This window comes from Ylistrum balloti, unplaced genomic scaffold (assembly GCF_031769215.1).
Source record: "Ylistrum balloti isolate Yb309-2 unplaced genomic scaffold, AGI_CSIRO_Ybal_v1 Utg370672, whole genome shotgun sequence".
Taxonomy (NCBI): Eukaryota; Metazoa; Mollusca; class Bivalvia; order Pectinida; family Pectinidae; genus Ylistrum; species Ylistrum balloti.
Window position 1 is genome coordinate 145806 of NW_026782406.1, and position 67077 is coordinate 212882.

At 36.2% G+C, this 67077-nt stretch overlaps 2 protein-coding genes across 2 annotated transcripts; both read left to right on the top strand.

The window, feature by feature from the left end:
- Positions 1-22764: 22764 nt before the first annotated feature.
- LOC132557445 (aldehyde dehydrogenase 1A1-like) lies at positions 22765-40405 on the top strand. Its single transcript, XM_060221929.1, has 14 exons — positions 22765-22842; positions 23826-23930; positions 25051-25191; positions 30115-30241; positions 30439-30500; positions 31331-31459; positions 31821-31934; positions 33924-34026; positions 34780-34964; positions 36174-36338; positions 36863-37020; positions 38597-38671; positions 39693-39732; positions 40373-40405. Exons 1-14 carry the CDS (start codon positions 22792-22794, stop codon positions 40403-40405), a joined length of 1488 nt encoding a protein of 495 aa, XP_060077912.1. The 5' UTR covers positions 22765-22791.
- A 3926-nt stretch (positions 40406-44331) lies between these two features.
- Positions 44332-52946, top strand: LOC132557447 (phospholipid scramblase 2-like). The gene is made up of 9 exons (XM_060221932.1): positions 44332-44392; positions 45473-45640; positions 46944-47021; positions 47888-47964; positions 48416-48546; positions 49444-49558; positions 50107-50209; positions 50640-50698; positions 52863-52946. Exons 1-9 carry the CDS (start codon positions 44332-44334, stop codon positions 52902-52904), a joined length of 834 nt encoding a protein of 277 aa, XP_060077915.1. The 3' UTR covers positions 52905-52946.
- The last annotated feature ends 14131 nt before the right edge of the window (positions 52947-67077 follow it).

A 67077-nucleotide genomic window follows, 5' to 3' on the forward strand; every position in this document is an offset into this window, starting at 1 on the left:
TTGAAAATGTAGATGCAACATTTTGGAGAAATGCTAGTTGTTTCGCATAGTTATGGGCCATGACACTTCCTGACTCGTCTATAATGAGTGCTATGTCTCGTCTCCCTGTCACACAGGCTGTGTAGGATAAAACAAAATCAGTATCAGTTCATCGGCCTCGTTATGAAAAAGATATAAAAAAAATGTTAACGGTTTTATGTTTGAGATTTTCTTAGTTTTTTCGTTTTTAACTGAAATGTGGAAATACTTTTAAAAAACGACAAAAGGACTGACTTAACTGTAAGAAAATCTACTTAACTCTACAGGTTCTGTGTTAAATTAACTGACGATAACTTGATCTTTAGATAGTACATGTTAGATTTTAATTGTAAAAGTATCGGTCCTTTATCGTGCGCGTGGCCATTAGAGGATATCCCTAATGACTTCATGTGCAGGTGTTATTCCACGGAGACTTGTCTAATATCTGGAAAAAATGTGCTTTTAACAATTCCGAACCGCTTGGGATAAAGACGTGATTTTAACATAATCTTACTCAGTTTCATGTTAGGTTGTCTGATCGCGTCGTTTTATATCTCGACGATGTTTCCTTTGTTTAAAACACCTAATATCTATTGCTTATGAAGTGTTCGACGACAATGGGGTCAAGAAAAAGGCTTTTTTCTGTGACACTGAAATGTAAAACGAAGATCATGGCTGATTTGTCCGTGATTCACACAAAGCTAAATTATTTATTGTACATACCCGGATATATCTCGGAGATGTTTAGATAATTATTAACAAACCGAGTTTATAAACAAAATAAGATATAGAACATAACATACCATTAATTACAAACTCACCTGCGTCTGTAATTTGTATAAATAGAAAGAAGGTAATCACACTTCTCCATGTCGGAATAAGTTCCATATTTCTACCGCCGAAGTTTACACCCTCAGTTATACTTTAATATCGACACAAAATAAACACTGCAATATCAGACAGACCATAGAGGCTTTTGTGTACGTTGTGTACTTAATGCAATCTTCAGCTTCAATAAACAATTAAGGTAAACAAGCGATGCTTTCTTAGTGATCAAAATATCGCCAGCTTTCGTTTCCGTTTAGGTGCGTTTTGTTATAATGCTTTTAAGTGAAAGGTTCCGCCTGGTGGGTTCTTATTGATCAATCCGTTAAAAAACATTTGTTAAAATTGAAATTTTAGAATCGCGTTATCGTGTTCCATTTCACTATATACACAGCAGAGAGGGTCCAACAATTACGTATCAACTGTGTATATTACATTAACACCATTAAATCTGTTTCCCGAGTAAGATTAATTAGGTAATATATCGAGGTGTATCGGACATCGGACATCGGACGAAGCTTCACGGAACCAGTATATAATGACACAAGAAATGTGTTAACTCTAAAGAAAATACGGGGAGTTATACGGTCGCTACAATAATCTCGTGGACATTAAACATTTTTGGTGTGATATAAAGGTAGACGTGTTTGATGCTCGTTAGTTTGTCTGTTGGTTCCGTTGTGTGATATAAAGCTGGGAGAGTTTGATGCTCGTTAGTTTGCCTGTTGGTTCCGTTGTACGATATAAAGCTGGACGTGTTTGATGCTCGTTAGTTTGTCTGTTGGTTCCGTTGTGTGATATAAAGCTGGGAGAGTTTGATGCTCGTTAGTTTGTCTGTTGGTTCCGTTGTGTGATATAAAGCTGGGAGAGTTTGATGCTCGTTAGTTTACCTGTTGGTTCCGTTGTGTGATATAAAGCTGGGAGAGTTTGATGCTCGTTAGTTTGTCTGTTGGTTCCGTTGTGTGATATAAAGCTGGGAGAGTTTGATGCTCGTTAGTTTACCTGTTGGTTCCGTTGTGTAATATAAAGCTGGGAGAGTTTGATGCTCGTTTGTTTGCCTGTTGGTTCCGTTGTGTGATATGAAGCTCGCCGTGTCTGATGCTCGTTAGTTTGCCTGTTGGTTCCGTTGTGTGATATAAAGCTGGGAGAGTTTGATGCTCGTTAGTTTACCTGTTGGTTCCGTTGTGTGATATGAAGCTCGCCGTGTCTGATGCTCGTTAGTTTGCCTGTTGGTTCCGTTGTGTGATATAAAGCTGGGAGAGTTTGATGCTCGTTAGTTTGTCTGTTGGTTCCGTTGTGTGATATAAAGCTGGGAGAGTTTGATGCTCGTTAGTTTGCCTGTTGGTTCCGTTGTACGATATAAAGCTGGACGTGTTTGATGCGCGTTAGTTTGTCTGTTGGTTCCGTTGTTTCATTTTCGCGATTTCATTGTCTGAAAAAATAGAAGATCTCTTTTAAAGACGAAATACTTTAGAATGGTCATCACACCATGTTGATCTATCTTTATTATCACATTCTTAACGGCCCATCATCAACACATAAAAGGTCATTAGGTGGTCTATCTGACCTCCTGACAAACTAAATGAGAGATTTACATACCGACAGATTTAATAACGTAAGATATAAGACATATTTGTTAAATTTGTATAATACTAATGTGGGGTTCTGTCTCTCCTATAACTCTACTTCTCAGTATAGAGTTTAAAATATGCTGAGTTGACGTGAAATGTGGTAACACATCTAGGAAGGAAAAATGATATAATGAAGTAATCAGCGACGTGCTAATGCAGTACATTGCACGTGTATGATTAATGAGTGAAATATCTACCAATGTATTGTTATCTCACAGTCAAGTATGTTTCTGGATCCGTGTCTGTGCTGTTATAAGTAATATGGTTAACATACACGATCGGCAGTATGCATTGCAATGGGTTCATCAACATGGCAGGTTTTAATAATTAATTAATGATTAATTGCATATAAACATGATGGACAACTTACGATTAAAGTTGATACATGACAACAAGTGTCGTTAGTGCCACGCATGTATTAGTTTGAATACTCATGGCTTAGCGTCAGAGGTCTTGCCCAAAATGAGACTTATATACCTATATATACCTAAACATATATACACGTATATATTACAATAATGTATATTTTAGTCAGCTTGCTTCAAATACATTCGGAAAACAGAGAGAGATATCCTGTTAATATTTAATAAGTACAATTTAATTCCGTAATGTGTGTTGTGTTTACGTTAAGAAAACACTGCATTTTGAATTAAGGTATATAGATGAATAAAAAATGATATCAGATAATCACAAAACGGAGATGTCACTAAAAAAATCAATAAAAAAGAATGATCAGACAAGGCACTGTAACAGATAACAATATCAGATCAGACAAGGCACTGTAACAGATAACAATATCAGATCAGACAAGGCACTGTAACAGATAACAATATCAGATCAGACAAGGCAATGTAACAGATATCGATATCAGATCAGACAAGGCAATGTAACAGATATCGATATCAGATCAGACAAGGCAATGTAACAGATAACGATATCAGATCAGACAAGGCAATGTAACAGATAACAATATCAGATCAGACAAGGCAATGTAACAGATAACGATATCAGATCAGACAAGGCAATGTAACAGATATCGATATCAGATCAGACAAGGCAACGTAACAGATAACGATATCAGATCAGACAAGGCAATGTAACAGATAACAATATCAGATCAGACAAGGCAACGTAACAGATAACGATATCAGATCAGACAAGGCAATGTAACAGATAACGATACAGATATCGATATCAGATCAGACAAGCCAATGTAACAGATAAAGTAACAGATATCGATATCAGATCAGACAAGGCAATGTAACAGATAACGATATCAGATCAGACAAGGCAATGTAACAGATAACGATATCAGATCAGACAAGGCAATGTAACAGATATCGATATCAGATCAGACGATATCAGATCAGACAAGGCAATGTAACAGATATCGATATCAGATCAGACAAGGCAATGTAACAGATATCGATATCAGATCAGACAAGGCAATGTAACAGATATCGATATCAGATCAGACAAGGCAATGTAACAGATATCGATATCAGATCAGACAAGGCAATGTAACAGATATCGATATCAGATCAGACAAGGCAATGTAACAGATATCGATATCAGATCAGACAAGGCAATGTAACAGATATCGATATCAGATCAGACAAGGCAATGTAACAGATATCGATATCAGATCAGACAAGGCAATGTAACAGATAACGATATCAGATCAGACAAGGCAATGTAACAGATAACGATATCAGATCAGACAAGGCAATGTAACAGATAACGATATCAGATCAGACAAGGCAATGTAACAGATATCGATATCAGATCAGACAAGGCAATGTAACAGATATCGATATCAGATCAGACAAGGCAATGTAACAGATATCGATATCAGATCAGACAAGGCAATGTAACGGATATGGATATCAGATCAGACAAGGCAATGTAACAGATATCGATATCAGATCAGACAAGGCAATGTAACAGATATCGATATCAGATCAGACAAGGCAATGTAACAGATATCGATATCAGATCAGACAAGGCAATGTAACAGATATCGATACCAGATCAGACAAGGCAATGTAACAGATATCGATATCAGATCAGACAAGGAAATGTAACAGATATCGATATAACATCAGACAAGGCAATGTAACGGATATCGATATCAGATCAGACAAGGCAATGCAACAGATATCGATATCAGATCAGACAAGGCAATGTACCAGATATCGATATCAGATCAGACAAGGCAATGTAACAGATAATGATATCAGATCAGACAAGGCAATGTAATAGATAACGATATCAGATCAGACAAGGCAATGGAACAGATAACGATATCAGATCAGACAAGGCGGAGATGTAACAGATATCGATATCAGATCAGACAAGGTAACAATGATATCAGATCAGACAAGGCAATGATAACAGACGATATCAGATCAGACAAGGCAATGTAACAGATATCGATACCAGATCAGACAAGACAATGTAACAGATAACGATATCAGATCAGACAAGACAATGTAACAGATCGATATCAGATCAGACAAGGCAATGATAACGAACAGATACGATATCAGATCAGACAACAACGATATCAGATCAGACAAGGCAATGTAACAGATCAGACAAGGCAATGTAACAGATATCGATATCAGATCAGACAAGGCAATGTAACAGATATCGATATCAGATCAGACAAGGCAATGTAACAGATAACGATATCAGATCAGACAAGGCAATGTAACAGATATCGATATCAGATCATAAAAGGCAATGTAACAGATAATGATATCATATCTTACAAGGCATCAGATCAGACAAGGCAATGTAACAGATAACGATATCAGATCAGACAAGACAATGTAACAAGCAATGTAACAGATAACGATATCAGATCAGACAAGGCAATGTAACAGATATCGATATCAGATCAGACAAGGCAATGTAACAGATATCGATATCAGATCAGACAAGGCAATGTAACAGATAACGATATCAGATCAGACAAGGCAATGTAACAGATATCGATATCAGATCAGACAAGGCAATGTAACAGATAACGATATCAGATCAGACAAGGCAAATCAGAAAAGGCAATTAAACAGATAACGATATAAGAACAGACAAGGCAATTTAACAGAAGATATCGATATCAGATCAGACAAGGCAATGTAATAGATAACGATATCAGATCAGACAAGGCAATGTAACAGATATCGATATCAGATCAGACAAGGCAATGCAACAGATATCGATATCAGATCAGACAAGGCAATGTACCAGATATCGATATCAGATCAGACAAGGCAATGTAACAGATAACGATATCAGATCAGACAAGGCAATGTAACAGATAACGACATCAGATAAGACAAGGCAATGTAACAGATATCGATATCAGATCAGACAAGGCAATGTAACGAATATCGATATCAGATCAGACAAGGCAATGTAACAGATCAGATCAGACAAGGCATTGACAAGGCAATGTAACAGATAACGATATCAGATCAGCAATGTCGATATCAGATCAGACAAGGCAATGTAACGGATAACGATATCAGAACAGACAAGGCAATGTAACAGATCGATATCAGATCAGACAAGCAATGTAACAGATAACGCAATGTAACAGATCAGACAAGGCAATGTAACAGATAACGATATCAGATCAGACAAGACAATGTAACAGATATCGATATCAGATCAGACCCCACACTGTAACAGATAACGATATCAGACCAGACAAGGCAATGTAACAGATATCAGATCAGACAAGGCAATGTAACAGATATCGATATCAGATCAGACAAGGCAATGTAACAGATAACGATATCAGATCAGACAAGGCAATGTAACAGATAACGATATCAGATCAGACAAGGCAATGTAACAGATAACGATATCAGATCAGACAAGGCAATGTAACAGATAACGATATCAGATCAGACAAGGCAGACAAGGCAATCAGTAACAAGGCAATATCGATATCAGATCAGACAAGGCAATGTAACAGATAATGATATCAGATCAGACAAGGCATCAGATCAGACAAGGCAATGTAACAGATAACGATATCAGATCAGACAAGACAATGTAACAGATATCGATATCAGATCAGACAAGGCAATGTAATAGATAACGATATCAGACCAGACAAGGCAATGTAATCAGACAAGATAACGATATCGATATATCAGATATCAGACAAGGCAATGGATATCAGATCAGACAAGATAACGATATCAGATCAGACAAGGCAATGTAACAGATAACGATATCAGATCAGACAAGGCAATGTAACAGATAACGATATCAGATCAGACAAGGCAATGTAACAGATAACGATATCAGATCAGACAAGGCAATGTAACAGATAACGATATCAGATCAGACAAGGCAATGTAACAGATAACGATATCAGATCAGACAAGGCAATGATAACGAACAGATAGACGATACAGAGATCAGACAGACAAGGCAATGTAACAATAACAGATAACGATATCAGATCAGACAGACAAGGCAATGTAACAGATAACGATATCAGATCAGACAAGGCAATGTAACAGATAACGATATCAGATCAGACAAGGCAATGTAACAGATAACGATATCAGATCAGACAAGGCAATGTAACAGATAACGATATCAGATCAGACAAGACAATGTAACAGATATCGATATCAGATCAGACAAGGCAATGTAACAGATAACGATATCAGATCAGACAAGGCAATGTAACAGATAACGATATCAGATCAGACAAGGCAATGTAACAGATAATGATATCAGATCAGACAAGGCATCAGATCAGACAAGGCAATGTAACAGATAACGATATCAGATCAGACAAGGCAATGTAACAGATAACGATATCAGATCAGACAAGGCAATGTAACAGATATCGATATCAGATCAGACAAGGCAATGTAACAGATAACGATATCAGATCAGACAAGGCAATGTAACAGATAACGATATCAGATCAGACAAGGCAATGTAACAGATAACGATATCAGATCAGACAAGGCAATGTAACAGATATCGATATCAGATCAGACAAGGCAATGTAACAGATATCGATATCAGATCAGACAAGACAATGTAACGGATATCGATATCAGATCAGACAAGGCAATGTAACGGATATCGATATCAGATTAGACAAGGCAATGTAACAAATAACGATCTGCTGTTGACCTTAATCAACCCATCCCTAAACAAGATTGTTTTTCAAATAGCCAAGATGAATAAAACATCAAACTATCAACAGAGACACTATGTTTACGTCACTAATTAACATAACATACCTGTACTTGCTGACGTCTTTTTTCCGTGTTAAATATTCTGGATGAATCAACACATATTTACGCAGTGTAGTGAAACACATTGTTTTTGCTAATTTTTAAAAAATTTTCTCAACGGTTTCAACGTTAGATTTTTTACATGTTGTTTTGTCAATATGTGTTATATTTCCAAACATGTGAATAATACAGGAAAACGTTTCTGATAGATAGTCAATATATCTAAACCAGTATTTTCTGACTGATGGTAATCGATATATGATAATATTCTGAAGTTACAAATTCTTACTGCGTATATTTAAGTTTCAGAGTTGAACTGTTACATCAAACAACAACAATGAGAAAAGTAAACAAAATGAATAAATGAAATATTTATTTTATTTCAAATAGAGACCACCCTGTCTAAGCATACAATACATAAACCTTGAGACATCCTACCTGCCACTATAAACATTTATCTTTATATAAGTCGGTTGTCGTCTTTCACATTTGCATCAAATTATATCATATTCTCACAACACTAACATGGCTAGGAAAACCATATGAATGTATATGTCAAAAGCTGGTCTTCTGAATATGTACCTATAGGTTTTCATGGCGCAATTTGTGCTTAATCATTCATCTGTGTATTGTAGTCACTAATTGTTGAGGGGGACATGAAGGATATTAACACTTATAATGTCTATTTTATTTCAATCTTTTAAATTGTCTCATATCTTATATTAAATATTTGCATCATGCATTCAAAATTTTGAGAATATATTTCGAGTCGTTTGCCCCAATAAGACGCAATTTTGTAGTCAGTTTAAAACTCCCTTCATATAAATTAACCATTTACATATTAATGTCCATACACTTATGATCACCTGTGACGAAACTTTACGGGACAGTATTTCGTCGTGAGCCAAAACCAGATAAGACATCCGATGTTTAGCGAATTTCTTACCTACTGGAGGTATGTATACAGTAACATGTAATTCACATTACAAATCAATATGGACATGTGTGAAATGCGGTAATTGTTAATTTATATGTTAATTGTATCGTAAGCTATTATTGAGATTTAATTGATAGTCTGTACGGAATACCAATCCCCTGGAGTCCCTAATTATCTGAGAAACCTATCTTTGTCATCCTGTTGGTTTACGGCTAGGTGCTGATATAGTTTGTATTATAAACGGAATTATTGTGACAACTATACTGCTTCGATAGCCGGTCTTACTTAAATAACAATATTGATATCAGAATATTTCATGTTTTGTTATATATGTTAATGCACTTACAATATTGTATAACAATGAGTTAATTATGGTAAAATTTATGTAATCTTTGCCGCTTACCTTTCCGGAACATCTGGTCCTGTCCTCCTGGTATTATTTCAAAGTTCTCCGAATATTATATACATATCTCCATTGCTTCATCCATTTTGAGTTTGAATTACTATTTCTTTAACTTGTTGTTATTTTCTCTCCGTAGGAGATTTATGATAAAAAAAATAATTGATAGTAAGGAGTATATATTTGTGTTTGTAAACATCCGTACTTCCGTGAATGTTTATGCCGAGTTGTATATATTTGTGTCTGTAAACATCCGTACTCCTGTGAATGTCTGTAAACATCCGTACTCCTGTGAATGTCTGTAAACATCGGTACTCCTGTGAATGTTTATGCTGAGTTGTATATATTTGTGTCTGTAAACATCCGTACTCCTGTGAATGTCTGTAAACATCCGTACTCCTGTGAATGTCTGTAAACATCCGTACTCCTGTGAATGTCTGTAAACATCCGTACTTCTGTGAATGTTTACGCTGAGTTGTATATATTTTTGTCTGTAAACATCCGTACTCCTGTGAATGTCTGTAAACATCCGTACTCCTGTGAATGTTTATGCCGAGTTGTATATATTTGTGTCTGTAAACATCCGTACTCCTGTGAATGTTTACGCTGAGTTGTATACATTTGTGTCTGTAAACATCCGTACTCCTGTGAATGTCTGTAAACATCCGTACTCCTGTGAATGTTTACGCTGAGTTGTATATATTTTTGTCTGTAAACACCCGTACTTCTGTGAATGTTTACGCTGAGTTGTATATATTTTTGTCTGTAAACATCCGTACTCCTGTGAATGTTTATGCCGAGTTGTATATATTTTTGTCTGTAAACATCCGTACTCCTGTGAATGTCTGTAAACATCCGTACTCCTGTGAATGTTTACGCTGAGTTGTATATATTTGTGTCTGTAAACATCCGTACTCCTGTGAATGTTTACGCTGAGTTGTATATATTTGTGTCTGTAAACATCCGTACTTCTGTGAATGTTTACGCTGAATCGTATACAATGACGGAGATCTTATATTTTCATTATCATAATCGACACTTATTTTATTATTAGAACACATGATCATGTGTTTTTTTATAGAAGTGTGAGGTTTTTTTCATAGTGTCAAGATAACAGTGTTTATCAGCCGATGATTTTGTAAAGTAGGAAAAATTCGACATAGTATTTCAATCATATATATTATATAATTCGTTATCAAACAAATTTATGATACAATTTACTCACAAATATTGATAAAAATATTTTAAGTTTAACATCATACGATGCATCTTTTACATTACTAATTAAAACAGTCCGATGCTGTAAGATTTCGGCGGTTCATCCCTTCACTGTTATCATAAAATCATGAAGAAAGTAAAAATAATGTAGTTTTTACTTAATCAAAACGATTCTAATTTCCAAGTGTCCATTTTTTTGCGATTTGATACAATTCTTGAAAATAGCGAAAAATAAATCCCCCACCGCCAAAAACAATTAAGTAAACAAGAAATACTAGCATTAACAGTAGGTATTGTAATATTAAAAGTGAATCGTGATGATTCAATTCCGCTACTTGTGAAAATTAAAAAGATATAATTATCATTTAATTGATAACCTGCAGGGATAAGGAAACACAATTTCTAAATGGTTAAATTTACAAACTCAAATATTCTCTACTCTGCCATGATTGCTGATTCAATACCAACATCAAATTCATATACATATACAGTATACTAATTAATTGTTATAAGTCACAACTTTATCTTTGGGGATTTAATGTATGTGTCTCGTCAGTACGAATTTTCAGTTTACTAAAAATAGTCAGTGTATGTGAAAACTATAGTCGGAAGTGAATGTTTAAGTTTATTTCCACTAAAAGTAAAATTGTATTGTTTTCTGAAAAACACACTTTGCATAGCATGAAAAATATCTATCTTTATAATTGTGTTTTTACAACACGGATGTATACCCGATATTATATGTATCTTAAGAAAGTCTCATTGTATGATACTTTTGTTGACTGTATGAAATTAAGGTCATTTCCAGGATAAATACTTCTGGAAAAGCTTGTTCATGAAAGTGTATATAGTATGGAAGAAAATGCATGCTTAAAGCGTATGTTAAATGATAACGATTTTTTTCTGATTTGATTTTATACATCTTAAGCTTAAATCACGTCTTTTATGGAACTTAGCAGTAGAGTATCCTCAATATTATAGACAGTGTATTTTAAAAATATGTGTAAGTTCTCGCATGGTGAACGTTGAGGAAATGTGTCACTATTGTGGTATGTTATAACACAATGATTCTATAACTCATATCATTTGTCACTGCGATAAAAAATACTGATATTCGAGATAAATTAAGGTGTCATTTAATTAATAAATTGGACATAAATTTCACGGCGTGGTTGAATAATTTGTCAGACTTTGACTTAATGAATACTTTGTTGGGGGTACTTAAAACTATAAAATTTCGAAAGAAGATTTGGAATATTTCAGACTAGTTAATTTAAGATTTCTGCATCAAATGATTAAAACTTATGAACTACACTATTATGATTAATCACTTAACGTTTATTTACATGTAGAATTACTATGTACATTTATACTTGTCTGAATGTCGATTGTATTTTGAATATATTGATTCTATCTACGTAATCTTCAATCTTGGAGGAAATAAAGGAAATAATGATAGACGGAAGGACGGACGGCTGGACGGACGGACGGACTAATCTGGTTAGTTATTGAGGGTTTGTTTCTCTAGCATGTGTAATCATACTATTCCTTGTCATTTATGCTTGTATTGGAGGTCTTGTGAATAGGATCATACATGTCTCAGACGTAAACTGATAATAAAAGTAAAATCAGAGAAAAAATAGGACTTGATATTTAGGACTCGATATTAAGGACTTAATATTAAGGACTCGATATTAAGGACTTGATATTTAGGACTCGATATTTAGAACTCGATATTAAGGACTTGATATTTAGGACTCGATATTTATAACTCGATATTTAGAACTCGATATTTAGGACTCGATATTTAGGACTCGATATTTAGGACTTGATATTTAGGACCTGATATTTAGAACTCGATATTAAGGACTTGATATTTAGAACTCGATATTCAGGACTCGATATTAAGGACTTGATATTAAGGACTTGATATTTAGAACTTGATATTTAGGACTCGATATTCAGGACTCGATATTTAGGACTCGATATTTAGAACTCGATATTTAGAACTCGATATTTAGGACTTGATATTTAGGACTCGATATTTAGGACTCGATATTTAGAACTCGATATCAAGGACTTGATATTTAGAACTCGATATCAAGGACTTGATATTTAGAACTCGATATCAAGGACTTGATATTTAGAACTCGATATTAAGGACTCGACATCTAGGACTTGGTATTCAGGGCCTGATATTAAGGACTTGGCATCCAGGACTCGATATTCAGGACTTGATATTTAGGACTCGATATTTAGGACTCCATATTTAGAACCCGATATTAGGACTCGATATTTAGAACTCGATATTTTAGGACTCAATATTAAGGACTTGATATTAAGGACTTGATATTTAGAACTTGATATTTAGAACTCGATATTTAGGACTCGATATTAAGGACTTGATATTAAGGACTTGATATTTAGAACTCGATATTTAGAACTTGATTTTTAGGACTCGATATTTAGGACTTGATATTTAGAACTTGATATTTAGAACTCGATATTTAGGACTCGATATTAAGGACTTGATATTAAGGACTTGATATTTAGAACTCGATATTTAGAACTTGATTTTTAGGACTCGATATTTAGGATTCGATATTAAGGACTTGATATTTAGAACTCGATATTTAGGACTCGACATTTAGGACTCGATATTTATAACTCGATATTAAGGACTTGATATTAAGGACTTGATATTTAGAACTCGATATTTAGAACTTGAATTTAACTTGATTTTTAGGACTCGATATTTAGGACTTGATATTTAGGACCTGATTTTTACAACTCGATATTAAGGACTTGATATTTAGAACTCGATATTTAGGACTCGATATTTAGGACTTGGTATTTAGGACTTGGTATTCAGAACTCGATATTGAAGACTTGATTTTTAGGGTTCGATATTAAGGACTTGATATTTAGTATTTATGAACAGAAATATACCGACGACCAAGCAGCCTGTATGTTATCAGTGTTTATTGTCACTCACATAAAGGACAGGAGAAGGTTTAATTCATAATTAAAAGTATGCAAGATATTTACAGATTTCCGGCTGATGTCAGCGCCATGTCTTCTCGTCCCATAAACGTCACCTGGGATAAGCTTAGCCATCACTATCATGTTGATATGTATGTTATCAGTACATACAACATAGACAAACGACGTGACGATATGGCTGTTAGATTATAGGACCAGGTCGTCTAGTTTTAAAAACTCCATGACAAATTAATAACAATTAGTACAAATCTGTAACAGTTTTGGCATCAAGTACGACAGAACCAGATGACATTTAATCAGATACAACTTTGATTGTCTGACAGGTCTGACAAATATCTATGAATGAATGATTAATTGTAACCCTGACAGACTCGGTAGATAATGACATTTACACAGACGTACGCTCGAACAGTTTCCTAGGCGATAATCCGTCTCTGGACAATGTAATCAATCGTGAAATGTTTGTTACAAATAAAATAATAAAAAATACAAAATTATTAACATCATAATATTATAAATGGTGACACCATGTCTAGTATAGCCCCACCCTTAGTGACACCATGTCTAGTATAGCCCCACCCTTAGTGACACCATGTCTAGTATCGAACCACCCTTAGTGACACCTGGTGACACCATGTCTAGCATCGAACCACCCGTAGTGACACCTGGTGACACCATGTCTAGTATCGCGCCACCCTTAGTGACACCATGTCTAGTATCGCACCACCCTTAGTGACACCATGTCTAGTATCGCCCCACCCCTAGTGACACCATGTCTAGCATCGAACCACTCGTAGTGACACCTGGTGACACCATGTCTAGTATCGAACCACCCTTAGTGACACCTGGTGACACCATGTCTAGTATCGAACCATCTCTAGTGACACCTGGTGACACCATGTCTAGTATCGCACCACCCTTAGTGACACCATGTCTAGTATCGCACCACCCTAAGTGACACCATGTCTAGTATCGCCCCACACTTAGTAACACCATGTCTAGCATCGAACCACCCGTAGTGACACCTGGTGACACCATGTCTAGCATCGAACCACCCCTAGTGACACCTGGTGACACCATGTCTAGCATCGAACCACCCTTAGTGACACCATGTCTGGTATCGCACCACCCTTAGTGACACCATGTCTAGTATCGCACCACCCTTAGTGACACCATGTCTAGTATCGCCCCACCCCTAGTGACACCATGTCTAGCATCGAACCACCCGTTTTGACACCTGGTGACACCATGTCTAGTATCGCACCACCCTTAGTGACACCATGTCTAGTATCGCACCACCCTTAGTGACACCATGTCTAGTATCGCACCACCCTTAGTGACACCATGTCTAGTATCGCACCACCCGTATTGACACCTGGTGACACCATGTCTAGTATCGCACCACCCGTATTGACACCTAGTGACACCATGTCTAGTATCGCACCACCCCTAGTGACACCATGTCTAGTATCGCACCACCCGTTTTGACACCTGGTGACACCATGTCTAGTATCGCACCACCCTTAGTGACACCATGTCTAGTATCGCACCACCTTTAGTGACACCATGTCTAGTATCGCACCACCCTTAGTGACACCATGTCTAGTATCGCACCACCCGTATTGACACCTGGTGACACCATGTCTAGTATCGCACCACCCGTATTGACACCTAGTGACACCATGTCTAGTATCGCACCACCCCTAGTGACACCATGTCTAGTATCGCCCCACCCCTAGTGACACCATGCCTAGTATCGCCCCACCCCTGATGACACCATGTCTAGTATCGTCCCACCCCTGATGACACCATGTCTAGTATAGCCCGACCCTTGATGACACCATGTCTAGTATCGCACCACCCCTAGTGACACCATGTCTAGTATCGTCCCACCCCTAGTGATACCATGTCTAGTATAGCCCGACCCCTGATGACACCATGTCTAGTATCGCACCACCCCTAGTGACACCATGTCTAGTATCGTCCCACCCCTAGTGATACCATGTCTAGTATCGTCCCACCCCTAGTGATACCATGTCTAGTATCGCCCCACCCCTGATGACACCATATCTAGTATCGCACCACCCCTAGTGACACCATGTCTAGTATCGTCCCACCCCTAGTGATACCATGTCTAGTATAGCCCGACCCCTGATGACACCATGTCTAGTATCGCACCACCCCTAGTGACACCATGTCTAGTATCGTCCCACCCCTAGTGATACCATGTCTAGTATCGCCCCATCCCTGGGGATACCTTCAGCCAATCATACTTCAGAAAACAGGATTTATATAATATTTTTTATCATACTGATGTTTTTCAGATAATGATGAAAGTGATCAGTCTTTCGATACTACTGGCAGTAGTGTACATGGTGAAATCTCAACAATCAACACAACCAACAGTAAATCAACCGCGACCTACAGGCCCTTCAGAACCAGGATACCCGAGGGGCAGGGAAGGTGTCCGACCCTGGGGATTTGCTAGAAGAAGGCAGCCCATGATGCAGTATGACAGTAATGCCAATGATTATCCAAGTTAATCTGTTTCTTTTTCCTTCTTCTATAAATTTCGCCTGCTTGATGTAATTCATTTTTAAAGTCAGAGATAGTAAGAATGTAGAGCGTGCAGTGATGACGTACGATCACGTGATCACCGACGTGGTGTCAACAATGTTATTGTTTTCATTTATGCCTTAGTAAAAGTTTGATAATATTCAATTTACTTTCATAAATTGAAATCATCGTTTTTAAAATTACAAAAATTCCAATGACAATAAATATAGACAGCATTATGGTATAAATTGATGATTTCAGATTTTCATTTTCTCTTACACTTCATATGTACAATTCCGTGTTACTAAGAATGCTTACACGTCCTTTTTCGTCACCATTCACAAAAGTATTGTGTCATCACTTTCTTTTGCATATGCATGTCACAACGGGATTACATTCTCAATTTCGACAAGCATGTAATGAGAAAATTTCTGATTGAGTGATATATACATCTAGTTACAATCATTCCAATTTATTACGACCTGAAAGTGTGTGAAATAATCAGTCACCTCCATCTGATGTTATCTCACCCCTCGGGGATATGTTTTTTTGTAGAGTACTCGGCCAAGTCACGTGTCCAATATTAAAATAATATTGACTCTGTCCACACCCCACAGAGGTGACAGCTTATCTAATGATTTATTAATTCTATGATATTGTTGTTTCTAGTGTTTTGGACAAACTTTCTCTTCTTTTACAGATTATTATTATGACTATTATGGGATGGGTGGTGGTTGCACCTGCTCGCAGTTCCCATGCCGTCGCAGATTTGCCTTCAGAGGGCGCTGTAGAAATACATATGAACGACCTGGCTTCCGGTGCTGCTACTTCCGGTTTCGGAGATTTTATGATGATTATGATTTTGATTTCTTTGATTAAATGGCAGAACACACTTAATTAGGGAGACTCGACTAGTTAATATCACACAGAAAACACAGAAAACTACGGACATAACGCGGATTAGCTTGTTAATATCACACAGAAAACACAGAAAACTACGGACATATCGAGGATCAGCTTGTTAATATAACACAGAAAACTACGGACATAACGCGGATCAGCTTGTTAATATCACACAGAAAACACAGAAAACTACGGACATATCGAGGATCAGCTTGTTAATATCACACAGAAAACTACGGACATAACGCGGATCAGCTTGTTAATATCACACAGAAAACACAGAAAACTACGGACATATCGAGGATCAGCTTGTTAATATAACACAGAAAACTACGGACATAACGCGGATCAGCTTGTTAATATAACACAGAAAACACAGAAAACTACGGACATATCGAGGATCAGCTTGTTAATATAACACAGAAAACACAGAAAACTACGGACATATCGAGGATCAGCTTGTTAATATAACACAGAAAACTACGGACATAACGCGGATCAGCTTGTTAATATCACACAGAAAACTACGGACATAACGCGGATCAGCTTGTTAATATCACACAGAAAACACAGAAAACTACGGACATATCGAGGATCAGCTTGTTAATATAACACAGAAAACTACGGACATAACGCGGATCAGCTTGTTAATATCACACAGAAAACACAGAAAACTACGGACATATCGAGGATCAGCTTGTTAATATAACACAGAAAACTACGGACATAACGCGGATCAGCTTGTTAATATCACACAGAAAACTACGGACATATCGCGGATCAGTTTGTTAATATCACACAGAAAACACAGAAAACTACGGACATATCGCGGATCAGCTTGTTAATATCACACAGAAAACTACGGACATAACGCGGATCAGCTTGTTAATATCACACAGAAAACTACGGACATATCGCGGATCAGTTTGTTAATATCACACAGAAAACACAGAAAACTACGGACATATCGAGGATCAGCTTGTTAATATAACACAGAAAACTACGGACATAACGCGGATCAGCTTGTTAATATCACACAGAAAACTACGGACATATCGCGGATCAGTTTGTTAATATCACACAGAAAACACAGAAAACTACGGACATATCGCGGATCAGCTTGTTAATATCACACAGAAAACTACGGACATAACGCGGATCAGCTTGTTAATATCACACAGAAAACTACGGACATATCGCGGATCAGCTTGTTAATATCACAGAGAAAACTACGGACATAACGCGGATCAGCTTGTTAATATCACACAGAAAACTACGGACATATCGCGGATCAGCTTGTTAATATCACACAGAAAACACAGAAAACTACGGACATATCGCGGATCAGCTTGTTAATATCACACAGAAAACTACGGACATAACGCGGATCAGCTTGTTAATATCACACAGAAAACTACGGACATATCGCGGATCAGCTTGTTAATATCACACAGAAAACTACGGACATAACGCGGATCAGCTTGTTAATATCACACAGAAAACTACGGACATATCGCGGATCAGCTTGTTAATATCACACAGAAAACTACGGACATATCGCGGATCAGCTTGTTAATATCACACAGAAAACTACGGACATATCGCGGATCAGCTTGTTAATATCACACAGAAAACTACGGACATATCGAGGATCAGCTTGTTTATATCACACAGAAAACTACGGACATATCGCGGATCAGCTTGTTAATATCACACAGAAAACTACGGACATAACGCGGATCAGCTTGTTAATATCACACAGAAAACTACGGACATATCGCGGATCAGCTTGTTAATATAACACAGAAAACACAGAAAACTACGGACATATCGCGGATCAGCTTGTTAATATCACACAGAAAACTACGGACATATCGCGGATCAGCTTGTTAATATCACACAGAAAACTACGGACATAACGCGGATCAGCTTGTTTATATCACACAGAAAACTACGGACATATCGCGGATCAGCTTGTTAATATCACACAGAAAACTACGGACATAACGCGGATCAGCTTGTTAATATCACACAGAAAACTACGGACATATCGCGGATCAGCTTGTTAATATCACACAGAAAACACAGAAAACTACGGACATATCGCGGATCAGCTTGTTAATATCACACAGAAAACTACGGACATAACGCGGATCAGCTTGTTAATATCACACAGAAAACTACGGACATATCGCGGATCAGCTTGTTAATATAACACAGAAAACTACGGACATAACGCGGATCAGCTTGTTAATATCACACAGAAAACTACGGACATATCGAGGATCAGCTTGTTAATATCACACAGAAAACTACGGACATATCGAGGATCAGCTTGTTAATATCACACAGAAAACTACGGACATATCGAGGATCAGCTTGTTAATATCACACAGAAAACTACGGACATATCGAGGATCAGCTTGTTAATATCACACAGAAAACACAGAAAACTACGGACATATCGCGGATCAGCTTGTTAATATCACACAGAAAACACAGAAAACTACGGACATATCGCGGATCAGCTTGTTAATATCACACAGAAAACTACGGACATAACGCGGATCAGCTTGTTAATATCACACAGAAAACTACGGACATATCGCGGATCAGCTTGTTAATATAACACAGAAAACTACGGACATAACGCGGATCAGCTTGTTAATATCACACAGAAAACTACGGACATATCGAGGATCAGCTTGTTAATATCACACAGAAAACTACGGACATATCGAGGATCAGCTTGTTAATATCACACAGAAAACTACGGACATATCGAGGATCAGCTTGTTAATATCACACAGAAAACTACGGACATATCGAGGATCAGCTTGTTAATATCACACAGAAAACACAGAAAACTACGGACATATCGCGGATCAGCTTGTTAATATCACACAGAAAACACAGAAAACTACGGACATATCGCGGATCAGCTTGTTAATATCACAAAGAAAACTACGGACATATCGCGGATCAGCTTGTTAATATCACACAGAAAACTACGGACATAACGCGGATCAGCTTGTTTATGTCACACAGAAAACTACGGACATATCGAGGATCAGCTTGTTAATATCATCACGTGGACACCAGATATATAGAGGGGACCGGCTAGCTAATGTCATTAGGTGTACTACAGATATATAGAGGGGACCGGCTAGCTAATGTCATTAGGTGTACTACAGATGTATAGAGGGGACCGGCTAGCTAATGTCATTAGGTGTACTACAGGTGTATAGAGGGGACCGGCTAGCTAATGTCATTAGGTGTACTACAGGTGTATAGAGGGGACCGGCTAGCTAATGTCATTAGGTGTACTACAGGTGTATAGAGGGGACCGGCTAGATAATGTCATTAGGTGTACTACAGGGGTATAGAGGGGACCGGCTAGCTAATGTCATTAGGTGTACTACAGATGTATAGAGGGGACCGGCTAGCTTATATCATTAGGTGTACTACAGATGTATAGAGGGGACGGCTAGCTGATATCATTAGGTGTACTACAGATGTATAGAGGGGACCGGCTAGATAATGTCATTAGGTGTACTACAGATGTATAGAGGGGACGGCTAGCTGATATCATTAGGTATACTACAGATGTATAGAGGGGACCGGCTAGCTAATGTCATTAGGTGTACTACAGATGTATAGAGGGGACCGGCTAGCTGATATCATTAGGTGTACTACAGATGTATAGAGGGGACGGCTAGCTGATATCATTAGGTGTACTACAGATGTATAGAGGGGACCGGCTAGCTAATGTCATTAGGTGTACTACAGATGTATAGAGGGGACCGGCTAGCTTATATCATTAGGTGTACTACAGATGTATAGAGGGGACGGCTAGCTGATATCATTAGGTGTACTACAGATGTATAGAGGGGACGGCTAGCTTATATCATTAGGTGTACTACAGATATATATAGTGGACCGGCTAGATAATGTCATTAGGTGTACTACAGATGTATAGAGGGGACGGCTAGCTGATATCATTAGGTGTACTACAGATGTATAGAGGGGACCGGCTAGCTTATATCATTAGGTATACTACAGATGTACTTGTACAAATCTTAAATCAATGCAATATGAGATACCGTCACCAATTGTTTTGTGTGTACAATATATATACATTGTCATTTGCTATTCTTTGTCTTCACATTAAATCTATTCTTGAATAGATTATTTGTAAAACTATTATATTCTGGAAATTAAAACAGAGAAAGAACATATTTCTATTCGTAAAATTAAACGAAAATTTAGTTTTATCGTCGGTATTATTGACAACTTCTATGTTATTGTGTTTATAACAAAAGTGTGCAATAAAATATTAGACAATATAAACCATTTGATTGTCTGTTTAGTTTGAAGTGATAGCAAAACGTGCAATGGAATAAAAGTTTTATCATTGTCAACATATTACACTCTACTAAAGCTACAGCCAGTGAATGGTGTGATTCATATAGAGACAGAGGCAAAACTAAACAACAACAGCAACAGCAGCAACAACAACGAAGACAACAAAACACCAACACTATCACCACCACCACCACCAACAACAACAACAGCAACAACGACGATGACAACAAAACACCACCACCACCACCAACAACAACGACGATGACAACAAAACATCACAACCAACATCACCACCACCACCAACATCACCACCAACATCACCACCACCACCAACAACAACGACGATGACAACAAACACCACCTTGACCACCACCACCACCACCAGCAACAACAACGACGACGATGACAACAAAACACCACCACCACCACCACCACCACCACCACCACCACCACCACCATCACCACCACCATCAACACCACCAATACCACCACCACCACCACCACCACCAGCAGCAGCACCACCACCACCACCACCACCACCACCACCACCACGACAGCCACCACCACCACCGACATGTCAGTAAAACCTGAACTCAAACTCCTAATCGATGTAACGATGGCACATCATGACCAAATATGGAGACCAGTGAATTAGTACAAAAAATATAAGACTTGGGATTCTTAGAGGGACACGTCTTCCTTTCTATTCACAACACGTGACCTATAAATGTTTTTATATCTATGTTCCGTTCTGAAATAAGAACACAGTGAATAACAAGTATCGAGCATTCTAACAAACAACCAACCGTCTTCATATTGCACAAGGAAACGGGATGAGATATGAGACTTGTTATGTTCTACTGTCACTCATTCAACACAAAATATCTAAAATGAAATAGTGTAGGTCTTGTTTCTGGATTTCCTAACTCAACATTCCGGTAAGTATGAATATATCTGTATCGTTATTGTTTCTAGCCAATATTTTGTTTATTTTATATTTATTTTTAAATGACAACAATGAACAAATCCCAGTAGATCGATGTAAGCCTAAATGTACAGTCTAAATTCTGATCATCTGATGTAAAACTTGATCGTTACAAGTCTTCAAGTGATTGCTATATTAGTACATGTAATTAATGTCATTACTATTTCTATATAATTTCAATTATAATAAATTTATAACATGGACTTTTCTCACTCATGTTTGAGTTGGACCTCTCTGAGGAGTTTACTTAAATTCCAGGTCTGGGTTATTTATCAGGTGGAAATAGCGCTTTTATTAGTGATATATAAACACTGTCGTGCGATAATACCAGATAGTCAGTGTGTTGTGTGAATATTTGTAACGCCTAGATCTGGACTCATATCCCTTACCTTTACACAGTGGACGGTCCCTAACCACTCGTGATGTACTTAAATCAGTTTATCTTTGATATAAAAAAACACTTGAATAATGTTCCCGAACAAAACTTTGTAGGAATAAATTAATTGAAAAAAAAGTAGCTCGAAATTTTTAATATGTTTTTATCTGATAAGAAACATGAGACCACATTAGAATGCAACATTATTATCGTCCTTGAATAATGTTCTTACATCAGACACCGTTATCTGGTCAGTCCACCAACAGCTTCAGTCAGATCGTCTACAACCCACAACATGGCTAGTACTCCGACACCCAATCGTACACCTGAAATCAAATATACCCAGGTAGGAAATATTAAGAAAACAATTATTCAAAAAACAAAAACAATAATATTGTACCAAGTGAGGATGAAAACAAATTTACAGTAAACATCGGTGTCTATATGTTTACGACAATTAGACTGAAAATCAATGAAACGATCGAAAGTACATACCGGTAAGTATTTTTTTTTCTTCTGTGTGTATATTTTTTTCTCTTTCTGTGTGTGTGTGTAATTTCTTTTTGTATGTGTGTAATTTCCTTTTTTCTGTGTGTGTATAATTTCTTTTTTTGTGTGTGTGTGTAATTTCTTTTTTCTGTGTTCGTATGTGTAATTTCTTTTTGTGTGTGTTTGTGTGTGGGGGCGTATATTTTTTTTTGTGTGTGTATTTCTTTTTTTTACTGTGTGTGTATTTTTTTCTGTGTGTGTGTCTGAAAATCCCCCCCCCCCTTCCGATGTGTTTGTAGGGAATTATAAGTCGCTTTGGTATGTTTTAATGAACCGCCCATGTAAATGTAGTCACCTCTCTCTTGAATCCTGATGGAGTTTGACCTCTTGCTGACCTCTCCCTGATTGATAAAGTCTAGCTCGTCTGATATTCTACCTCCATCTAGGACACAGTCAGAAATCATTCAGTGACAATATTTCAAACTCTGAAATAATTTTAAATTTCTCGGACGGGTCTCCTTTTGGATGTTTAGATGAAAAAAATATCCATATGAAAGAATAGAAAATATGATTTTGGGTTCATTTATGGCGTGTGTGTAAGTCCCTACTTTTCCTGATAAAAACAATCAAAAGTCCTGAGATACACACCGTTATTGGATTGTTGTCCATGTTGTTTAGGAACTGGTCAGTCTTTTATCATTACACCGTATCTTAGCTTTGATAGTCCAGTTCAACTGACCATTTTCTCCATGAGTGTCACAAATATATGAACTACGGACTTAATCAGATCAATTAACCGTATTTCCTTATTATCTCATTTCTATTTCAATCTTTTAACAGATTTTCATAAACAATGAATTTGTAAACTCTGTGAGTGGAAAGACGTTTCCAACATTTAACCCGTGTACAGAGGAGAAGATAGCAGATATACAGGAAGGAGACAAGGTATTTACTGTGTATAATCATAACAGATATCATCCTACAAATACAATATAAGATCAGAGAGTGTCCCTGACTTTGTAAGGTAAACTGGTGTTTGATACTCTCCGCTGGTAGTGTAGCTATGAAAGGTTAGTAAAACCTGGCAATCGTTGTCAGTATAATGTGACCGGGTGGGTGCTATGATTTCATGATATTTCGGTGTGATAACACTTTATAAGCGTGTCAGTATAATGTGACCGGATGGGTGCTATGATTTCATGATATTTCGGTGTGATAGCACTATATAAGCGTCATGAATTGACTTCATGATCTATGAATACCGTTATCATGTCGTATATGTATGAATGTGTGCTGTATCATGTATCTATGTATTAACATTTCTTGCATTTAAAATTCCTATCACAACATGCGTATGTTCCTATACATATAAACACATGATTTACAAGGCTATGTCATGCCTGTACGTAAGCGTCACATGTACAATCACTGAAATGACGGTATGGTTAATCATCTAAAAAAAAAAGAAAAGTTAATGATGGCGGCGTATACATAAAGACAAACAGGAGAAAATATGTTGGTGGGACATAAACATTTAACATGTTATTTATCTGGTGATACAGTGTTATAGGTTCTGGTATACAAATATGAATTCTGATAAGAAATACGTTGTTTAAAGACTGATATAATCATAATGTTTATATTTTACATAAATGTTGATAAAGTTTTTTTATTTGTAGTGTGTTCTTGTTACGAGTAACAAGTAAGAGGACAAGCGCATTTAGGCTGAAAAATAGAATTCATGTAAACTTTTCAAATTCTATTTTGTGTTTTCGGTCACAATAAAAACAACAAAGCATTGATTTCAAACACAAAATATGGTAACGAGAAAAATAAGAACTCTGACAAAATGAAGCAGAGTCATTTAAATACGACAGACAACTGAATAGATGTACTAGAACAGGGTGGGATGGGTAGGAGTGGGGTGAAAGAAGGGGTAGGGGTGGGAGGTTACATGTAAAAAAAAACAATTGAAATTCGGCCCAGTATCCGTGAAAACACTTATCAGATTATCATCTTTATAAAAAAACTTCAGTAAGAAATAATGATTATTATTTCTGATCAGGAAGATATTCAGAAGGCAGTTGAAGCCGCAAAGGAAGCATTCAAGATTGGATCACCATGGAGACGAATGGATGCTAGTAAACGCGGAAACTTGTTGCAGAAGCTGGGAGACTTGATTGTACGGGATGCAGATTACCTGTCTGTAGGTATATCTAACGTTTTAATGGAGGATAATTTTCACCTTAATTGTCATCATCGTTCATCGTTTGTGATTTTTAAATCTCAATAAAATTGCAGTGGAGTTCACAGAGGTTATAGTACACTCCCTGTTATCTGTGTTAAGGAAGGTACATAGGTTATAGTACACTACATGTTATCTGTGTTAAGGAAGGTACAGAGGTTATAGTACACTCCCTGTTATCTGTGTTAAGGAAGGTACAGAGGTTATAGTACACTACATGTTATCTGTGTTAAGGAAGGTACAGAGGTTATAGTACACTCCCTGTTATCTGTGTTAAGGAAGGTACAGAGGTTATAGTACACTCCCTGTTATCTGTGTTAATGAAGGTACAGAGGTTATAGTACACTACATGTTATCTGTGTTAAGGAAGGTACAGAGGTTATAGTACACTCTCTGTTATCTGTGTTAAGGAAGGTACAGAGGTTATAGTACACTACATGTTATCTGTGTTAAGGAAGGTACAGAGGTTATAGTACACTCTCTGTTATCTGTGTTAAGGAAGTTACAGAGGTTATAGTACACTCCCTGTTATCTGTGTTAAGGAAGTTACAGAGGTTATAGTACTCTCCCTGTTATCTGTGTTAAGGAAGGTACAGAGGTTATAGTACACTCCATGTTATCTGTGTTAAGGAAGGTACATAGGTTATAGTACACTCTCTGTTATCTGTGTTTAGGAAGGTATAGAGGTTATAATACACTCCCTATTATCTGTGTTAAGGAAAGTACAGAGGTTATAATACACTCCCTGTTATCTGTGTTAAGGAAGGTACAGAGGTTATAGTACACTCCCTGTTATCTGTGTTAAGGAAGGTACACAGGTTATAGTACTCTCCCTGTTATCTGTGTTAAGGAAGGTATAGAGGTTATAATACACTCCCTGTTATCTGTGTTAAGGAAGTTACAAAGCTTATAGTACACTCCCTGTTATCTGTGTTAAGGAAGGTACAGAGGTTATAATACACTCCATGTTATCTGTGTTAAGGAAAGTACAGAGGTTATAATACACTCCCTGTTATCTGTGTTAAGGAAGGTACACAGGTTATAGTACTCTCCCTGTTATCTGTGTTAAGGAAGGTACAGAGGTTATAGTACACTCCCTGTTATCTGTGTTAAGGACGTTACAGAGGTTATAGTACACTACATGTTATCTGTGTTAATGAAGGTACAGAGGTTATAGTACACTCCCTGTTATCTGTGTTAATGAAGGTACAGAGGTTATAGTACACTCCATGTTATCTGTGTTAAGGAAGGTACAGAGGTTATAGTACACTCCCTGTTATCTGTGTTAAGGAAAGTACAGAGGTTATAATACACTCCCTGTTATATGTGTTAAGGAAAGTACAGAGGTTATAATACACTCCCTGTTATCTGTGTTAAGGAAGGTACAGAGGTTATAGTACACTCCATGTTATCTGTGTTAAGGAAGGTACAGATGTTATAATACACTCCCTGTTATCTGTGTTAAGGAAGGTACAGAGGTTATGGTACACTCCCTATCTGTGTTAAGGAAGGTACAGATGTTATAATACACTCCCTGTTATCTGTGTTAAGGAAGGTACAGAGGTTATAGTACACTCCCTGTTATCTGTGTTAAGGAAGGTACAGAGGTTATAGTACACTCCCTATCTGTGTTAAGGAAGGTACAGAGGTTATAGTACAATCTCTGTTATCTGTGTTAAGGAACTTACAGAGGTTATAGTACACTACATGTTATCTGTGTTAAGGAAGGTACAGAGATTATAGTACACTCCATGTTATCTGTGTTAAGGAAGGTACAGAGGTTATAGTACACTCCATGTTATCTGTGTTAAGGAAGGTACAGATGTTATAGTACACTCCCTGTTATCTGTGTTAAGGAAGGTACAGCGGTTATAGTACACTCCATGTTATCTGTGTTTGGGAAGGTACAGAGGTTATAGTACACTCCATGTTATCTGTGTTAAGGAAGGTACAGAGGTTATAGTACACTCCCTGTTATCTGTGTTAAGGAAGTTACAGCGGTTATAGTACACTCCATGTTATCTGTGTTTGGGAAGGTACAGAGGTTATAGTACACTCCATGTTATCTGTGTTAAGGAAGGTACAGAGGTTATAGTACACTCCCTGTTATCTGTGTTAAGGAAGGTACAGAGGTTATAGTACACTCCCTGTTATCTGTGTTAAGGAAGGTACATAGGTTATAGTACACTCCCTGTTATCTGTGTTAAGGAAGGTACTGAGGTTATAATACACTCCCTGTTATCTGTGTTAAGGAAGGTACATAGGTTATAGTACACTACATGTTATCTGTGTTAGGGAAGGTACAGAGGTTATAGTACACTCCCTGTTATCTGTGTTAAGGAAGGTACACAGGTTATAGTACACTACATGTTATCTGTGTTTGGGAAGGTACAGAGGTTATAGTACACTCCCTGTTATCTGTGTTAAGGAAGTTACAGAGGTTATAGTACACTACATGTTATCTGTGTTTGGGAAGGTACAGAGGTTATAATACACTCCATGTTATCTGTGTTAAGGAAGGTACAGAGGTTATAGTACACTCCCTGTTATCTGTGTTAAGGAAGTTACAGCGGTTATAGTACACTCCATGTTATCTGTGTTAAGGAAGGTACACAGGTTATAGTACACTCCCTGTTATCTGTGTGAAGGAAGGTACAGAGGTTATAGTACACTCCCTGTTATCTGTGTTAAGGAAGGTACAGAGGTTATAGTACACTCCATGTTATCTGTGTTAAGGACGTTACAGCGGTTATAGTACACTCCATGTTATCTGTGTTAAGGAAAGTACAGAGGTTATAATACACTCCCTGTTATATGTGTTAAGGAAAGTACAGAGGTTATAATACACTCCCTGTTATCTGTGTTAAGGAAGGTACAGAGGTTATAGTACACTCCATGTTATCTCTGTTAAGGAAGGTACAGATGTTATAATACACTCCCTGTTATCTGTGTTAAGGAAGGTACAGAGGTTATGGTACACTCCCTATCTGTGTTAAGGAAGGTACAGATGTTATAATACACTCCCTGTTATCTGTGTTAAGGAAGGTACAGAGGTTATAGTACACTCCCTGTTATCTGTGTTAAGGAAGGTACAGAGGTTATAGTACACTCCCTATCTGTGTTAAGGAAGGTACAGAGGTTATAGTACACTCCCTGTTATCTGTGTTAAGGACGTTACAGAGGTTATAGTACACTACATGTTATCTGTGTTTGGGAAGGTACAGAGGTTATAATACACTCCATGTTATCTGTGTTAAGGAAGGTACAGAGGTTATAGTACACTCCCTGTTATCTGTGTTAAGGAAGGTACAGAGGTTATAGTACACTCCCTGGTATCTGTGTTAAGGAAGGTACAGAGGTTATAGTACACTCCCTGTTATCTGTGTTAAGGAAGTTACAGCGGTTATAGTACACTCCATGTTATCTGTGTTAAGGAAGGTACAGAGGTTATAGTACACTCCCTGTTATCTGTGTGAAGGAAGGTACAGAGGTTATAGTACACTCCCTGTTATCTGTGTTAAGGAAGGTACAGAGGTTATAGTACACTCCATGATATCTGTGTTTGGGAAGGTACAGAGGTTATAGTACACTCCCTGTTATCTGTGTTTGGGAAGGTACAGAGGTTATAGTACACTCCCTGTTATCTGTGTTTGGGAAGGTACAGAGGTTATAATACACTCCCTGTTATCTGTGTGAAGGAAGGTACAGAGGTTATAGTACACTCCCTGTTATCTGTGTTAAGGAAGGTACAGAGGTTATAGTACACTCCATGTTATCTGTGTTAAGGACGTTACAGCGGTTATAGTACACTCCATGTTATCTGTGTTAAGGAAGGTACACAAGTTATAGTACACTCCCTGTTATCTGTGTTAAGGAAGGTACAGAGGTTATAGTACACTCCCTGTTATCTGTGTGAAGGAAGGTACACAGGTTATAGCACACTCCCTGTTATCTGTGTTAAGGAAGTTACAGAGGTTATAGTACACTCCCTGTTATCTGTGTTAAGGAAGGTACAGAGGTTATAGTACACTCCCTGTTATCTGTGTTAAGGAAGTTACAGAGGTTATAGTACACTCCCTGTTATCTGTGTTAAGGAAGGTACATAGGTTATAGTACACTACATGTTATCTGTGTTTGGGAAGGTACAGAGGTTATAGTACACTCCCTGTTATCTGTGTTAAGGAAGGTACAGCGGTTATAGTACACTCCCTGTTATCTGTGTTAAGGAAGTTACAGAGGTTATAGTACACTCCCTGTTATCTGTGTTAAGGAAGTTACAGAGGTTATAGTACACTCCCTGTTATCTGTGTTAAGGAAGTTACAGAGGTTATAGTACACTCCCTGTTATCTGTGTTAAGGAAGGTACAGAGGTTATAGTACACTCCCTGTTATCTGTGTTAATGAAGGTACAGAGGTTATAGTACACTCCCTGTTATCTGTGTTAAGGAAGTTACAGAGGTTATAGTACACTCCCTGTTATCTGTGTTAAGGAAGGTACAGAGGTTTTAATACACTCCCTGTTATCTTTGTTAAGGAAGGTACACAGGTTAAAATACGCTCCCTGTTATCTGTGTGAAGGAAGGTACACAGGTTATAGTACACTCCCTGTTATCTGTGTTAAGGAAGTTACAGCGGTTATAATACACTCTCTGTTATCTGTGTTAAGGAAGGTACAGCGGTTATAATACACTCTCTGTTATCTGTGTTAAGGAAGGTACAGAGGTTATAGTACACTCCCTGTTATCTGTGTTAAGGAAGGTACAGAGGTTATAGTACACTACATGTTATCTGTGTTAAGGAAGGTACAGAGGTTATAGTACACTCCCTGTTATCTGTGTTAAGGAAGTTACAGAGGTTACCTACACTAGTGTTTTTATCTGGCAGAGCCTAGAGACCCTGGACAATGGCAAACCCTACCAGAACGCTTATGCCACTGTTGTTGCGTCAGGAAATAGTCTCAGGTATTTTGGTGGCTGGGCAGACAAAATTCAAGGAAAAACCATTCCTATTGGTGAGTACGAAGGGAGAAAATAAATGTGAATAATTAAAAAAAGCTACAAAAATAGGATGAAGTGTTTAACTAAAGCTGTCTGTAGTAAATTGCTATTTAAAATTAAGTGTTTATTAATTGCAAGTTAACACAATATTGATGTGTAACGAAACTAAAAGAAAAAACTCAGGAGAAATGTATGACACTCTCATTTTCAGACGGAGACTTCTTCTGTTACACCAGACACGAACCGGTCGGCGTTTGTGCTCAAATTATCCCGGTCAGTGTTCTCTTTTTGTATCAATTTCACTTTGATGTTCTGTTTTGGGACTTTCTCTTCACGTTAGTAACGTCAATAAATATTTATAACACAAACAGTAGAAGATTAGAGTGTGATGTTTCGATGATTACACGGTCACCTACATCTTATAACACAAACAGTAGAAGATTAGAGTGTGACGTTTCGATGATTACACGGTCACCTACATCTTATAACACAACCAGTAGAAGATTAGAGTGTGACGTTTCGATGACTACACGGTCACCTTCATCTTATAACACAACCAGTAGAAGATTAGAGTGTGACGTTTCGATGATTACACGGTCACCTACATCTTATAACATTACCAGTAGAAGATTAGAGTGTGACGTTTCGATGACTACATGTTCACCTTCATCAGATTAATGACCAGTATGGAGCGTACTAGAACTGATGTATGTAGTGTATGAGATCTACACAGTCACCTTCATCAGACAAATGACCAGTGTGGAGTGTACTAGCACTGACATATGTAGTACTTGAGACGGTAAGGAATCGACCATCTGTGTACAAAGCATTACAGTACAGCTAAAAGAAGTTGGTCAGGTCCTCTCCATTTTGTAAATACGTTAGTCACTGCTACTACGTTTCAATTAACGTCACACTCCAATCTTTTACTGACTTTGTCATAAGAACCTTTATTCCATTCAAAATCTATATTCAAAAATGATATATTTCTTTGTCTTTAAATTTGATGCAATGTTTCATATTCATTAAGGCATAGACACGTTGGTTTTCGTATTTCAAAATCGATTTCTAAATACAGTCAAGCCTTTTCTTGCCCTCTGCAGTGGAACTTTCCAATCATTCTTACGGTGTGGAAGTTGGGTCCAGCCCTGGCCACTGGTAACGTGGTAATCATTAAACCTGCCGAACAGACACCTCTAACGGCTATATACCTCGCGGCGTTAGTCAAGGAGGTAGGTATTGATCGACATACAGAAGGTGTGTGTTTGTGTGCGATGATCATTGGTAGGTCTGGTTGCTTTTGTTGTTGTTTACCTAACATGGAGACATGGTATTTTTTTACTTCAGTTGACAAGGCGGTTATCATCTATAAATCAGAGGACGCTTACCCTTCCGAAATATCTGGTCTTATTATCCTTTTACTTTTTCGAAGATCTGTGTCTTCACATTTAACCCTCATGCCATCAATTTGTAATTAAAATTTTGTAGTCGTTGCAGCATTTTTGGTTGACTTTTTTGAAACGATGCCACATTAAAAGAAAGTGTAGAAAGAAGTTGTATTTATGTCTTGTATTTACTTTCCTTTCTTTTCAGGCAGGATTTCCTCCAGGAGTCGTGAACGTGGTCCCTGGGTACGGTCAAACCGCTGGAGCCGCACTGTCAGGTCACATGGAAGTCGACAAAATCGCTTTCACAGGCTCTACCGAAGTATGTCTTAAGCCGAGGTTTTACTGATAATTCTACCGACGTATGTCTTATGTCGAGGTTTTACTGATAATTCTACCGACGTACGTCTTATGTCGAGGTTTTACTTATAATTCTACCGACGTATGTCTTATGTCGAGGTTTTACTGATAATTCTACCGACGTATGTCTTATGTCGAGGTTTTACTGATAATTCTACCGACGTATGTCTTATGTCGAGGTTTTACTGATAATTCTACCGACGTATGTCTTATGTCGAGGTTTTACTGATAATTCTACCGACGTACGTCTTATGTCGAGGTTTTACTGATAATTCTACGGACGTATGTTTTATGTCGAGGTTTTACTGATAACTCTACCGACGTATGTCTTATGTCGAGGTTTTACTGATAACTCTACCGACGTACGTCTTATGTCGAGGTTTTACTGATAATTCTACCGACGTACGTCTTATGTCGAGGTTTTACTGATAATTCTACCGACGTATGTCTTATGTCGAGGTTTTACTGATAATTCTACTGACGTATGTTTTATGTCGAGGTTTTACTGATAACTCTACCGACGTATGTCTTATGTCGAGGTTTTACTGATAATTCTACTGACGTATGTCTTATGTCGAGGTTTTACTGATAATTCTACCGACGTACGTCTTATGTCGAGGTTTTACTGATAATTCTACCGACGTACGTCTTATGTCGAGGTTTTACTGATAATTCTACCGACGTATGTCTTATGTCGAGGTTTTACTGATAATTCTACCGACGTACGTCTTATGTCGAGGTTTTACTTATAATTCTACCGACGTATGTCTTATGTCGAGGTTTTACTGATAATTCTACCGACGTACGTCTTATGTCGAGGTTTTACTGATAATTCTACCGACGTACGTCTTATGTCGAGGTTTTACTTATAATTCTACCGACGTACGTCTTATGTCGAGGTTTTACTGATAATTCTACCGACGTACGTCTTATGTCGAGGTTTTACTGATAATTCTACCGACGTACGTCTTATGTCGAGGTTTTACTGATAATTCTACCGACGTATGTCCTATGTCGAGGTTTTACTGATAATTCTACAGATTTATGTCTTATGTCGAGGTTTTACTGATAATTCTACCGACGTACGTCTTATGTCGAGGTTTTACTTATAATTCTACCGACGTATGTCTTATGTCGAGGTTTTACTGATAATTCTACCGACGTATGTCTTATGTCGAGGTTTTACTGATAATTCTACCGACGTATGTTTTATGTCGAGGATTTACTAATAGTTCTGCAGCTCATGGGAGTTAATACTGCTCCAAGGTCTGTTTTGTGCCAAAATGTTTTACTTGTAGCTCTACCGATGTTTGTCTTATCTCGAGGTTTTACCGAGGTAAGTCCTATCTGTGGGGTTTTGTGATTGGTCTTTGGGCAAAGTTTTATTTGTAGGTCTACCGAGTAGGTTTAATTTCTACATGCCACATTGTAATGCTATAGAATAGTTTGAGAGTATGAACGTGTACTAGACATTCTACTACAATAATTAGATATATAAAACTTACGATGACTAGTGTGCCTCCCGTTATGGAGTTTGTTTTGAGCTTGGCTTGGTTATATCTAATTCTAAATTTATATAAAAAAGCTAATATTCACTTGTATTTCTTTGTTCAGTCTTCGAGATAATAGGACCTGGCAATGTGTGCACAATACAGTAAGTTAGCTGATGACTGATAATTAAATGTATTATATTCTATCACAACAGTATAAAACTCCTGCTCGGATTCAGTGATGGGATTAAGAAAAACAGTACGAAGTCATAATGTTTTATAACCAGAATGACTTAACGAGACACGAGATAATGCACTATCGTTCCAGTATGCCAAATCACACAGACCTCGAGTCATGAAAGTCTCCAACGGGAAGCTGTCGATCTCAAGAACAGGAAATGAATTCCTATACTTAACAATGTGATCGGCTACATTTTTTTTAATCTTATAACAAATTGTAGGTTGGACACATCATCATGAAGGCAGCAGCTGAGTCTAATCTGAAGCGTCCGACACTAGAACTAGGAGGAAAGAGTCCTAACGTTATCTTCGCGGATGCAGAGAGTGAGTGTTCTTTCATACAGAACTGAAACAGAGAAAGAAGGAACCTTTTGTCACGTTCATTTGATATCACTTAGACTTTGTGATAGCTAGTTTGCCTGGTGTTCCTGTTGTTTTATACCTTGTCCTAATTTGTGAACGTGGCACTACTTTTTTTTTGATTGACCAAGATTTACATGGCGGGAGTCGTCGATGAAGCAGGAGACGCTTAATCTTCCGGAATACCTTGTACTTTTTCAGGAGTCTCGATGAAAACCTTTTTTTATTCATATCTTGCCTTAGTTTTATTGAATTTGAATTTGGATTATGATTATGTTGGCATGTTGAAATTTCGTGTTGTTTATCGTCTGTGTGCGGACTCAATTTTCAACACTCCGTGACATATTGCAGACACGAATCGCTAAATAATGTAACACACAGTAAGGGTGTTGTAATACTCTAATAATCTATATCAGATTGGTCGGGATCAGTGTTTACATTAAAGCTAAACAAAGCCTTTAATTTTGAAACGGTTTTAGTTTCACAATCTCTACCAGGGTTGTCGTTCCATAAGCTCACTTGCTAGAAATCGATATTTTCACTGCAGTTACTGGGATCTGCTGTCACAATTAGCGAAAATACCAAAACTTGGTATTGTTTTGACCATAAAACCTTTTGTTTTACTGCGAAAAATATAACGTAATATTCAATAAAAAATAAATAATTAAAAAAAGATGAAAATAGTAATAGCTCGACCACCTCCTTCTTTTGTTAAAGTGGGTAGTGCTTTGATGTGGGCGCACGAGGGAGTGATGTATAATTCCGGTCAGGTGTGCACGGCCGGAAGTCGGACATTTGTCCAAGAGGACATCTATGACACGTTTGTTCAGAAGAGTGTGGAGCTGGCCAAAGCGAGAGTTGTAGGCGATCCTTTTGATCCCGCCACCAAAAACGGACCTCAGGTATTGTTGGTAGTGTTTCGTTGTGTAAAGGGGGTTCCATACCGCGTGAACAATTAATTAGTCTGTAGGGAATCCCTTTATCTCGGTCCTTTTCTGTACCTGTACAAGCAGTATCAGATTTTTATACAAATTATTACTTTTTAATTTATTGGAGACATTAATCGGCCACAGTATTAATTGACGTTAATTTGAAATTATGTTTCATCTAAACTTACAAAATGTGCTAGATATTTGAGTTACTGACCAACTTACAAAATGCGCTAGATATTTGAGTTACTGACCAACTCACAAAATGTATTAGATATTTGAGTTACTGACCTGTACTGATCTGGTTTGTGATAATTTGACTCTATCAACAGTTTAAGCCCTAAATATCAATTACGAGTCTAGGAGGACAAAAGAGCTTTATGATACAGTTTAATTAACAACGGGCAACCCTGTGTTCAATTCTAGATTTGTATTGTAGAATCCTCTCGTTTACATCCTCCATCATTTGCGTTACATTGGTCTCTAGATGATCGTTTGTACAAGTCGCCCGTTCAGAAACTAAAAGTCGCCTATCGAACCAATGAATCTTCAATAATTCAAGAGCTTACCTGGTTCCCTTGCCCTACAGAGCAAAAGCCCAGAAAGTTTGAAGTTTAGGAATTTCTGTGTAAATGTGTCTTTCGTTCAAATTGTGCCCTTGTTTAATTAGATTTAAGTATGTATTGTGTCGACATGTTGGTATTTTCTGATGTTTTTGGATTAAGAATTTTGAGTACGTTGTCACAGTATTATAGATTTGAGCACACACACACAAGTCGTGGTGAACAGCTTTGTGAGTACGGGCCCTAGAGGACATCCAGACAGATATATGACAGCTTGGTGGCTCTACCGTATCTTATCTTAATTTGCCATTCACTTGTTTGTCTTTTGTACAACCTTCTACACGAAATGTAAAAAGTTGGTTGTGTTGAAATATAACTTCAGGTTGTAATATTTGACAGATTCACGGCCCTACCGTATCTAAATCTAAAGTCATAATAAAAACCACCATTCACTGGTGTGTCTATTGTGCAGTCGTTGAAAGGAAGATAACTGCAGATTTAATTACTTGAATAAACTTAAAATACATCGGAAATGTCCGAATGAAAATAGGCAAAGTATTTTCTTTATATATTAGCGAAGCTTCGATGTAGTCCAAGTTTAAATGATTACGTGTTATAGATAGACGATGAACAGTTTAAGAGAATAATGGAACTGATTGAGTCTGGTAAGAAGGAAGGCGCCACATTGGAGTGTGGAGGAGAAAGAATCGGGGACAAAGGCTACTTTATTACCCCAACCGTGTTCTCCGGAGTCCAAGATGACATGCGCATAGCTAAAGAAGAGGTATAACATTTTGTATCCCTGATCACCTTGATATAAACTAGTATCACTGGTTACTGGGAACCAATATACTATAGATTTAAAAGGAACTGATGTTTAATAGTTTGGAAATAAATCGATATACAATAGGTTGCAAAGAAATCAATATATTATAGATTGGAAAATAATAGATATTGCGGATGGTTTTCATGTTTCCGAAGTATGATCTATGTATCGCTATGACAATGTTTGCTGTAGTAAGAGATTCATTATAGCTGTAGAGTGACAAAATTAGGCATAACGTTACATTAGTCATGTATATAGAAATCTAAAGCAAGATTTGACTGCAATAATACTGAACAACTTGTCACAGACTCGTATTTATACTAATTATTGGCTCATAAAGACAGACGTTCTGAGTTTTACTGCAGGTTTTGATCGGTGGACTATGGAAATGTCTAAACAATTAAAACGTGTTAAAGTATTGCTTAGTTTCGACAAAGCGCTTAGACAATTGATAACAGTATGTATTTATATGATTTGTATAGATCTTTGGCCCTGTCCAGCAAATCATCAAGTTTAAAACAATGGACGAGGTGATTGAGCGAGCAAACAAAACACAATATGGCCTGGGCGCCGCTATCTTCACCAAGGATATCGACAAAGCTTTTACCTTCTCACAGGCTGTGAAGGCTGGAACCGTTTGGTAGGTAAACGTTTTGTGGATTTATCGAAAGGTTGAATCAAAAGAAATATAATGTCCATTGATGTCATAAAATTGATTATTGTTTTTTTTTTCATTTTTTTTTATAAGTTATTTTTACGGTTTAATTCCATTATCAAAAATACCGAAACATATACCACCTTTTACACTATCAATGAAATAACATTAATTTTATAACATAGTTAAATGTGACGGAATTTTTATTAGATACAATTAAATTCAATACTTAGAAATATCAAAAGGTTCTAAAATTAAACACAACATTATGATTTACATAATCATTTTGTCCCTAGAAGTCTTGTTATATAGCCGTACATATTCTCTCTGCTATCTATATACTCATTTTTAAGTTGGATTTCAATGATAATCGGAGTTAATACTTGCAATATTTTGGAACACTTTTTTAAGTATTTGAATGTTTATTAGAAACGCTAGTGTGTTCCTGAAACAAACACATAAAACTATACAATAACATTTCAACATTTCAACTGGAAGTGAGATTCTCACGCGGACGCGCTGCTGATGAATGTTACAAGTACTAATACCATGATAACAACAGTTTTCAATCTCGTTTTTAAAAGTAGAGCTAATGTTACAAAACCGTGTCAAAAAGGAAAAAATAACAAGAAAAAAAAAATTCTACACCAGCTTTAAGACGGTGGAAAATCCATCTTCGGACGATGTTTTTGAGTTTCCATGTCATGGCAAACTGTCTAGTGAGACTCCGCGGAATGACCATATTCTACAGTCAAGTCTGGGTGATGATCTCGAGAACTACTATACAGAATATGAACATAGTTCACTTATCGTATATTGATTGAAGTATAAACATACTGGTTGCCGCAAGTATCAACATACTGGTTACCGGAAGTATAAACATACTGGTTACCGGCAGTATAAACATACTGGTTACCGGAAGTATCAACACACTGGTTGCCGCAAGTATAAACATACTGGTTACCGGAAGTATCAACATACTGGTTACCGGAAGTATAAACATACTGGTTGCCGCAAGTATAAACATAGTGGTAACCGGCAGTATAAACATATTGGTTACCGGAAGTATAAACATACTGGTTATCGGAAGTATAAACATATTGGTTACCGGAAGTATAAACATCCTGGTTACCGGAAGTATAAACATATTGGTTACCGGAAGTATAAACATACTTTTTACAGGAGGTGTAAGCATGCTGCTTACTGGAAGTGATCCATGCCATTGTCAACATCATGATTTGATATATGACAAAGTTGACAATTATCACACCAGTGTTGTTGGGTTTTAATAAAAATGTCTGGTTATTTATTATAAACATATGATACCACCAACCTTAATCCTGTTGTCTGTGGATTATGATCGAACGAGTCTCGTGGACTACATTAAAACGTGAAGTAACAGTATGTCATGTACTGATTTCTGAAGTAACACATTATATTACGTTATCAACCCGTATCACACGTAGTTGTACCAATAGTTAGGTGGTATGTTCCAATGGACAAAATATGTTTATAAAACTGACACGTGATTATTATTTCATATTGTCCTCTACCTTTTAAGGGTCAACTGCTACAATATCCTAAGTCCAATGGCTCCGTTTGGTGGATTCAAGATGTCAGGTCTCGGACGTGAGCTGTAAGTTTTTTTATCAATTTATTTGCGATTGTGTACAACATTCCTAAATTCATGCTTGCAGTAGTAGTAAAACACGGTTATAACGAATCACTGTGGATCAAAGGAACACACACACGGATAAAACCAATTGTGTCTAATAGTGCATTCGTACTTCCCATTACACTAGAATGTAATGTGGAAATAGAAAATCTTACATTGTGTTAACTATCCAAACCGTTAGAAGTGTTGGACATTCCTAGTTGTTGTATTTCTTAATGCGTCCATTGTATGGCGCCTCGCATTTATAAATTTTACATCACATGTACACGTAACAAAATACTTTAACAAATGTTAGTATAAATAGCCATCATGTAACCTTACTAAATGATTACTGATGGAAAATGTCAGGGTAAATATTGGTACCATTTCAGGTATTAACTTCAAAACATTTGAGAATCTCTTTGTGTTGATAATAAATATTTTATGATATAAAGATGTGTTTATCACAGCTAGCTAATTAATTTATTATTAGAAACGGTTGATTTATTAGATAACTCCAGCCAGTCTGGCACCTCAAACAAAGAATGAGTAAAACTTTGACAAAAAACTGTAGCCCGTAAGGATGTGTTATTTTGTTTCCTTAAGCCAAGTTGTGGTTATCTGATGTTGAGAGATCACACTCTGATATACATATGCCAAGTGAAGAATAAACAGCCATCACTCATATTATCTCTCTGTAATGGACATCGACGTGAAGATGGTTTGAAAGGTGTTAGAAATACATTTATTTTGTGCTCACGGTTGAAAGTGCCTTGCGAGTTGGGAAGGTAAATCACCACCCCTTCTCATTCTACATGGGACGCCCTTACTATCTTGTAATTACTGGCAACGGAACACTGCAAGTCTGTTCTATTATTGAACCCGAGGGTAGGATGGAATGGTGATGTTAGCAATATGAGCAGTTTTTATGACAATATCGCATACACGATGTTCTGATAATGAAATGATGATTATAACTATATTTAATAACATTGTTTTGTAGAGGAGAGTACGGACTTCAACAATATACAGAGGTGAAAAATGTAAGTTTTACCGATGAGTAGCCATAGAAACATCATATTCATATAAACGCTTTACACATTGGCTACTGAAGTAAATCTCCCGATCTACCGCATTAACATTCCAATGTGAAGTGTCAGCGAGGAAACAACTGTCAATATATTAGCCAGAATTATATTTGCTGTGTTTTTAACGAGTTCAAGTTTTCATCACTATCGATAATGAAAAACAATATATAAATGTTTGTAAGTCAGCCAATGTTGGGTCTTTACATATACTGCTGTAATGATTAAATATAGCCAATTAACCTTATGTAAGTTTTCAACAAACGTTCATTTCAGTAGTGATAGACGTAAACATACTACATGTATGTTACTAAATTGGCTCTTTATATATTATTTCTTTAGGGTGTATGTTATCAGTTGAAACATGTGTTTTGGTGAATATTTGAATAACGTTTTAATATACACAATTCAATAATTAGTTAATTATTTTATATTTTGATAAAGAGAAACGATTGCCTATTGTTTAAATGTTACTTGATTGGGAGAGTAAGATGCACCCTGAAATTAAAAGTAATGCGAGTATTTTTGTATACATAAAGTAAAGTTAATGAAAACGTCTGCATACAACAGTGTACTAAACTTGATCTTTTATCTATAGGTGGTGGTGAAGATTCCACAGAAGAATTCGTAAGGCATCGCTTGTGTGTATGAAAGCCGACGATAAGTACATCTGCTGTACAAATATCATCCTGCTTCCTAGTGCGAACTATATGGATCTCAAATATACACTGGATATGATTTGATAACTTTGTATCGGGCATCCTATATAAAAATCATCATTTTCGTTGCGTAAAGATTTTTTGCAAGCGTTAAATAAAATTATTGTACCGTCAAAACTTCATACTACTGTCTTGTGTTTCATTGTTAGATGATTTTTCATTAAATATAAAAATGCAGTGACGGATAATATGTCATTCACGTGTCGTTATATTTCGCCCTGTCATTCCTTCATCTGTAACAATTACTCTGCTGATAGAGATAAGTATTGTTTCATTGGTTCATTACTTCCTATTACAAAAATTTGCATGATTGCACAAAAGTGAATAACATTATATAATACAAATTAAGATACAATAGTGTAAAACAATGGATTAAACTGCATCCTACAGCTGTTTCGTCCTTCTATGACTCGTCAGTGATGCTACATCATACAGCTGTTTCGTCCTTCTAGGACTCGTCAGTGATGCTAAATCATACAGCTGTTTCGTCCTTCTAGGACTCGTCAGTGATGCTAAATCATACAGCTGTTTCGTCCTTCTAGGACTCGTCAGTGATGCTACATCATACAGCTGTTTCGTCCTTCTAGGACTCGGCGGTGATGCTACATCATACAGCTGTTTCGTCCTTCTAGGACTCGTCAGTGATGCTACATCATACAGCTGTTTCGTCCTTCTAGGACTCGTCAGTGATACTACATCATACAGCTGTTTCGTCCTTCTAGGACTCGGCAGTGATGCTAAGGCCTTGCAATGGTCCTGTAATGCACCAATTTTGTTAATCACATATATCTGATAATTTTAGATAAATGTTAAGTACCTTCTATCAATTAATTGGTATTAATTGGTAATTATCATATTTTTATTTATTTATTTTCACGCTTGAATTCTACCCTGAAACATATAACATCCCTAAAATCTAACCATCTTCATAGAATGTGTTTTTCTCTCTGAGTTATTGTATTATAGTGTTCAGTTTGGGTGTTATTGGTGTGGAGTTTAACAATGACAAAACCAAGTATTTCAAATCTCTGACCATCTTGATTTGAAAATGGCATGTGCAGTTTAAACAGAAGCAGGGTTAGACAATTTTGAAATTGAAAAATAAAAGAATAAAAAAAGAGTACAAACAAATAAACATAGCCTTTGTTTAAACCCTATTTGAAGCTGCGAATGTTTAAAAAAAATCAAAAAAATCTCAGTACCAGTAAGAAAATCTATTTGGGACGTTTCGATGACTACACTATAAAATTACTGACCTGAAGAGTATGTTTCGCAATTACTTCAACGATGATTGACCTAAAGACACGCAGGTGAAAACCACCTTCAGTTAAGATTTTTGTTACAGCTGATGAATAAAGATGGATCCTGTATATAACTGGACAGCTAATCATATCTGTATACAGTATTTCAACACAGAACATCTGAACCCTTTTAACTCTGTATACCTTACATTGATCCTGCTGAAGGATGGCCATGCTATCTGTAGTTCTCTGTTTGTCAGAGGTTAGACTATGTGGGGGTACAAGATGAACAGCTGAATAGCATACCACATACACGGATAACTAAGATTTCCCTACCTCCAGCTGACTAAGTAATGCAAATACAACGTTTAGATAAATAACTGACCCTTCTGCTGATTTCAAAAGCAGGTGTACTTTAAAGATATTTTGCACGTATAGAATGAAATAAAATCTAGTATATCATATCTTTTGTCTCTGTGTATGTCCTTTATTCTGTGAACCACCAAGTCGTTATAATGTCAATATATAGTAAATTCTTAGGATCTTTATTGACTGCCATTTTCATATGAACCTTATTATTCACTAATGCTTCTCGCATAATACCAACAACAATTTACACATCAAACAGATCATAATTGTGGCAAATTACGTAAATGTTTCACTACAATCCAATAAGAAACATGTGATGTGTTGAACAGACATGAATGATCCAGATTTGGCGATAACAGAATGCAACATGAGATTGCCAACATGTCAACATAATCATAATCCAAACCCAAAATCAATAAAACTGGGGTAAAATATTGACAAATGAAATATTTACACGGAAACTCCGGAGGACGAATAGGTGTTCCGACAGGGTAAAGGTATCCGGCTTTATAGACGACATCTACTATGTAAATCCTGTAAGAAGTTAGAAATTCTAAATAATGACAACACCCACTCACAATATACAAATTCATCAACAAATCGTTTTTTAAATGCAATAGGCCATTCCAACATTTAAACATACAAACCCTTGTCTTTTCCGAGCCATTTCCGGGTCAAATAATCATAGAACCAAAGTAAACTATTTCCCTTTAAATTGTTGACTTAAAATGGTTTAAAGACACGACAGACACTTCAATATCAGCTGCTTATCTCGATCTTTCCTTATAACGAAACAAATATCAAGCTCTATGATAGACGTAATGATTTCAATTTCCTATTTCTAATTTTCCATTTCTGGTTAGCAACATTCCGGCATCTCCAACCTATGGTGTACATGCCGTAGTTGATTCGATATTCAGGAGCCTGTTCCATCATCACGATTTTTGCGAAAGAAGTCGTCAACTGACAGACCAATTCGTAAATCCATGTTTCCAGTAATGCAGGTTGAAGAAAATTATGAGGAAATTTTATGGTCGCCACATTAATGTTATTGAGAATTGTTTTATTTATTGTGTGATATGAAGCTGGACATGTTTGATGCTCGTTAGTTTGTCTGTTGGTTCAATTATTGTATACCTTGTTCTTATTTGAGAACTTTAATTACTTTCTTGGACTGACCAAGATTTCCATGGGGAGTGTTGTTGATGAAACAGAAGACACTTACTATTTCGGAACACCTGGTCTTATTATATTTGTGTTTCATATTTTGCCCTAGTTTGATGAAATTTGACTTTGGTTTTTGATTTTGATTATATTGATATGTTGGTATTATTTTGTTTTTCCCTAATAATAATATACAACAGAGCTTGGACTACAAAGACTGTTACAGATTATACAAAGTGTTTGTCGTATTTAACGATATCTCCTGCAAAATGCTGACATGTAATGTTCCCATCTGATTGTCATTTTAAGTAGAGTACTGGTTATCTGTTAGAAGGTAAACAAATCAAGTGCTTATCACAAAACTATATTCTTTACTAAAAACCGAGAAAAAACTCTTCATTTAAAAAGATAAGTCAGAATTCAATGAGGTACAGAATACGAAAACTGTCGGAATAATGCTGATAAAGCTTGGTAATTACACAAACATAGCAGGAGAATGAAAAAGACATAAATATTTGGTGATAAAAATAACAGGAAGGTTTAACGCGCCAGAACGATAAAACCAGCGGTGCAATCAAACGACTGCAGGATAATTTTAGATGTGCCACATGATAAACAGGTATACAGTGTGTTTAACCCTGTAGAAATACAGTTCTTGTTTTTTTTTAGAAGTTTGTGAGAAATAAACTTGCTCGCCAGGAAGTTAAGTGGTTCCGTTTGGAAATTTATTTCATTCTGATCTAGAATGTAAGAAGAGGGGGACCACTTCAATTTAATATCTGAACAATTGAAACTACAGTCTACGTTTTGATTCAGTTGGAGATTATTAAGAACCATGTTTGAGTGACTTCACTATTTACATGGAGGATTGTATACCCTAGAGCAGTGTTTATACGGCTAGAACTTGGATATAACGTCTATCATATAAAATACGCTGGGTGATACTGTGGAATAGTAGATTTCTGACAGAACAGTGACTATTTCTGAAAGGTTTCAAATGGGATTATAAGGCACCAATTTTACAGGACGAGCGCCACAGATTTACAATTCGTGCAAATACAGTCATGTCTGCAAAGCAACCAAGGCAGGTGAAGGGTTTTACAGTTATTAAAGTACCGATTCATGGTAAGTGTCATTTCAATACACATTCAAATATTTCAGGCAAGTTCTTTTTAACGTCTATCATACACGTATAATTCTCTAGATTTGTTTACACCGTAGTAGCGGTCATGTTTAGGATCGTTTGTAAAATTAGAAATCTAAATGAAGAACTGGTGTAGTGTGGAGTACGTTTTCATTCAGTAGAATAGAGGCACGATTCATAATATACACATATACTTGATGGTATAAAAGTAAATTGGTCTAAATCACACACATAAAATTACAAACTTTATTACATTATGGTGCTAGTGTATCTTCACATGTTTTTTTAATCACTTTGGATTTTCCTCAGTCGCGAGTTTTCGAAGTTAGTATCACTGACAGGTTTTAGAACGAAAACACTTTAGGTATAAATCGTGATATTTGTCTTGATTACTTGATTTAGAAAGGTGATATAACTTATCAAAGTTATATTGTTAGATATCAAATATTGAATAATTTTATTGCAATACAACCATACAACATTAAAAATTACCAAGATTATTTGGAAAGTATACATTCTTTGTATTATTGTTGAATATAAATTTAAGTCACTTTTGATTTCCTTCAGTTGATTTCCAAATTAAAACATTTCAGTTCTCACTGAATCGCTGACGAATACTAGAAAGACAAAACGGTTATATGATGGAGTTTAATTAATAAATTGTTTTACTCCACTGTATCTGACTAATATCTATTCGAAGATTCTGTTACCGATTGTGTCTTTTAATCAATTCTACATTTAATCTAAATTGATGTCATAACTTATACTTATGGTACAAACGTTCTAAACTAAACCATTAATGCTAACTACCCAGCAAGATAACACAAAAACTAAAAATGAAGTTAACCTTCACTACAGGATTTACTACGTGTGTAATAGATACAATGCCATTGTTTGTATTTAAACTGTTATAGATATTCTGTGGAATTAGTTTACCTGAGTTACCAGGTTTAAACATTGAGTTGATAATTAATCTAAACTTTTATTTGTGTTTTCGTTAATTGAAAGGTGTCTTTTAACCTTTTTTATTCCTCTGATGTGATGATAAATATAATCAACAGGAGATGACACACAAACTGCTTCCACCCTTGCCAGCACCATTCATGGTCAACCACTTGTGATACAGTGGATGAAACGACCCCAGTCATTACCCGGATGTCCACCAGGCCTGGAATACCTCACCAACGTGGATAGTCTCGTTGTCAAACAGCAGATGGAGAATCTAGAAGGTGTTGTTATTGCATTTACCTTACACAGGTTAAAGTGTATTGTTATGCATTCAATAGTGAATGAAACAGTCATATCACCTTCATGAAACCAGTTATAAGTAAGGAAATGAACCGTAAACTTACAAGTTTCGAGATGGCAATATTTTCTGTAATATGCGCTGAAATAATTGATGATTTGATAAAAAAGATATATTAAATTCGTTTCCGTTTCATGTGTCATTAATGAAGCTCGTTTTCTGCGACCTAAAATGAAAACTTTTTATACCCGTTACTGATAGTGTATAGTGTCACACAGATCTAGACAAGAACGACTTGTGTTGAGTCCTTAACAATTGTTTGTAAATAGTAGAGAATTATGATTTATTGTATTATACGGGTTGTGTCGCTCTTTTATCTGTACTTGCTACACAAAAATAGACATGGGGTTGTGATATAAAACAAAGGATGATCATTTTAATAGGGCATTTCTTCAACTGCTGTAGAGGTTGGTTTTTTGGAGGTAGCGAACTGCTTAGAAAAAATTGATAAGTTTAAACAAAAGTAAACAATCATTCCATAGTATAAATCATACAGAAATAATGTTGTGTAATATGATCCTCTTTGTACAAGGAAAAACTTTACACATTATTAGAGGTATGGTGTTCGGACGATTGGCTTGTGATCAATGGGTCACAATTCGATTACCGACGCGGACACCTTGTATCTTTAGACAACATACCTGACTCTTATAGTTCCAGCCCACTACGTTGTAAATCAGTACAAGGTTGGTCAGTCCTGGCCCCATTTGTATAAAACATCTCAACTTGAGATTTCCTCAAGTCGAGATTTTCCTCAGCTGATATCTCCTCAAAATTGGTTTGTATAAAATTTTCTCAAGGAACAGGAGGAAGTCATCGGCTAGGATGTCCTGAAATTCCTTGAGGAATTTTCATACAAGATATTTTCAAGGAGATATTAGCTGAGGAAAATCTCGACTTGAGGAAATCTCAAGTTGAGATGTTTTATACAAGTGGGGCCTGGACATGTTGTTAAGGTTGCAATATGTCAGCGGCAAAAACATCTCCGGCTTGGACTTTAGGAAGAATACTGCTATTATCACCAAGAAACAAAATTAAGGACCTCGCTAATGATTGATTTATCAACAATGTAATATATTTGATAGTAGATCAAAAGTCTATGTAGTATTAGAAAGTTATATAATAACGGAATGTGCAAATCAAGGCAATCATAGAACGAAACTTAAAAGAAATTCAAATACACCAGACGTATGACAGCATTAGTCTTGTACCTTTTAATTTTGCAGTTTTCACAGGTTGGGAGGCTGCTAACAAATACAAAATTCTAAATAGCCAAGGACAACAAGTATATTTTGCAGCGGAGGGTGAGTAGATGTATTTTTAAAAACACATCCCAAGACAGGTATATCCTCGCTTTTCGCCAGTGTGATATTTTCTTGTTTAACCCCAAACAGGTATATATCCACGCTTCTCACCAGTGTGAGATTGCCTTGTTTTACCCCAAACAGGTATATAACCACGCTTCTCACCAGTGTGAGATTGCCTTGTTTTACTCTAAACAGGTATATAACCACGCTTCTCACCAGTGTGAGATTGCCTTGTTTTACTCTAAACAGGTATATAACCACGCTTCTCACCAGTGTGAGATTGCCTTGTTTTACCCCAAACAGGTATATAACCACGCTTCTCACCAGTGTGAGATCGTCTTACCTTAAACAGGTATATCTACGCTTCTCACCAGTGTAAGATTGCCTTGTCTCTTGGAATGGTTATCTGATACACCTAGACTTGGATGGTATTTTGCAAAATGGAATGATATGATGGTTATGAGGTTCTTACTTAGGAATATGTTATTCAAGATGGCAAATGTAAACGGTAAGACAGCAGTCTTGTCGTTTCTTCGTCACTTACGTGATAATAATGTAACATGTTCCGTACATTTAAACAGAACATTTGGATCGAAATTGCTAACCATTTACTGTAAATGTGGTTATTATCTTTGATTAATATTTGACATTTCCAAATTCATGAGAACAAAATCATAAATTGGAAATAATAAAAGCTTACATTCTTCACTGTAATGTTGTTTTTCTCAGTTTTATTCCATACTTGAAAAAGCTATAAGAACATGAATTTATAGCGTATCAGGCCCCATAAAATATTAGCCTACTTCTTTAACATTGAACACCTAATACTGTCTTCTTCATATTTCTTGATATCATATTGACAGAGTCTGGCATGTGTGAGCGTCAATGCTGTGGGTCGAACCGTGGATTTTCTCTCCATATCACAGACAATACTGGGCAGGTTGGTAGGTTACACGTCTGCACAGCAAGGTAAACAATTCGTTGACATATGCAAATAGGTGGTATCTCATGAGTGAAGGTCATAGATACAAGCGGGAAAGGGATGTGTGATTTCTTTCCCCTATCCAGTAAGTTGACCAATCCCTCAGGAAATACATATGAAGATGAAAGTTTCTTGGCAATGCCAAGGAGTAAGACTGTTAATAGTCGGAAACGAATAAATAAATGAATTTCTTTTTTATTATTAAATTTATGTGGAATCAAGAAAAACACTCGAAGACCGTCTGTGGCTTTATATCATGATTTCCATGTACATTTGTCCTCTAATCTGTTTATATGAAATGTAATTGCTGTTATGAAAGATTTCGTTGTTTCAATCAACAAGTTCATTACTTTTCTTCATTTTTTCTACTTCCGTTTGTTTCAACGCATGCCTTTATGTATGTTGGTAGGAGATCATTAAGTGTGTTCGGGATTTTAAGTGCTGTGTCGGATTCTGCTGGCTGGCTAACTTTGACGCTTGGGCCCATGAGATAGCAGTCGAGGCCCCAGTGGGGACCGTTGTTGGATATGTCCGTCAGGAGTACGTACCATATAGAAGTCTTTTACAGATTTTGTAGGAACAGTATCATTAAAAAAATAGCCAAACAATGTAACGTTTTTTAAAAAACGATTAATTACTTTTTGTAATGTATCAGTAAAAAAAACCCAAGAAAACGCGATGCAACAAGGACAAAATATGAACAAAAGAAAGACGGAGACGCTTGAAAAAGTACAAGGAGAACAAGACCAGATGTTCCGTAAGAGTAAGCGTCATTTGCTTCATCGTTGACACAAGCCATATAAATCTTGCTCAATCTAAAAAGGTAATGTCACGTTCTCAAATTAGAGCAAACTATATAACAACGGAAACAACAAACAAACACGCCCAGCTTCACATCGCACAAAGAAATGTAATATTTTCCAATGAGATTACTATGGAGAAAATAAAACCATACCTTTCATCAAATTGTGTTATTTGAAAGTATGGACTGACAGGTCTTAGAAGGCTTTAAGTGTTGTTTTATATGCACTACATATAAGAAAGCATTGATTTATGACTTATTCGTACAAAAGCCACACGTCACATCTAACCAATGTGTAAACTACCCGTGCCTAAGTCTCTTTAAACACTTACAGAATAGGTGTGAGTGGACGTTGAAACTGTAACCAACAAACCAACTTTAACTATGTTCTCTTTAAGGAATATCGTGGTACTAACTTCAATTGACAATGATCTTCATGGCGGGTGTCGTCGATGAAGCAGTAGACGCTTACTCTTCCAGAACATTTTATCTAATTCTTGTATTACTGTCCGTTTAACTCTCCTGTTCTTCATATGTTTCATCGAATGGGTTTGAATGAAGAGTCTGTGGTCTTATAGGTATTTTCTTTGATACCTATATCCTGTTCACAATCTTTCATTTTGTTTGTGCTTCAGGCGTAGTTTTTGGACTCCACATTACAGCATCAGAGACGCCAATCGGGACTTGGTGTTCAATATTAAAGGGCCTTGTTGCGTGATGAATGGCTGTTGTTGGGACCAGGAGTTCGTTGTAAGTATTGCTTTAAGTGTAAAGGTCAAATAAGAATAAATGTCATAGCATAAGATAGTGTCAACAAGGTAATCAGCATTTTACTTGTATTTTTTCTCTTTATAAACAACTGGAATAGTGCCTGGTCTATGTCGCTCGATCCATTACTCCTATAGTAAAACTATTGTATACGAGTGTTTGATTAAGAAAGAGGCGCCTGCTAGATGAATATATGATGTCAATTTGAGAAGGTGTGGTGATCAAAGATAATCTAATCTTAATTTATAACGGTGTTATGGAATCTGATTGAATGCATTAGAAGGTTGATAAAATGATAAATGCCATAGTTCCATATCAGGTACTGTACGACGGTCATATAAAAGCTTGTTATAAGGTTGTACTTTCAATTTGTTTGAGCTCACCTGGTCTAAAGGATCGGTGTGCTTATGTCATGGCGCGGCCTCCTTCCGATGACCATCAACTTTTTATTTCCTTAGATCATTGTTAAGGATGACAACAACCATATAAGATATATAAAACTATATTTCTACGCGTTATCCTACACACAGGTGTGGTCTAAAGACTGGACGGAAGAAGTTGGAAAGATAAATAAGAAGTGGGGCGGCTTTACGAAAGAACTCTATACAGATGTGGATAATTTTGGAATAAATTGTAAGTTTTTTACTTTGCCTTACCATAAATTGGTGATACATACTTGATTTAGTTTGGATGTCATGAACTTGGTCTGATTTAATCTGATTTTAACAAAATACTGAAACAAAATTTAGATTATCGGGAAAAAGTTGACTGTAATTAATTGCTTTTAAAAACTGATTTTAAAAAAAAATCTTTCGAGAACCCCGCATGTAACCCATTCTCTGGGACACATACAAAATAATTATATCTGATCTTTAACATCAAGTTCAACAACTTTGAATAACATTACCAACATGACTTAAATAAAATATTCATTAAAGAAAGAGATTAAAAATAAGGTATTTTGTAAGGGTTAATATCTGTTCAGTAGTCAACGAATACAAAATGTCAGTGAAATTAAAATACTTCTTTAATATGTATGAAATATCACGTGAATCATCTTCAGTTCCGATGGATTTGGATGTGAAGTTGAAAGCAGTCATGCTGGGAGCCGTGTTCCTCATAGTAAGATTTTACTTCATACAGATTTTAACCTTATGATGAGTTTTACAAAGAATTTAAAGATAAATGGCGTAGATAAAGCAAATGACAAACTGAGAATGTATTAATATTTCTGTAGTGGTAACATTAATTTAGTTTTTACTGAATTTAATCTAACTCAGATTATTGTGTGTTAACTTATATATAGCATTAATGCGAAATTACCGACTCATTTCATCTTAGTGAAATGATGTTGATATATAGTCAAATCCGTCTATGAAGATCACTGAAGAGAGCAGAGGAAAATGGCAGTTATACACAGGTGGCCTTTACACAGAGGTTCAGTTACTATGCATTACATATAGGCCTTTATGGACAGGTGAATTTCTATAAAGGTGGTCGTCAAGATAGGTTATACGTTAGGCTGTATCTAAACTATCAAATTGATAACCAAATCATTTGAATTTAGAGTAAAACTTCACTGTCTTTTGAAAGAAACATGTGTTCAGTGGTGAGATAAAAGTGTAAAATAAAGATGATCTTTTAATACAAAAAGACAATATTTCTCCTGTGCTACATACATCAGTTATAATGATAATAACAATTATGCACATTAACTTCAATTGTTACATAGAATTTGCTGTATGATTATAATTGCAGCAGCGTTATGTGCCAAATGGCACATCTTAATCCATGGATGCAAGACACGTAATTTAAGACAGACAGATTTCGGAAAGATTTCATTAGATTTAATTTTTTCATGAAAAATCATAACTTATTTTGTACAAAAGAGTTATTTAATATATATATATATATATTTTAAAAATCCGGTCTTCAGTAGTATTTTTGATATGAATGACCTAATTTCAAACTAAAATGGACGTTGCATAACAAAACGATTATTTATCTTGGATTTGAATACATATACTAATTTGGACTTGGGTCTTCTTTCTGTGAATAGTATATTTAATCAACATATTATCCAAAACGCAGATAATACAAACCTTTTAAGGTCAACTATTTTAGGTAACCACAAGCACATATGACCTGACTCTTCTTCATTATTAAGCATCACCTTTAATGCTTCTGCGAAATCTTCTGCAAAATCTTAACATCATTTTATCTGCAATATTTAAACAATGTATACTACGTACTTACACCATCCTCTGGTATTCTCTTGATAAATCAAATAGATAAAGATTATTAAGGATACAACCACTTCAAATGATGATAAAATTATTACCAGGCCATGAAGTAGAATAAAATATTAAATTTCAGTGAATATATATATGTAGAATGGTGAGCTAGAACACCAGTGGTAATACTACTATACTGACATTCCATTTTCATCAAGCAAAGAAATAAATATGTAAAACTATAACGTTATCAGCTCGTATTTGGGACGAGATTCGATACACTCGTCCTCATAACTCTGTCACCATGTCTGGTAGTAAAGCCAATGTGTTGTTTACGCTTCATGTTTATATCTAATGCTCTAAACTTAGAAGTACAAATGAATAGATATATCCATTCAAAATACTTGTATTAGTGTACGAAGGGAGGTAACGTGGTTGAGATTTTGAAACTGATGAAACAGCTGTATGATGCACATTGACTCATTGCTGGACTCTACTGCATCTTACTCTAAATTATTAAAAGGTCTTATCTACCTATGTATCTTTGGTACATATTAAAATAGCAGATAGTAGACACTGCTGTTTAATTTCAAGTCCCCGAGGCTTACTGTAACTTGCATGCGACGTTTTAGTTCATTTGAATAGGGTCACGGTTCAGAACATACACGTATACTAAGATATACACATGCACTTAAGAACGAATTTGCTGTATATTACAGTTTAATTCATTGTTTGACTCTGCTATATCTAACTCTAAATTGTTAAAAGATAATATTCACTTGTATATCTTTTGCACAAATTTTAAAACACAGCAGTAAAAACTGAACATTAAAATAAGAGTGTATATCGATAACAAATCAAGTAGCACATCTCACCTTAAACATCCCCAATAGTATGTAAACGTTTTCATATTTTCTTTCTAGATATGTGAACGCAATAAATGAATATACAATAATCGAAATAAAATACCATTTAAACCACAAAATTGTATTTTTTATTACTGCATTTGATAACGTTTATGACGTAGAAGATTTTTCCTCTTTTTTTTCCAGGATTTTATATTTTTTGAACAGAAACAGAACTTACATCATTGATGTCTCCATTCCATCAGAACCTTCAGCAGTGGAGAAAGATTTCTACGTAGATAAGTTAACCGTATCAAAGTTTTTACCAATACGGTTGGGATTGTTGTTAAATAATTAAGTAATGCAATGCAGACATATAAGCATGAAGAAGTTCAGAATTTATCTATATTGCAATCTCACATCATAAGTTTTAATGTAATGTGCAAAAAAGCTTTGGCAAAGATATTAAAAATGTTGAATCTCCATTATATACCAATATATACCATTGTAAGCATAGCTACGCAGAATCATCATCTGATACAAAATGTAGCGAATTGGAAGACAGTAGTCGTCTATTGAACAAAAACAGTAAGACAAAAGTAAGCTTATTATTATATGTAACATAAGTAATATAAGAACAGAAGGTTGGCATCCTTTTTTGTCAAAATATCTTGAACATGATATAGTCAAAGAGATGTTCCCACTTTTGTCTAAAAATCATACATATTTTGTATTAGTGCATGAAGAAATATAGTGCATAATGCAAAGTCATAGAATAGTTTTCTCTCTCTTAAATGGAACCTACATCTCCGTTTGACCTAGCGTTCAAAAGAGAGTAGTATTAGTTGTGACCATTCCGACAATGAAACAAAGAATTGTCAGTTGTAGAAAAACGAATACTCATTTAATGTAAAGTAACATTTAAAATGAATCAGATCCGTGTAATTATTGTGTCTGTATTTACGCAGCGAGTCTTTCTATCAGAAACTATGTCACCTACTTCGCTCTCTGCTGCTCACATGTATCGTCCCATGAATTATTTAGAGGCAAAAGCGAGATAAAAAGTATATACAGCCATGTTTATTTCCATTTTTAATTTCCATCGAGAGTATTGTTATTTAAATTAGGTGATCAGGACAGGAAAAACCCATAAAAAGCTCCTTACAACTTCGCTAAGATACAGTCATTGAACACAAAGGCAATACAAAGTGTAGATATCAATATCCCCACCAGACCAAATATAGTTATCTTTAAACAAATCCGATTGATATACACTGTTATCGATTTGATTAATTTCTCATCACAGTCATGACATCCATAAAGTAGTATGTTTAGATTTTTGTGATCATGTTAAGTATCATCGAATTGTATTAGAGAGTTAACACGTGATGGATCAAAGTTGTGCTCATGTAAAACAGCAACTTGCCCTTCTATACACTTGATTATTGAAATATATCTAGTCGTCCTTAGTAGATAATTTTCATTTTCAGTATGATACATACAAGGCGTTTTCAGCTTTGGAGATTTTTTATGATGAATGTAAAATATCAATATGAAATTGTTGTTCTTACGTTTATCAGAAAGAGATTCCCAAAAACCCCTTTATTTAATTTATTGAAATTGCTTCATAAAGGTATATCCTACGTTATATAAATTTGTAAAGGGATATTTCCTGAAATTCGTTTTTAGTTGTTTTAATACATTTAGCCTTTTAAATGCTCTCATATGTATATAAATTACATGATAAGTCTATTCAGAAAAGATATTACCTTACAGTTTTCATTTGTAGTGAGGTTTTAAACTTGGCTGCTGTTAATACAAAATATCGGGATGAATGTTTCCTTTCCTAGTGAATATCATGGATAAATGTTTCGAAGGGTTAAATTTGATATCCCCAGACACTAATATTTGAAGGGTTTTCCTAAACTATTTTAGCTATATCAACATTTTCACATATTTCAATGAAATATGTATCATTAGAAAAAATTATCTCACTTCTCGAAGTATCTGCTATATCTTGAATATATAAAAGATATAATAACGGACCTAAAACCGATCCCTGTTGAACACGGCAAACAACTTAATCAGTACTCACAGTATCGGCTATTACATAAGTATATGATAGAAATAAAAACAGAATTTCAGCTTTTATTGATTTATAAAATGTCATCGGTTAAACAGACTGTGTTTTACCTGACAAATGTATCATTTGTAAACGAACTCTGCAAGTTTCCTTTAATAACACAGTATTATAATAAACACCTTTGATGATATATAATTTATATTCATATATGCAATAGTCTATCAGCAAGTTTCCTTTGATATCACATTATTCTAAATTATATATTTTTATATATATCTTATATTCATATATGCAACAGTGTATCGAAGGTTTTGACACAAAATAGAGATCGGCCTTGTCCTTTATAAAGGGAATCCATAATAGTATGATACATACATGTATATCGATAGAAGTTGATCCAATCATGAATCTCCTGAAATAAAACTTGACAAATTCTTTGAAATGAAGGCTACTTTTTTCTGTTAATTTGCTAAAGCGGGAGGTACTTAAATGGAACAGTAGTTAGAGACATATTTTTTCACAATTGCCTATGTAAAAAGCGTAAAAAGTATTGATGTTTGCAGCCTACCAAGACAATGGGATAGAGCCAATTCCCACAGCTTTGTTATAAAGGAAGGTAAGAGGTGGCGTGATAGAGTGTTAGTACTTTTTACAATGTTTTGGACAAATCCTTCAAGACAAGCGGCCTTTTTCCTGTTTAAAGTAGAAACTTTATCTTAAATATCCTGTTGGTGGAACATAACGGTATCAATTAGGAAAGGAAAAATGAGGAGGAGGGAAAAGGTCAAGAACGGTTGATGATGTAGAGATAGAAGAATAGGAAGTATTCAGAAATTCTGCTTTATCTAAAGAATATTGAAACATAAAGCAATTATCGTTTAGAAGGGGACGCTGCTTGAGTATTGTCATCTTTAAAACACAGAATTTGGTATTTTCCAGCACTTAACAGAAGATAAACAAATGTTATTCTAAGAATAGTCAGATTTCGAGAGTTATCTTTTTGTTTCTGTAATTGAACAGTTTCGTTTCTAACTACCAATCTATAATTTTCCCAATGAGTAGCAGAGCACGAATCAGCAGCACTTTTATGTATATATATAATTTCGTTGTCTTTTTTCTAGCATGATAATATTAGTTAACCAAGGTTTGTCATTCGGTTCTATTGTAACAGAACGATGAGGTATGTATTCCCAACTGTCATTATCACTAATATTCCGAAAAATCCTATCAATGTCTGCGTTATGGGGTCACCGAGTACGATCTGGAAAAATAAAATGAATTTTGTTTCGTGTGGTGATAAGTGGAGATGAAGAAGTCCAAACGCTGCTCGGGTGTTAAAGGTTTATTGAGATGTAGGCTATGGAGAGATGGAACACTCACATGCCTTCAAGAAACCGAGACATACTGGCTAGAAAGGTGGTCGTATTTATACTAGCCATGTTAATTAACTGATAAAGTAATATTATACATTAGTTAACATGCAAATAAGTATTGAATAATACACGAGTTATTGACATGGTCTTACGCACATAAATGACAATAAATTCGGCTTTTTACAACAAGATAAGGTTACACTGACTTTCAGACAAGGGATCGAAACAATACATGAACATATGTAGTAGATCAGCAACGACAGAATATCTCTGGCCACTGGTCAATACACAATTCTTCACAGTAGATGTCAGTAATAAATTAATTCTAGCAGATACATTATGATGAAACATGTGACTTACAAAAACCAATGTTACAATTTTGAATAATTAGATTAACTTGCATATGAACTTTTAATAATTCAGAAATCGCAAGCGGCCACACGTGACTATGATTACAGTTCTGTTTTCCCGTAGTCGCCACCTTGCGACCTACCCCCATTGTAATCTTTATCCGCTTTGTCCTACCTGTGTCCTACCTGTGTCTACCTGTGTCTACCTGTGACCTACATGTGTCCTACCTGTGTACTACCTTTGTCCTACCTGTGTCCTACATGTGTCCTACCTTTGTCCTACCTGTGTTCTATACGCTCTATAGACGCTCTACAAACGTCTATCCACTCGATTCGACGTGATCAGAACACGACCAAGGCTCGTTCTGTTCTGCGACATAGTGTCGATCTCTCGGCAATCTATCCTCGCAAGCGTGCAAGTTCGGCCGATCAAGACTCGATCTCAGCCGATCTAGCTACGTACGAATTGTAACGTACTCTCGACCAGTACGATGTAGATGGGATCAAAAACGTTCTAGCCACGATCTTGATTTTTCTCAACAGATTCTCGTCCAAGTTACGCGCAAATTTGTCGTGGTTACCTGGATTTACTCTCAAACTCTACAACCGTATCAAAATGCCCGGCGATTGGTGGCCGGTCATCAGTTTTTCACCAGCCTTCGAAGGGACAACATGTACCCAATCACTTTGCATTATGTTTTTACAGCACCATGCCCTGAAACTGCAGCAACCCTCTGATAATACTAACTATGCTGAAGATAGGGAGAAAGAAGTATGTCATGAAGAATAATTTGGTTGCTGGCTAGGAAGGCACATCATAGTCAGCACACCTCCCTCATGAAAGAACTGAGGCTGGAAGACAAAGTTATCTACCGGCCGTATCTACGTATGTTTCCGGAGATGTCTACACCTTGCAAGCGGCAAAGACTACCCAAACCTGTCCTACGACTGCAGCGCCATACCGTAGCCACCTTCGTTCTTCTGGTGTGTCAAGTTGACGAGTACAAACATGAAGTTATTACCTGCCCTAGCACAGCTGCAGCGTGTAAGGTCGTAGAGAACGGTGTTATGTGTCGTGGGCGAAAGCTGAGCGCTTATGATGACTGATTGACTTTCGCCCAATTGATATGGTTTTCAGTAGGCGTGGCTTAATCGAATCAGGCGCAGGTAGGTCGCAACTTTAGCGAGGTCGACCTTTATCGTTGCAGCTTAAAAACACGTAAATCGCACTTTAATCCTCTTATCTGTATCCAGTCTTGTCCATGGAAAATGTAGGTAGAGAACTGGTCCGGGGAAGGTCTGGGACAGGTCGCGCGGAGCGAGACTTGATTGCAAAAGAGGGAAAATAGATCGCACGGATCGAGCAGCAAGACAATGTGCGCTATCAGTTATCGGTAGAGAAGACTGAACATCGCTCATCCCCGCCTTAACGTCGATTGTCCCTCATCCAGTGCGTCCTTTCCTCAACTTTTCACGCTCTTTCCTTTCTACGCCCTCTGTGCGTTTAAGGTCGAAAAAACAGCGCTACGATCTCCTTTTCGGGAAAACCGTAGTAGACCAAGGCTTGACCAGCTGTCGATCAGTCATCGATTACGTGGGACAAAGTCATGCTCTTAGATCGTCTTTCGTTAAGATTTCTGGGTAAAATGATAATTTTATGATAATCACACAAGATTTTCTTACGTGAAATTTACTTAAATACTGTAGACTGCATACAAAACTGTGATCGCATTATTTCGGATTACTGTAATAAATGCAGAAACGCTACTGTATGTAGATATGTATATTGCCTATTAATTACAAAGCGTGCTTGCTACGCAGTGACTACCTATGAGTGCCCTGCGCACGGCTCCTGTGTAACAACGACGATGCTGTCTACACAACATAGTTCTAACTGGGCACTGTTCAAAATTCAGTTTTTCTACAACGATTTTTTCAATCATTGCTTATTCACCTGTTTAGCATATACTGCTAGCAGTCAGATTCTCCTTCTAGAGTATGACGAACTCTTCTTTTTCATACACTAAGTCCGTACCACTTCGGGCTTATTTAGGTAAGATAGATTATTCCATTTTCACATTACGTCACAGCTTCTTCGGTTCTGACGAACGTTTGCTTTATATAACAGATTATACATGATAACAAGCAACAGATTACATCTACAACGACAAACTAATACATACTATCTCAGAAAACGTCACTTTCCTGAACGTGATGTATTTTTAGAAAAATAGAAAGAAACAGCATATGCCCTACGTCAATATTTACAAATGATATATTCATGTTTTATAAAATGAAGATGTAGGTGTTATGTTTGTGTGGAAACAGATTCATTGTACACAGACGCCATCTGTGACCATCTGGACGCCGCAGTGTATTAAGTATCCACTATTGCTCGTCCAATATACTAAAAGGCTGTCAGTATGACTTACAATCTTCGTGTTTCGTCCTTTGTCGTGAGCCATCCGCCGTGCGTGAACTTTCCACATAACAGAATGCTAATTTTTGGCCCGTAGCATACTAGGATAAAAGACTAGCAAATTTGCTAAAATCTTTCAACGACTTCTTCTCAGTTACCAAAAGTCCAAGAGCACTGATATCGGGCCCGTAACAAGCTACAATGAATGGCTATCAAATTTGTTTAAATGAATTAATTTGATCCACTTTCAATGTCACATGGATCAGAACTTTGAAGGTCACGGGGGCCCATTGTGTCGGGAAATTAAAATTTCTTCTCTCAAAACAGCAAGAGGCCATAGGACATATGTATGAGGAATAGGATAAGTTTGCAGAAATTAACTTTATGAACCAACAAAGTTTCCTTTGTCTGCTGTGAAATAAAGGCCCAGTTGACCTCTATAATAGATATAGATGACCGTTAAAGCCCACGTGTCTTTAATTATTATTGCTCTATCCAGGGGTTGTCGCCGTGTTAATATTTCTCTTGCTCATATTTTAGCCCTAGTTTAATTAAATTTTAGTTTGGATTATCATTTTGTTGACCAATTGGTATTTTCTGGTTGTTTCTATATGCATAGATGAACGTTGTTTGCTAATAGACGGAGTGAAAGACAAACGGAAACTTTACAGATATGACAATGACGGTGTGGACATATCACGATTTTCATCACTTACAAGCACGAAACAAAATGTGCAAATCCATGTAATGAATACGAATGTGCAATATCAGAGACATAGGGTTATCGCAACCAAATTCTACATCATTTGGCGCTGTTGGCTTCGCATATGAACGGGTGTTTTTTGTAGCAAAACTTGTCACTGAGCTTGCCGTATATTGTTAATGTGTAGCATGTTTTAGTTCCTGCACCCTCGTCTATTGGATGTGCAAGCTCACCTGTCGACCATCTCACTTCCCCGTCGGAGTTTTTGGACGCTCCAACCCACCAAGTATATTCTAGAAAAAGAATGAAACTCTTTGCTAGTTGAATCACAAGATAATATTACATGTTTAAAACAAATCAAAACTACAAGGTAGAACTGGTAAATATTGTCATACTTCATTAGTGAAAGCGGAAGCAGTTGCCAATGGTTGGAGAATCATCTTTAGAAATATAAGTCACGTGGTCTTTCGGAATGTTTTAGAATTTGTACACTGTGAAAAAGTGGCAAAACACGCTAGCCTAAATGTGTTTGTCTACTCAAACAAAGGGCGATGCGTTCATAATCTTCTGATACAAAACATATTTCTATGAGAGAGCATGAGATTTGTTAATGGTGAGATACATGACCAACATATTTATATATTAGACCATAAATCTGTGGTCTGCTTTAGCGCCTATTAGATAAAATTGGGATATAGATTATATCTCATACCTTCATATTGCTGTATTGAATCAGTCACAACCTTCAATTTCATAGGCGTGTTCAAAACAGCCAGCCTTCCATTGAATACCTCACACATCGTTATGGCTGATGTTTCTTTTTCCTTGGTTGGATACAATCCAAAATATGATCCATTAACTCTGATAAAAGTTGCGTCATACAGATTGTATTGAGCTACAACTAAAGCATATAAAAAATTTATAGTTTAAACTACTTCTTATTGGCGCTCAGTAAAATGGAAGTCTTTAAAAAAAGGTTGTTTTTTTGGTATTTCCGTTGGTTTTTTTATTAAACTTTATTTGGAAAAAAAGTCAAGTTATCCTACCATAACATTTAATTTAGATTTGAAAATGAAACGAATCATTATTACAAAACAATAAAACGTTACATGTATATCCTTGACAAAGAGCAAATACAGTAGTGATGCTATACGTCTTATAACTAAATACATCCCTTACCTCCATCGACAACACATGTATGTCCTCCTCTCTCCAACTTAACACACATAGATTGCGGACAACCGTTCAGTTTGCAGGTTCCAAAAATTGACTAAAACGAGAGTGAAATAAGAATTTAGCAAGCAGAGAGAATGTAATATTTTTATATAAAGAAAATCATTTGTATGAAATATTTGATGCAGTACAAACATCTTCTGTTTTGTACCTGAAACGGAACGAAAACGACTGTCACTTTCCATAATAGTTCAGTGACACTGATAAAAATTGAATGTTTTAGGACAAAGATTTTTTTTTAGATATCCATTTATTTTCACGGGTCAAAACTAATTTCAGTAACCTTTCCCAATCCGTATGTAATTGAAGATGTGACGTGAAACGTGCTAGTGTGAAAACAATACCATCTCTAATAGATCTAATGTTGGGGAAGATTGCTTTGTTGTTCCGGGATCTGACGTGAGAGGAAACAATGAGATAAACAACATTTATGAAGAAAACAATTGCCACTAATATACATTGTAGATTAAGCAAATAAATTGCAAGTAAATTGTTTGAAAAAAAAACTGACTCTGTGTAGTACGTATGCTTTAAAGCAAATTGAAATAACCAACATTTAAACTAAATCGTAATTCAAATTCGAAATTCATGAAGTATGGGTAGTTTTGAACAAATTGAATTTTACACGTACACGGGCAAAGAACATATCTCAACTCTCTGTCGCAAAAAAGGTAACATATTTCTTAACAGTATTGTTGCGACCATAAAAGCTTCATATAGTCCCCGGTATCTCGTGTATTTGTCGTGAGTTTATTGACCAGCTGGCGATACCTTTATCAGAGAGAAACCATCGAGAATCGAATCAACTGCGACAACGTTGGTCTGGGAAGTCAGAATAGTCATAACATCATACAGAGTAGTAAGAAACTCTCCCTGTTAGTGATAAAAAAAGGAACCGATATAGGAGAGTCTGTCGCGTCCTTGATTTCAAATCCTGATAAGTGCGCATGATGAGCTTGGTCAAAATATTTCTATTCATTTAAAGAAAAGGACATGGTTAATATATCGTAAAGTTATATTAAAATACTTGACAGATGTTGCAGAATTTAGTGTTGTCGTTTAATCTCGTTAACAACGTTTGTGTTGCAGCATATCAACGGACAATTATGATAGAGATGTAATTACAAGCCACATTCAACCAATAGCCAATAACAAAACACGAAAACTCTTTTCAAGTATGTTTCTATAAAAAAGTATGTGTCATTTGAAGAATAATACAAAAAATATATATAAAAATGATTTGTTGAAAAAGCAATTGGCACTAGGATATCCATTTTATACCCGATGATTGTGATAAACATCTGTCGTTCTTTATTTATCAACTTGAAGAAAATATTTGTAGTCAACGTTTCTCAATATTTGTTATTAGTATTTCTTTTTCTATAATTTTATTAGTGAAATATTCGAAAACCAGCAGATGATCATAATATTCACGAATAGTATAACCAACACGGGATGCCATAACAATTATAGTTATTATAATAACAGTGATGAAGACGATATTTTTTGAAAAGACAAGTTTATTCTCGAAGTAAAATCTATTTCATATCCTTTGAAATAAAACATTCTAGATGTTTTCGTTATTAAAACTATTGAAATTTCATGGAATTGTATTACTTTAAGTTTACCTTTAAGATATTGCTTGTTTTTATCATTATCAAGCAGCTTGGTTAGTGGATGGAAACTGTGCATATGAAAAGATGATCATATTTATGATATAGCAGTTACCTTTAAGAAACCACAGATTGAATTTTAATCATGTTTCACTATAAACCTACCTGTTTGATGTCAGTTTTCCTCTTGTACAGATTGACAGCAGGTATTTGTGAGGTGGTCACGCAACTAGTGCCAATGTATAGACGACATTCTAGAAGATCTTTAATGTATTCTAATACATCGCATTCGGAATAACGAACACATTCCTTTTGACAAAGGATGTAGCCGATTGGGTAAAACGTTAGGAAAGGAAATTCACACTGTAAGTCACTCGCTGATTCCGTCAAAAACGACACAAAATCCTCGGCATCCACATTTGTCAATAGATGGGCAACCAAATACACTTTTATCACGTGAACTAGATCCATTCTCTCATTTACAATTGACTGTTACATACATAATACGCCAATGGATTTGTTGTTCAATAAATTGTACAAAACAACAAAGAAAATACCGACAGAATCTTATATCAAGCAGAAAGTTGATGAAAACTTGGCAAAGTAAGAACAAAAGAAATATTTACATAGACTCCAGATTGAAAATACATTTCCACAAAGAGTATTTAAAGTTGTGCAATCGATGAACATGCTATTCTTTTCAATCGCACGTACTCAGACATTCCGACGAGAACATTGCTCCATCTTTATAACCTTGTAGCACTAGTGCGTCTGGTTGGATCATCCTTAATTTGAGGCAGATCTACTCTATAATTTATATGTTATATATTGACGCGGTTACAATATACTGTATGATGCTTGGCGATCATCCAAGTCGTGCCAATTTTTAATTTTTTTTGGATACGCTTCACTGGGCTTCCGTAGATGGAGATCAGGATAAAAAAAAATCCGGCCCATTGGTTTTATAGTTACTTATCGGCTGCAAACATAGCAAACTCATATCAAGCAAGAAATATATCTAAGAGAGATTTTCGATGGCGACCAGATGACCTTCATAATGACCTTGTCAATTTGCATCTCCCGAAAATCCTGATTATTCTTAACATATAACTCCATGGTAAACAATCACTGCTGGTTTCGTTGTAAGTATATACCGAAGTAGTTAAATTTCAAGCCACGTAGTCTATGATTGTGATCTGTACTGTTTCCTAGTTTGTGAAAAATACATCCGAAACAAAGAGGAAATATATGGAGAACGAAATCATATAAATGATCGAGGTTCTAGTTGACAACATTTTCATCGAATTTAGAGGTAAGACGTTCAACAGACTATTGGCTACCTATGGCAACTAACTGTGCCCCTGTATTAGCTGACTTGTTTTTGTTTTCATACGAGGTCAGATTTAACAAGGTGCTTATCAAAACAGGTTGCAAAGTCCTTGCAGATTCCTTCAATTTCACTTTCAGACCTATTGATGACATCATGTGTCGTGGTGAAGAAGACGATGTTAAGTCTTTCGGAAAACCTGGTCTTATTCTTCTCGTACTTTTTAGGAGTGTCCGTGTAAATCTTAATGGTTATCGTAGTGGTTATTTTTGCTCATTTTGTATATCGCATGTCTTAAGGTTGATCTTGTGTAGATGTACATCTTTCTTTCGTTCATATTTTGACCTAGTTTTATTGAATTTGAGCTTGGATTATGTTGATATATTTGTATTGTTGAATGTTATTTACAGATAACATACTTTTGTGATTAAGGTACATACAAATAACACCGTGAGGTTTCGTTTATTTCTATTATGTATTATATATCTGCCATTTATGAAGTTCAACAATTAATTATATATATTGATGCTATCAGACGTTCTTTTTCTCATATCTTTGTTTTTTGTATAATCTCGACCTTTGCCATACAGTTCACCGTACAGGTCACAACTGACAACTGTTTTGCCATCGTTCTCTAATCTTCTTAATGCCGTTATAACAAGTAAATTGAAAAGTATGACAAAATCAAAATGGAAGAAAACATTATCAGGAGTGAACAACCAGATCAATTGGCTTTTATATCATCCATGAATGTTCATTAAAAACATACTTCAATAAACTCGATTATCATTTGAGAAGGTGACATGCCTCATTGTGATTGGAATGACGAGTGTCGCTGATGAAGCTGGAATCACTTTTCCTTCCAAAACATCTCACTCATCTGTATAATTTCAGGGATATGATGTACACCTTTGTGTGTTTTTTACCTAGAAAAAGTTTGAACTAAGATATTAATATATTTTACTATCGATTTTTTTCTTCATTTTCATAATATTGATTCCGCACTGCCGATTTTGTTTGCGGTAAGTGGTCCCAAAACATCAATAAGATAATAAATAATTCCTATACAAGATAAAATTTTACTTTTAGTGGTATCTATTTCTGAGCAGCCAATTATGATTCAAGGGACATAACTCGCACGTGCTTACACAATGTGCTGTTGTAGATCTCCGTGTTTGAAGGTAAATAAAATTGTCTGTTTTGCATACAATGGAAGACGGCGAAGTTTGGTGATTTGTTGAGAACTTAATCGGTTACCACGGCAAATTTTCTAGAAATATGAGGTATTCCAAACTTCAACTGTCACGGTGATTCATCAGTAATTTCGCAGATATTGAGAAAATGGAAACATCATAACAGGGAATAGCATATCTAACGCAAAAGGGGGCACTGTTGAGCTACTGGACGGGAATGAGAACACAGGAAAATTTTAACACTACTGGAAACAAAGGAAGAGATGGGTTACGACACGGAGGGAAATTTTCATTCAAGAGCCACCAGTTCTGACAATTTGACACAAGAGTCAAGTCATGTCCTGTGAGTTTGGAGACGACAAAGATTTTCAGATTCATGACCAAGTCATAGATAAATGTAAATCTGGAAAAAGGAGTAACACTAACACAAGTGAAAATGCTAGAAATTAGTAGAGCCTACGAAGACAGGCAGTTGAGATGCAGGACGAAACGTTACCTACTGTTTATGAAACGAAAAAGGACGTAAATCCGATTGTAATGTGTAAAGTAACCATAGTAACCCAGGTAGCCAGACTGAAAAACGTCCGAGTGTTTCCGACATGGGAGACTTAGCCATTATTCTAAAGATCCAAAATGTTCAGCATGAACTAAGACATGCAATAAATGTGTGACATTTCCAGAAACATTGCAGAACTAAAGTTAAAAAAGCTGGGAATGTAAGACAAAAGGGCGTACGGTGAAACCCGGACAAGAGCAGGTAGTTAGATAGAGAGTACGTATTTGGTGTTTCCAAGGATCCATTTGTTGAACATATTCAACTGTAAGTTGGAGAAGGGTCCACGTCCTTTCCAATTGACTCTGCAGCAAGGTTAATATTATTGACCGGAATCAATGGGAAAAGTTGAAAAAGGCTCAGATTGACTGTAATAGTTATTGAACAGATCAGAAACCGTTGGCCTATTGGTTTACTACTCCATTGCTTTTAGTAGGATGCGTTGAGGCAGATATTTCGCTACGTTACAAGATAATACCTCAGGTGAAGTTTTATGTCTTGGAAGGTACAGACCAATCATTACTTAGTAAGAATGCAACTATGCATTTGGGAGTCCTTCATGGAGGTACTGAGACTATTTGTAATGTTACACCAGGTGTCTGTAATAAGGAACTTCTGCGAAGGTGTCCACAATATTTTACAGGTATCGATAAGCTCTTAGACTATCAAAGGACAATTACATTAGTCCAGAACGTATAATCAGTTGGTCAGTCGTTAAAATGTACGCCATGCCATGTGTGGGAAATACTTGACTCGAAAATACAAAAATAGAAATTAATATCAAACTTGGACAAATGTTAGCTTAACGTGCCACAAGTTGAAAGCTGTCGTGAATGAGAGACAATCGTCACATGCTTCAGAAGTAAGAAGATTTACAGGCATAGTTAATTTTAGATCACGATTTCTGGCAAATCAACAACAACCTTTAGCCAGAAAGGACGCACTATTTACCTGGGCTCAAGAACGATCATTTCAGAAACCTAGGGAGCTGTTGTCAAATGCAGGTGTATTGGGATTTTTTCAACCCAAAATGTAAGACGCAGGCAATCGCGGATGCTTCGCCTGTAGGATTAGGTTGAGTCTTGATACAGGAGCAGGAGGGTCACATGCGTATTTCAGACTTCCTGTGTGTGCAAGAAGAATTTGCTTATAAAACATGTTTTTTCTTTTAAAGCAGCTATATGTTTACTATAGGTAAATATATTGCTAAAGAAAGCATTGGCATGTCAAAAGAAGCCGAAGACAAACTCATATTCGATGCAAATAGGAAAATTATGAATAATTGCACAAGGGTAATATTTTTATAGACATTTGCTTTTTCGTTGTTGAACCTTTGTAACAGAAAACATTTCATAGCAGTGATACAGCATACTATGTTTAACATAACAAAAACCATACCCCTTCAAAAGAAGCACAGAATATAACCTCAATTTATCGTGTCTGTGTACTAGGGACTATATATATGATAGTAGATATGAAGTTGAACGAGATTTTCATACATTTTGTTTTTATTTTTGTTTTTTTGTTTTGTTTTCGCCAGAACTATTACTTATATATCAGCATGGAATAAGATAA

What these genes read in the sequence shown, in the direction of transcription:
- LOC132557447 (XM_060221932.1), top strand. Translation starts at nt 44,332, where the DNA reads ATGTCTGCAAAGCAACCAAGGCAGGTGAAGGGTTTTACAGTTATTAAA. An exon ending in GGATAATTTTGGAATAAATT is followed by an intron (nt 50,210 to 50,639) that starts GTAAGTTTTTTA and finishes AATCATCTTCAG; the next exon opens with TTCCGATGGATTTGGATGTG. An exon ending in TGGGAGCCGTGTTCCTCATA is followed by an intron (nt 50,699 to 52,862) that starts GTAAGATTTTAC and finishes TTTTTTTTCCAG; the next exon opens with GATTTTATATTTTTTGAACA.
- LOC132557445 (XM_060221929.1), top strand. Translation starts at nt 22,792, where the DNA reads ATGGCTAGTACTCCGACACCCAATCGTACACCTGAAATCAAATATACC. An exon ending in CTGAAATCAAATATACCCAG is followed by an intron (nt 22,843 to 23,825) that starts GTAGGAAATATT and finishes ATCTTTTAACAG; the next exon opens with ATTTTCATAAACAATGAATT. An exon ending in TTTGTGCTCAAATTATCCCG is followed by an intron (nt 30,501 to 31,330) that starts GTCAGTGTTCTC and finishes TGCCCTCTGCAG; the next exon opens with TGGAACTTTCCAATCATTCT.